The following is a 72,089-nucleotide window of genomic DNA, read 5'->3' on the forward strand; positions in this document are numbered from 1 at the left end:
CTCCCCAAACTGTTGGCTTTCTGCAGAAGCCTCTGCATCAGAGGAAGTGGAGGGTAGGCATAAAGGAGACCGGGAGGCCAAGCATGCACCAGAGCATCCTCGGGAACTCCCTGGTGGGAAAGCAGAGCGAAGAAATTGTCGCATTTGGCGTTTGAGGAGAGGCAAAAGATCGCAACAGGGTTGCCCCAACGGCAAAAATCTTCTTCGCTACTTGAGGATTGAGAGACCACTCATGTGGAGAAAGGATAGTGCGACTGAGCTTGTCCGCAAGGATGTTGGACTTTCCCAGAATGTGCGTTGCTACCAAGCGTTTGGTGGAAATTGCCCATTCCCAGACTCTCATGGCCTCTCGACAAAGGGGGTAAGACCTGGTTCCTCCCTGCTTGTTGATATACCAGACTACCGACATGTTGTCTGTCTGAATCGCAATAGTCCCGGAAGGAAGAACGTGGTGAAGTGCTTGCAACGCTAGGAGCACCGCCCTCATTTCCAGGACATTTATATGCAATGACGTCTCTGTGGGATTCCACGTGCCTTGGACAATCTTTCCCGCAGAATGCCCCCCCCACCCAAGGCAAGAAGCGTCCGTGGTCACTGTGGCTCGGGGAAATGCAGCGCAAAAAGGTCTCCTGCCAGGGGCTCCGGAGAAAGAAGCCACCAAAGAAGAGTCCCTGCACGCTCTGCTGACCGCAATCGGGCGTTTAGAGAAGAACAAAGAGGGACCACTGAACTTGAAGGGTCCATTGAAGAACCCGCGTAAACGGGCATGAATGAGAAGCGGGATAGCTGTCGCCATAGAACCTAGGGCCCTCAGGACCGAAGCTGCAGTTGGAGATGGTTGCAGGATCGCTGTCACATGACACTTCAGGCTGGCAATACGGTCTGGGGTGAGGAAGGCTCGTAGTGATCTGGTGTCTAGTCTTCCTCCTATGAAATCTATAATTTGAGTGGGATTCAGAAAAGATTTCTCCCAGTTGATCGTGATGCCCAGCCTTGGTGCTAGTTGAAGAAAGTAATCCCTGGCTGAGCACAGAAGATGCCTTGATGATGCCGTCAGGAGCCAGTCGTCCAGGTACGGAAAGACCTGTAATCCCTGGAGCCTCAGGTGGGCCGCTACCACTGCTAACACCTTGGTAAACACCCTGGGGGCTGAGGTGAGACCAAAGGGGAGGACCCTGAACTGATAATGACTGGCTCCCAGCCAGAAGCGAAGAAACCTCCTGGATCGTCTGTCCATCCGAATGTGGTAGTACGCATCCTTGAGGTCTATGGAGCACATCCAGTCGTTCTCCCTCAAGAGGGGGAGTATAGATTGCAGGGTGACCATCCGGAACTTTTGCTTGGTTACTGACAGGTTCAACTGGAAAAGGTCTAAGATTAGTCTTAAGTCCCCCGTCTTCTTTGGCACCAAAAAGAACCTGGAGTAAAACCCTAATCCGGTTTGATCTGGGGGGACGCGCTGGATGGCTCTTTTTTCTAGCAGCTGCTTGATTTCGATAGCTGCCGCCTCCCTTTGGTCGGGTGGATCATGACTAGACCTGCTCCGCTGGCTCTAGCGGCTCCCTCAGTAGCATGAGACAGTAGCCGCATAGATGTATTGGACACTGATCTGAGAGTGGCCATTCGGGTGGAGTAAACCTGTTTATCCTCACTCGAGATGGACTCCGGGGGAGATGCAGCATATTCTTTAATCAGATCCCGCTGCATCCTAATGACATGTGCCATGTAGTTCAGCGCTCTCAAGGAGAAGGTTGCTGAACTAAAAACTCGCTTCCCAATGCGATCCATCGAACGGGACTCCTTGCCCGGAGGATGCACGGAGGGGACTCTCCTGGGCCAATTCCCTCTTCGTGGCTGCAGCCATCATCATGGCATCTACTGGGGGACCCTTACTCCAGTGGGTGCGGTCTGATGGAGGGGAAAGAATGCGGTCCGGGCGCTTAGGGATAGGCTCAATGGTGTCCGGATCCTTCCACGCCCTGATGGAGATAAGATCCACCAGGGGGTCAGCAGGAGGGACACCCAAGAGGTAGAAGGGCCGCCTCGAATGCCTCCAAGAACACAGACTCGTCGAAGAAGCCTTGGGGCAGACCACCCCCCCCTGATCCTTAACATCTCCATGATGTCTCCAAATGAGACGTCCTCAGGGGGTGACCTAGGGGAGCCTTCCCCTTCATCCAAATCTGTGTCTTCAGTGACGGACTCAGGGGAGTCCATGTGCCTCCTCTTGCACTTACGCTTCCGAGGTACTTCATCGGGGGGGCTGTCCGAGGAGTACTCTTCAGCAGTTGGATGTTCCAAGGGAACCACTTGGGACATCGAGGCGGGCTGTGCCTGGGACCGGCTGGTGGGGGCCTGGCCCAACTGCAATGGAGTGCGGGATGGAGCCGTGGCAGGGACCGGGGGTCCGGATGTCCTCGACAGTGCCCTTTCCACTACGTCGAAAGCCGAGGGGGAGCCAGCTTCTCTAAGCCCCGAGAGCCGACCCCCACTCGGACCCGGCCTTGCGGATCGGAGTCGGAGCAACCGTCGGATCCGAGAGACGGTGTGCTCCGACCTGGGCGGGCGAAGACACACCAGCTCCCTCGGATCCGAGGCTCGGCCCTCGGCTCGAGAGGTCGGGTCGAAGTACCGAAGCACTCAAGGGATGGGACGGAGCCGAGGTGACCCGACCCATCGGAGGCGACCCACCACCGGATCCAAATCTGCACGGCGCCGACAGCTCCGAACCCGTGGTATGGGGCGGAGAAGGACCCAAGGGGGCGAAAAAAGGGTCCGAAGCCCCTCCCGGGTGGAGGGGGGGCTAGGAGCACTTCCATTTGCATTTGGGCCTGGATGAATTTCCTCATCATCCGGTCCATATCAGCTGCACTCATAGAAAGGTTGATCTAGAGGAGGCCACGAAGCGGACCTAGAGAGCCTGGGACCTCCTGGAAGGGCTAGCCTCCTCCTCCTCGGGTCCAGGAGAGAACCGAGGGAGTGGAGCCGAGGAGGAGGAAAGCTAGAAGGCACAGGGAGGCCGCTTAGATGGAGGAGCGAACTAGAAGTTTCGGCTCTTCTCTTGTGGTGCTTCTCCTGTGCCTCTCCTTCTGTCTTTCCTTAGAGGAATCCTTCCCCTCCGGCAACTTAGAGGAGGTTGAGTCCCAGCCGGAGGGAGAACTCACAGCAACAGGTTGCTGAGTGGAAGGGCAGAGGCGGCGGTATCTGGAGGTAAAAGACCGCCAGCACCAACCGACCTCCGTTCCCTCAAAGCCGGGGTTGAACCCTGCACAAATGGTACAACCAGATGACAGGTGTTCAACCCCAAGCATTCTTGACAGTGTGGCCATCTGCAGGGGACAGCTTATGGCCACACTCGGTATTCGAGAACACAGCCTTATGGGCTTCAGACATAGTAACCCTAAGGCCTAACACACAACACACACAAACAAACTACAAAACCCGATAAATTTAAACAAAAAGAGAGAGGAAAGCCTAAACACACTCAACACTAACTAACTCAAGAAAGAAAATAAAGATTTTTAAAACTTTTTTAGTCAAAAACTATTTCTTATCTTCACCAACGCCAGGAGCTCTGGAATTCCGTAGCTACTTGAAAAGCGGCAAACGAAATCTGAGGTCAGTCAGGGCTTGGCAAGGGATTATGGGTAAGAGGGAGGAGCTAGGAGCTCGGAGCCTAAGCTTTTGAATTGCCGGCTCGGATCCGAGGTCGGATCCGATACCCACAGGTTGCAGACGAATGAAGTCTGCCTACTTCAGATCTGTTAATAAGCTTTAAGGGTAGGATAATGAACAGATATGGGAAAATAAGAAGTTATGTACCTACCATAACGTTCCATGTTAGTTATCTTCTCTCGCCTTCATTCTTGCTGGATGGGTTCGGAGCCGATCCTCGGCTCTGACTCGGCCACTTACTAAAGCTCGAGAGCTAATTTTACCAGCTCGAGGCAACCCTATATCCCATGATGCAAGGCGAAGACTACCCAGATCTCATTTGGTAGCTAAGGAAAATAAGCAATATATATTCCTCCAACTGGAGAGGAGGAGGAAGAGGTAATAAAAATAATAATAATAATAATCATCCCCCGAAAAGGATCAACCTAATCTAGAGACACTAGAAGCTGATTAGCTAGAAAAAAGGATTAAGCCTCTTAAGGGAAGAGGCACAATCTTCTCAGTCTGACCAGGCTAGGGGGATGGTGGGCAGGATGCAAGAAAGAAGGTGAGAGAAGACAACTAACATGGAACGTTATGGTAGGTACATAACTTCTTAATGTTAAGTTGTCAATCTCGCCTTCATTCTTGCTGGATGGGATTGCGTCCCTAGCACCTCTATCCTGGGTGGCTCAATGGAACGGTGTAACCAAAATTCGCTCTGTCTCTGGAGGCCAAGTCTAATTTGTAATGTGAAACAAAGGTATGAGGAGAGGCCCATGTGGCTGCTGCACAAATAGTGTCTATTGGAAGTCTAGCCTGGAAAGCTGTAGATGTAGCTAGAGCTCTGGTAGAATGGGCTTTTGGCATAGAAATCAACTCTTTACCTCTGAGCTGATAAATGCAAGTAATCACAGAAGATAGCCATCTAGATAGAGTTACCTTGGATACTGGAAGGCCTTTCCTGTTCTCTGCATAGGATAAAAACAGTTGATCAGATTTCCTAAAATGTTTGGTTCTGTCCAGATAATATCTGAGTTGGCAGTGAACATCAAGATAATGTAGTTTTTGTTCCGCTCTATTAGAATAATTTGGGAAAAAAACTGGAAGATTAATGGATTGATTTAAGTTCGTCTGCGATGCCACTTTGGGTAAGAAAGACGGATTAGTCCTTAGAGAAACTCTGTCATTGTGGAAGATTAAATAGGGAGGATGAATGCAGAGGGCATGAAGCTCAGATACTCTCCTGGCAGAAGTAATGGTGACTAGAAAGAGTGTCTTCCAAGAAAGAAATTTCAAAGAACAGGCAGCTGCAGGTTCGAAAGGGGGAAGAATCAAGGATGCTAAAATTACATTTAGATCCCAGTGTGGTTGGGGGTCTCTAATCGGAGGTTTAAGTAAAAAAATACCTCTAAGGAATGCCTTGCAAAGTTTATGTGACATAATGTTGTAGTCCAACAAGCCTATATGAAAATTTGAAATGGCTGTCAGCTGAACTTTTACTGTGAAGGAAGAAGATCCTGAATGAAAAATTTCAGCTAAGAAGTCCAAGACCGAATGAATTGGAGCAGTATAGGGGTCTATATTCCTAGCTTTTGCCCAGAAGGAGAAACGTCATCATTTACTAGTGTAAATCCTTCTGGTGGAAGATTTAAGGAAAGCTACTATGATATCCCGGACGGGATTAGAAATCATAGAAAGCCTGGCTAGGGATGGAAGCGGAGCAACCAAGCAGTGAGGTTGAGAGAAGGTATGGATTGGTGCAGCTGCCCCGACTGGTGGGTCAGAAGATCTGGAACCGGGTCCAGATGCCATGGCTGTACCAAAAGATAATGATGTAGGAACAGAAACCATATCTGTTGAGGCCAATAAGGGGCAATGAGAATCAACTTGGCTCTCAAGGCGGTTGCTTTCTGAATTACTTGTGGTATCAGAGGAAAGGGAGGAAAAGCATAAAGAAGTCCCCGGGGCCAATCTTGGGTTAGAGCGTCTCTGGGGGGATGGCCTGGAAGGGGGAAGAGAGAGAAGAAGTTGGGGCATTTGCTGTTTTGAGGTGTAGCAAAAAGGACGCAGCAAGGAAGGCTCCACTTCTGAAAAATCTCTTCCGTCACAGATTGTTTGAGAGACCACTCGTGAGGCATGAGAATAGCTCTGCTCAACCTGTCCGCTATGATGTTGGATTTCCCGGGGATATGCGTTGCTATCAGAAACCGCTGAGAAGAGATTGCCCACTGCCAAAGTCTGAGAGCCTCTCAACACAGTGGATAGGACTTGGTTCCGCCCTGCTTGTTGATATACCACACTACGGACATATTGTCCGTTTGGACTGCAATAGTTCCCAGGGGAAGAGAGTCGTTGAGGGCTTGCAACGTTAAAAGCACTGCTCTCATCTCCAGGACATTTATGTGCAGGTGGCATTCGAAAAGTTGCCAAGTGCCATGGACCATCCTGCCCTGATAATGCCCCCCCCACCCGATCAGGGAGGCGTCCGATGTAACAGTGGCAACCGGGGCGGGAGGAACATAGGGTCTGCCCTGATGGACTTGAGGGGACGATATCCACCAGGTCAGATGCCTTTTGCAAATTGGAGTTATTATGATCCTGTGATGCATGGGAAGTTGTTGAAAGGACCATTGGGCAAACAGCATCCATTGTAGAAGACGCTTGTAAAAGCGGGCAAGGGGAAGAAGTGTTATGGCGGCCGCCATAAGACCCAATACTTTCAGAGCAAATCTGGCCTGAATTTTGTTGCTGAGAAGAATCACCTGGACATGATTTTGAATGTCCAAGATCCTTTGGTCTGTTAACTTTGCTGAAAGTCGTACAGTGTCCAATTTGGCGCCTATAAAAGTAATAGATTAACAAGGCGACAAGGCAGATTTTTCGAAATTTATAGAAATCCCTAGCCCTTTGCAAATGTGAATGGTGTAATCTCTGGCTTGGAGAAGTTGATGCCTGGTGGTGGCAGTGAGGAGCCAGTCATCTAGATATGGAAACACCTGGAATCCTTGACGTCTCAGGTGAGCTGTAACCACTGCCATACATTTGGTGAACACTCTGGGGGCTGTAGTGAGTCCAAATGGCAGGGCTCTGAATTGGAAGTGACTGGTCCCCAGCCGAAAGTGGAGAAACCTTCTGGAGCGCCTGTGAATTTTTATGTGATAGTACGCATCCTGAAGATCTACCGAGCACATCCAATTGTCCTTGCCCAGAAAGGGTAGAATGGACTGAAGCGTGACCATCCAGAATCTTGTTTTCTTTACAAACTTGTTGAGTTTGCTGAGATCTAATATTGGTCTCCAGTCCCGTCTTTTTTGGTACTAAAAAGAACCTTGAGTAGATCCCGGATCCTATTTGGTCTGCTGGGACTGGCTGGATGGCTCTTTTTTCTAGCAGTTTTGAAATCTCTGGTACTGCTAGTTCCCTTAGACCGGGTGGAACGTATGGAAGGGTTCCCATTTGCTGAACTGGGGTTTGAATAAAGGGAATTTTGTAATCCTCGGATATGATCGACTGTACCCATTTGTCTTGAGAAAGGGAAAGCCAGGCTTTGGGGTACAGCGATAATCTTCCCCCGACTGCCTCCGAAGATGGACAATCGGGCAACATCTCAGGGATGCTGGAAGGGTTTGTCAGAGATAGAATCCCTGCTACCCTGATTCTGCGGACCCCCTCTGCCTCTAGGGTGGCATCTGTTGTTGTTACCCCCTCTGCCTCTGGGGGTAAACTGACCTCGTGCGTCAGGCGTGACTCCTTGAGATTTGCGGAACCACATTTTCCCTCCCTTCTGACCTTTTGGGTAAGGTCTTGAAGGGGTGGAGAAACGGACTCCTTTGGCAGAAAGAGTCTTGCCATCTTGTTCGCACCTAGTCAAGGTGTCTTTCACTTGAGGTCCGAACAAAGTCGAGCCATCAAAGGGAGAGTTTGTGAAGGATGCCTTGAAGGGATCTGCAAAATTACAAAGCCGCATCCAGGATTGACGCCTTAAAGCCACTCCTGTGCCTGCGGCCCTACTCGCTCCATTGGCTGCATATGAAATGAGCCGCATGGAGGTGTTAACAATGGAGTTTAGGATTCCTAGCTGTGAGTTAATCTTATCCTGAGACCCAGCAGCTGACGGATCCTGTAAAACTTCTCCCAACTCTTTAAGAACATCTCTTTGAAGGCGGGTGAAGTGACACAAGTAGTTCAGCGATCTCATGGCAAAGGTCACTGAAGAAAAAATCCGCTTGCCGTACCTATCCATAGTCCTAGAATCCTTGTTAGGAGGATGGACAGGTACTGAAGGATCAGCTTGTTCCTTCTTGGTGGCTGCAGCCACCACCATGGCATCAACCGGGACACCTTTTGTCAAATATTGCCTATCAGGTGGGGCCGTAATGAATTTTGAAGGCCTCCGAGGAATGGGTTCCACCGAATCTGGGGCCATCCACGCCTTCCGAGCCACCACGTCCATAAGAGGGTCAAAAGGTGAAGACACCCAGGAGGTGGAGGGTCGAGACCCGAATGCCTCCAGGTATACTGACTCGTCCTCGGAAGGATTAAGGGAAGGCCAGTTCCCCCTCTGCTTAAGGAGTTCAAGGATGTCTGAGAAAGAGACATCCTCAGAGGGGGACCTTGGGGATCCCTCCGACTCATCCAAGTCAGTATCGGATGTAACAGACTCGGGGGAGTCTTGATGTTTCCTCTTACATGTCCTCTTACGCAGAGGTTCACCTGACGGATCAGGAGAAGCTTCGGAAGAGTAAGATATTCCCAATGGGGAAACCTGAGGCGTTGAATCTTTGGGTCCAGGAGCAAGAGAGTGGGAAGAGACGTCAGCAGGCACTGTAGTGGGAGGAGCTGATGGAACTGACCGTTGACTATGCCCAGGGGCTAGTACACTCCTCATCACCTTGAAGGCTCCCGCTCCGAAGAGATAGGAACTCCAGGCCGCACCGACAGGGACGGCTCCGAGGCTGATGTCGGGGCTGAGCGCACCAATGCCGAAGCTCCGAGAGGGAGAACAGGGTCGGACAAGGGTCCGATGCCACTCGCCCCCTCGGTGCCGACGAGAGAGACCAGATGCCTGAATCCCTCCAATGAATTCCTCAAGGAGGAAATCGGAGCAGAGGATGACGGAGCCGAAAGGGGGGGGGTGGTATCGGCTCCGAAGTCACAACAGTCACAGCTCCAAGGAGTTTCGGCTCTGAGCTCTGTAAGAGAGTCGAAGGAGGAATGTTAGGAGGATGTGTGATAGCTACCGTCTGTTGAGACGGGCTATGGAGCATTTGGGCCAATGCCTGAGACTTTAATAGTCTACTCACCACTCTCTCAACGTCGTGATCGGACAGCCTGGACGACCGAGAAGAACGGCTCCAATGGCTCCGCTCCGAGAGCAGGGGTGATCTCAGAGCCGAACGTATCGATTCCAATGAGGGGGATCGTGATCTCTTTTTTGAGATAGGTGGAGCCGAAGGAGCCGAGGATACGTCGGCTCCAGCCGGAGCCGACACTGAGTGCCCAGATTTAACAGCATCGGCGCCGGATGGAGCCGATACTGTAACTTCTAAAATAGAAGGATCGGCTCCTGCCAGAGCCGATCTCGACACTGAAGGAGAACCAGTAGCCAATGGCTTAGGACCTGAAGCCGAAGGCTTAACTGGTTTCGAGGGCTTCCCCGGAGCCGACTTAGTCGGGGAGCTCTCAGGCTTTAATAAGCCCCTAAGTATTAATTTATTTCTGCGCTCCTGCAGGACTCTTGGGCTGAAGGCATGACAGATAGCACAAGAGTCCTGCAGGTGCAGAGGTCCCAGGCAGTAAACACAAGAAGTGTGACCATCTGTCAGAGACATCTTCTGACAGCACGAGTCACACTTCTTGAAGTCTGAGACCTTTGTGTCCTTCGACATAGCTGTGTCGAGGAAACACTAAGTCAAAAAGAAAAACAGATACACACACAATAAACACCCAATCCAATAATAAAAAATTTAAACAGGGATACAAACACACTCAAACACAGAATCCCTGACAGAAAAAATTAGGAAAGGGGGAGACTTAAGGCCTAACTTGGGGGAGGGGATAAATAACCAGAAAAATAGGGAACACTAACGGGAATAGGGTTAGATTAATCGTTAAAGGTTCACACAACAACAAGGGTGACTAAAACTAAAGGGATAAGACTAAAAGTCTGAATCTGAAGAAACTTACCTGGAGCTGGTAAATAAAGCACCTCGCAAGTGAAAGCGGCAAACGAGATCTGGGTAGTCTTCACCTTGCATCATGGGATATAGGGTTGCCTCAAGCTGGTAAAATTAGCTCTCAAGCTTTCGAACCCATCCAGCAAGAATGAAGGCAAGATTGACAACTTAACTTCTTAAGACTGGAGTGGTATCCTTCAAGGCCCCCGAGCCAGTGGAAACCACAACCCATGCTGCTGAAACCCTTACAAATGCCTTCTACGAGCACCTCCAGGAATGTATGGATCAAGCAATCCCTAATAAAATCAAGACCTTTTCCACCAAAGGCAGGCGCCCGGTCTGGTGGACTCCAGCCATAAACAAACTCTACAACAAGAGGAGAAAGCTACTACATGACAGAGCAAAATCCCTAAATGGGAAGCCATCTCTGATCAATACTAGCAAAAAACTACGATCACTCATAAAATCATCCAAGGCCAACTTTGAGAGAAAAATCGCTAATGACACAAAAGACAATCATAAAGCCTTCTTTAGCTGTGTTAGAAACCTGAGTGGAAACTCCCAGATATGCTCAGAATTAGTCCAAAATGATAAAAAAATCACTGAACCCACAGACATTGGCAACATACTGGCAGACAGGTTCAGTGCAAATTTCTCCCCCCCCCCAAAAGGAGAAATATCTATCCCACCAGAGTCTAGCCTCCCAAACATCTCAGATGCCCAGGTGAGAGCTGCTCTCTCTAAAGCAAAAAACACAGCATCAATGGGACTGGACGGTGTCCCCGGCTGTGTGCTACACGAACTCAATGAGGAACTAAACCCACACATAAGGCTGCTGTTTAATCTTAGCCTTACTACAGGATACGTACCCAAAGAATGGCGTCACGGCAACTGTGGTCCCACTCCACAAAGGCGGTGCTTCTACGGACCCTGGAAATTACCGCCCCATAAGCTTGACGAGCCTTGTCTGCAAAGCTATGGAGAGGATCATAATAGAACTCATAAATAAAGACATTGGGGACCTACAGACACTGGATCCTACCCAATTTGGCTTTGTCAAGGGCAGATCCTGCCTCTTGAACTTGGTCGACTTTTTCAAACAGTCACTAAGGCCATTGATGAGGGTAAGGCAGTTCACACAGCCTACCTTGACCTAGCAAAAGCATTCGACACAATACCCCACTCGGGCATCATAGAAAAGCTCACCAGCTTAGATGTAAACCCATATGTCACAAGATGGGTTGCAAACTGGCTCAAGGACAGAACACACAGGGTTAGAGTTGCTGGTGCCATGTCAGACTCTAAGCCCGGTCATGAGCGTGTCCCACAGGGCTCAGTCCTGGGCCCCTTCTTGCTCGGCATTTATTTTCCTGAAGTGCAGGCAAACATACGCGGATTGTGGCTGACAAAATTTGCAGATGACTGCAAACTGGGCACCATAATTGACACTCCATCAGACACAGACATCCTCCAGAAAGGTCTCATAGAAATGGATAACTGGTGCCAGAGCCATGGCCTTAAGCTAAATGCCAAAAAATGTATAGTCATACCTTTTGGGAAAAACAAGGTAACCCCTAATTACCACATAGGTGGTAATCCATTAAACACAGAAGAAGTTATCAGGGACCTGGGGACCCAAGTTGACAGTAACCTCTCTTTTGACACTCACATTGCCAAAGTGGTTAGGAAGATCTTCTACATTGCCCACCTGATCATGAAGGATTCACATCCAGATCAGGAGAGGTCATTGTACCCTGTACTCTTCACTTATCAGACCAATGATTGAGTACAACGCCCCATTCGAATGTACCTTACCCGACACCTGCAGCAGTTGGAAAGACCCCAAAGTTCCTCACCAAAAGGATAAAGGGGCTCAAACATATGTCATACGATGCCCGACTGAAGAAACTCCAGCTCTATTCAGTGCATACCGTCTGCTCAGAGGTGATCTGTGCCTGACATACAAGGCCATGTCCAACCCGGAATTAATGGACATGCTCCACCTCAAAAATCCAAATCCACCAGAGCCACGAGAGCAAGAGACTTAAACCTCAACACGGATATAAATAGGACGTGCTGGAGGGACAGATTCATCACCCAGAGACTCCCTACACTATGGAACAGAATCCCAGTCCATGTGAGGCAGAGCCCCTCACTGACTCTGTTCAAGAGAAATCTTGACGAGTGGATGGGAGATCGTAGGTTTACCCCGGGAATCATCTCTGTATCACTGCTGGACAGAGGCACAGCAAACTAATGGGTATAGTATTCTCATCCTAAGGGGTGGTGAAAGCCACACACACTCTGGCTAGGCTTATAAATGCCCTAGGGCAGATAGCCTAGTATGAACCTATGAACCTATGAACCTATGAACCTATGAACCTATGAACATCTACCCTTAAATTTTAAAAGTCCTCACAAAAAGGAAAAAAAAGAAGTTATGTCCTTACCATAACGTTCCATGTAGAGTGTTCATCTCGCCTTTGTTCTTACACACGGGTTCAGAGCCGAGGATCGGCCGAATTGCAAAGCTCTGAATCTCAGAGAAACTCGAGACCAGCCCATATCCCACAATCCTCCCTGCCATTACTCAGATCTAGTTTGCAAGCAAACCAGACGAAAGGATCCAACACCTGCAGTGCTAGAAGCATACACTCTCTTCAGCCATTCAGAGACACTCTCTCACCATAGCAATAACTAATGGTCTAAGCATATATCCCATGACACATGGGACCATATACCCCGCAAAGGATCAAGACACATCGATCAGACTCTAATCCTACCAGTTCTTCCAAACACATGGGGGGGAGGGAGGGAATGTAAGAACAAAGGCGAGATGAACACTCTACATGGAATGTTATGGTAAGGACATAACTTCTTTATGTAAGAGTGTTCAATCTCGCCATTTGTTCTTACACACGGGTAGCGTCCCTAGCTTTGTGACCCCGAGTGACTCATGGAAGAATGTTCCTAAGCACAGTGGAACCAAATGATGTCCTATCCTTGGAGACCTTGTCCACTCTATAATGAGTGATGAAAGTATGTGGTTTAGACCACGTGGCTGCTGCACAAATAGTGTCCAAAGGCAAGCAAGCCGCATGAGCTAAGGAGATGGAAATGGATCTGGTAGAATGGGCCTTAGGTTTGTTTGATAAGGATTGGTTTGATTTAGAGTATACAAATGTTATACAGTCAGCAAGCCATTTAGATAGTGTACGCTTAGTAATTGCCATGCCCTTTTTATTGTCTGCAAAAGCGACGAAGAGTTGATCCGTTTTTCTGAAAGCTTTGGTCCTGTCTAAATAAAACCTTAGCTGCCTGAGAACATCCAACTTGTGCAACATATACTCCAGTTTGTTAGTATGGTTTTTGAAAAAGGTAGGGAGTTCTATAGACTGGTTAATATTCATAACTGAACATACTTTTGGAAGGAAAGATGGATTTGTACGCAAAGAAACCCTGTCTGGGTGGAATATCAGGTAAGGTGGTCTGACCGATAATGCCTGCAGCTCTGAGACTCTACAAACTGAGGTCACGGCGACGAGAAACAGTGTCTTCCACGACAAGAGCTTTAGGAGGCATGATGAAGCAGGTTCAAAAGATGGCAACATGAGTTGTGACAGCAGCAAATTCAGGCTCCATGGAAAGAAAGGTTTTCTGACAGGCGGTCTAAGATGGAAGGTTCCTTTCAAAAGGGCTTTGCAAAGCCTGTGAGACATAATGGAAGAACCTCCCTCACCAATATGGAAGTTTGATATGGCCGCCAACTGTACTCTTAGAGTGCAAGTAGAAGCTCCTTCGTGAAAAAGGATGGATAAGAATTCTAAAATTTTATGTAAAGGAGCTACCAAGGGATCTAAGTTTTGACTAGATGCCCAATATACAAAGGGTTCCACTTACTCGTATAGAGCTTAGTAGTAGAGGCTTTATGAGAAGCAACTAGGATGTTTTGAACTGACGGAAGAAGTAGATGAGACCTGGCTAGGCAGGGAAGCGGAGCAGCCAAGCTGCTAGTTTGAGGGACTGTAGAGACGGGTGAGGAACTCCCGACGAGTGTGTCAGCAGGTCTGGCACTGGGTCCAAAATCCACGGTTCCTCTATTTGATGAGCTCGAAGAAAGGGAAACCATATTTGACGAGGCCAGAATGGGGCTATGAGTATAATAGTCCTTTCCAGGCTCCTGGCTTTCTGTAGAAATCTGTGACTCAATGGAATCGGTGGGAATGCATATAGGAGACCCAGGGGCCAATCACGTATCAGTGAGTCCCTGGGGACATCCCCCGGAGGGGGTAGAAGGGCAAAGTAGCTTCTGCATTTTGCATTCAATGGGGAAGCAAAAAGATCGCAGCAAGGCTGGCCCCATTTGCGGAAGATCTTTTCCGCCGTCTGTGAATTCAGGGACCACTTGTGAGGTAACAGGATGGCTCTGCTCAACCTGTCCACAATGACGTTGGATGACCCCGGGATGTGCGTTGCTATCAGAAAGCGACCCGTGGACTCTGCCCATTGCCAAATTCTCATGGCCTCTCTGCATAACGGGTAAGACCTGGTTCCCCCTTGCTTGGTTATGTACCAGACTACAGACATGTTGTCTGTCTGAACTGCTACTGTCCCTAGAGGTAAGAGGGCTTGGAAATGTTGCAACGCTAGGAACACCGCCCTCAACTCCAGAACATTTATATGTAGAGTGTACTCCATGCTGGACCATTCTCCTTGGACTGTTCTTCCCTGAAAAAGCCCCCCCCACCCTATCAGGGAAGCGTCCGTGGTTATTGTGGCTGTTGGAATGGGTAGAACGAATGGACGACCCACAGTGAGGTTCTGGTCACACATCCACGATGAGAGGTCCTGTCTGCAAGATTCTGTTATCCTGATCTCATGCGTTAGGGGTAGGTGTTGGAACGACCACTGCGCAAAGAGCAGCCATTGAAGAATCCTCATGTGTAACCTTCCCATAGGGACTGCAATTAATGCAGCTGCCATCAGTCCCAACACTTTTAACACCAGTTTGGCCGGGGCTTTCTTGCTGACTAAAAGAAGTAGGACCTGCTGTTTGAGTGTTGAAGCTCTTACTGGGGGGAGTTTTAGTAGTGTCGATTGTGTATTTAGATCTGCTCCGATGAAGGAAATACACTGTGAGGGCGATAAGCAAGACCTTTCGAAGTTTATGGATATCCCTAAGTGGGAACAAAGGCCGATTGTATAGTCTCTGGCTTGCAATAGTCGATGCTCGGTGGCGGCGGTGAGGAGCCAGTCATCCAGATAGGGAAACACCCGGAATCCTTGCCGTCTCAAGTGAGCCGCAACTACTGCCACGCATTTGGTGAATACCCTGGGGGCTGAGGTGAGTCCAAAGAGCAGAGCTCAAAACTGAAAGTGACTGGCCCCCAGCCGGAAGAACAGGTGATCTCTGGATGGTCTGGCCATTTTGATGTAGTAGTACACGTCTTTGAGATCTATAGAGCACATCCAATCGTCCTTCTGTAAGAATGGAAGGATTGATTGAAGCGTGACCATCCGGAACTTTTCCTTCTTCACGAAGTTGTTGAGATGGCTGAGATCTAAGATCGGTCTACAGTCCCCTGTCTTTTTTGGAACTAAAAAGAACCTTGAGTAAGGTCTGAATCCTCTTTGGTCCGCCAGGACTGGTTGGATGACTCTTTTCGAGCAGCTTTGAAATTTCTACAGCTGCTAGTTTTCGCAGACGGGGTGGAATGTCTGGAAATTTTCTTTGTAGAGGTGGTGTTGAAATGAAGGGGATTTTGTATCCTCTGGTTATAATGCTTTTTACCTAAGAATCTGAAGTAATGTTTAGCCAGGCCAGTGGGTATAAAGCTAAGCGACCCCCGACTGCCTCCAGAGCAGGACAGCCAGGCCTCCATTCAGGAGTGCTGGAAAGGCTTCCCAGGGACGGAATCCCTGTCGCCTTGGTTATGCGGACCCCCTCTGCCGCCGGGGTGGCGTCTTCCATTTCTACCCCCTCCTTTGCCTCTAGAGGGGGTATCACTCTGTGTTGTCTGGAAAGATCCCTGATTCTTATGGAACCACATTTTTCTGCCTCGTTGCCCTTTGGGGTACGGTCTAGTAGGAGCGGAAAAACAGACCCCGACAGCAGACAGGATCTTTCCCTCTTGCTCGCACCGAGTGAGAGTCTCCTTAACCTTGGGCCCGAAAAGTGTGGCATCATCAAAAGGGGCATTGGCAAAAGAAGACTTGAAGGCTTCCGCAAAGGAGCACAGCCGCATCCATGATTGTCTTTGAAGAGCAATCGCTGAAGCTGCAGCTCTACTCGATCCCTCGGCTGCATACAAGATGAGCCTCATGGATGAGTTTACTATGGATGTGAGGGTGTTAAGTTGTGCTGTTACCTTATCTGAAACAGCAGCATCTGTGTTACCCTGGAGGGTATCTGTCAGCTCCTTGATGAGATCCCTCTGCAAACGTGTGAAATGGGTCAGGTAGTTTAGCGAACGCATGGAAAAAGTCGCTGAACTAAAAATGCACTTCCCATATCTGTCCATAGTCCTAAAATCCTTATTAGGAGGATGAACAGATGAGGAAGACTCAGACATCTCCTTTTTCGTGGCTGCCGCCACCACCATAGCGTCGACAGGAACTCCCTTGGTGAGATAAGATTTATCTTGGGGGGCAGTGATGAACTTGTTTGGTTTCCTAGGTACTGGTTCCACTGTGTCAGGTGTCTCCCACGCCCTTCGAGCAATCAAATCCATTAATTCATCGAAGGGCGGGGTCACCCAGGAGGTAGAAGGTTGAGCCCCAAAAGCCTTCAGCAGCACCGACTCATCCTCAGAGGGGGCTAGGGACTGCCAATCACCCCTCTGTTTCAAGATCTCCAGGATGTCTGCAAATGACACATCCTCCGAGGGTGATTTGGGGGCTCTCTGCCTCATCCAAGTCGATGTCAGACATTAGAGATTCCTGTGGGGAATCTATGTGCCTCCTCTTGCACAACCGTTCCCTTCGGACCTCATCAGAGGGGGCTTCTGGTAAGGCCTCCAAGGAACAGGGGGGAACCCTCTGTGGGTGGCTGAGGCAATTGGGCTTGACGCTTGGGATGGATTGTGGGAGCAGAAACAGAAGATAGCCCTTTTGGGGAAGGAGAAGATTCCCCTGATGATGTAGTTGTCTGTGCAGACAATACCTTCCTCATAAGGTCAAAGGCCCCTGAACCCCTGGCTAAGGGCTCCCCCAGTTCCAAAGAACATGGAAGCATCCCAGAACCAGGTGCCGTGGACTCCGACCCCGAGGACGGAGCCGAACCAGTCTGTGCCGAGGCCCCGAGAGGGAGAGTCGGCACCGACAGGTCGGTACGACTCTCGGTCCTGGAACCGAGCAAAGACTGTCGGTTCCGCGACTCCCCTAACGGTTCCGAAGGAGTCAAAGTCAAAGTTGTCGATCGTGCAATGGACGGTTTCGGCACCAAGGGCTCCACTTTCATCAGGACAGCTTCTCCCGGCTCCGAGATCTGGATGGGTCTCGAAGGAGGACCCGTTGGAGATATGGGGAGGCCTTCTAGTTTCGACACCAATTGGGAGGAAACTGCAATTAACTTGGAAAGGGCTGTGTTCCCCATGAGTTTCTGCATAACACAATCCCCATCTGTGTCAGACAAGGGTTTGGAAGAACGGGTCGAAGGAGCCGAAGTTGGCACTGACCGAAGAATGGACGGTGGTGGCAGTTCCGACACCGGTTCCAAGATCTGGGGCACAGTAAAAGATAAATGTTCGACGCTCTGCCCCGAGATCTGTGGAACCGGCGAACGAACCTGAGAAGATGAACTCGGAGCCGATGACATGGGCTCCGACATCTTCGAACCCTTCAAGGATTTAGAAGCCTGATCCGACTTGTCCAAAGCCTCTTGAAAGGCCAGCTTCAACAATCCTCTGTCAATAAGCTTCCTGCGTCTGTCTGTCATGACCCTCCTGCTAAAGGAATGACAAATAGTGCAATCCTCTTGGAGATGGAGAGGGCCAAGACAGTAGATACAGGAAGCATGGTTGTCAGTAATGGACATTTTCTGCCCACACTGACATCTTTTAAAGCCAGATTTGGCTATTTCTGACATTGTAGAGTTACAATGACAATAACTATAATAACAGGAAAAAAATTACTAATCCTAGCAATATATGTATACTAAACAGGTTATATATATAAACTCTCACAAAAAAAACACACCCAAGAAAAAAAGGTTAGGCCACAAGGGTGCCTGAAGAAGAAAAATGGGTATATATATATATATATATATATATATATATATATATATATATATATATATATATATATATATATATATATATATATATATATATATATATATATATATATATATATATCACACACACACTCAGCACTTCTACAATAACTACTAACTATAAGGAAGTATCAACAAGAAAAAAATTTGAATTTGTATCTGAAAAAATCAACAACAACTCAAGTTTCTATCTGGTCCGAGCTCTCCTCGATCCGATCTGTTGCAGCGGCAAACTAGATCTGGGTAATGGCACGGAGGATTGTGGGATATGGGCTGGTCTCGAGCTTCTCTGAGATTCAGAGCTTTGCAATTCGGCTGGCTCGGAGCCAAGGATCGGCTCCGAACCCATGTGTAAGAACAAATGGCGAGATTGAACACTCTTACATTAATTTTTACACTGACCTGAGCCAGTAAAAACGCAACCTCGCAGCGAAGTGGCAAACGAGATCTGGGGAGTTAGCACATGGTATTGTGGGATATAGGGCTGCCTCGAGCCGGTAAAAATAGCTCTCGAGCTATAGTATAGGCCGAGTCGGAGCCGAGGATCGGCTCCGAACCCATCCAGCAAGAATGAAGGTGAAAGTTAACATTAGGTATTCCCATCTCTCCGATATAAAAACTAGAAATTGCTGCGGCTGGACTCTGGTAGTAGCAGCTGCTGTGCCTTCATGAAAAAGTTTGGAGAGGAAATCTAAAACTGCAGGAATAGGGCCTGAAAAAGGTTCTATATTCTGTTTAACAGCCCCGTAAGAAAATCTTTACCATTTACTAGCATATGTCTTTTTGTAGAAAGTTTGTGTGAAGAAACTATGATATGTTTCACTACAGGGGAAAAATTGTAACACCTGGCTAATCATGGAATTGTAGAAACCATGCTGTCAACTTGAGGGTCTGGATGGAAGGATAGCGCATTCCCAGGGTCAACAGATTTGAAACTGGGTCCAGGATCCACGGTTCCTCCAGCAAATGTGTCCAAAGAAAGGGGAACCACACTTGATGAGGCCAGTAAGGATCAATGAAAATCATCATGCTTTTCAATGAATTGGCTTTCTGTAATACTTTGGGAATTAGGGGACATGGAGGAAAGTCATAAAGAAATCCTGGAGTCCAATAGAACTAGTGCATCCCTTGGTGACTTCCCTGGAGAGGGAATTAGGGCAAAGTAGCTGCTGCATTTGGCATTCATGGATGTGGCAAAGAAGTCGCAGCAAGGCTGGCCCCACTTCCGGAAGATCTTTTCTGCAATTTCTAACTATAGGGACCACTCGTGAGGCAACAGAATAGCTCTGCTGAGTTTGTCCGCTATCACGTTGGATTTCCCTGGGATGTGCGCTGCTATCAGAAAATATTGAGAAATGACTGCCTATTGCCATACTCGTTGTGCCTCTTGACTTAGGGGATACGACTTGGTTTCTCCTTGCTTGTTTATATACCATACCACTGACATATTGTCCATTTGGATTACAACTGTTCCCATCGAAAGAGAGTCCTAAAAATGGCTGCAACACGTACAGCACCACTCTCATCTCTAGAACATTTATGTGCAAATGGCTCTCATATTCTTGCCATAGGCCTTGGACTGTCATTCCCAGATAATGCCCTCCATCCAATCTGGGAAGTGTCTGTGGTCAAAACTGCGGTTGGTTCTGGAAAAACAAAGGACGGATTAAATACAACTGCATTGTCTGTAACCAATAGCCCATATCTTTCTTGCATGTGTCCATAATTATTATCTGGTGTGAAAGCGGTATAGCTTGCATAGATCACTGGGTAAAAAGAAGCCATTGAAGAACTCGCATGTGTAGCCATGCTAGGAGGACTAGAAGAATTGCAGCTGCCATTGTACCTAGAACCTGCAACACATCTCTGGCTTGAACCCTTCTTTTCGATATCAATATTTTGACTTGTTGATGAATGGGTTGAATTCTGTTGGGAGTAAGCTTTGCCACCATGTCTTTTGAATCTAGACTTGCGCCCAAGAAAGTTATATGTTGAGATGGCGACAAGGCAGATTTTTTTTAAGTTTACTGCAATGCCTAGCCTAGCGCAGAGCAGCACAGTTTCATCCTTGGTCTGTTGAAGTAGATGGTTGGTGGAGGCAGTCAAGAGCCAGTCATCTAGGTATGGAAACATATGGAATCCCTGACGTCTCAAGTGAGTCGTGACCCCTGCCATGCATTTGGTGAACACCCTGAGGGCTGTTGTGAGACCAAAGGGCAGGGCTCAAAACTGGTAATGACTGGCTCCCAGCCAAAAGTGTAAAATCCTCCTGGACTGCTTGTCCATTTTTATGTGGTAATACACGTCCTGGAGATCTACTGTGCACATCCAATCATCTTTCCCTATAAAGGGAAATATTGACTGCAGTGTCACCGTCTGGAACTTTGATTTCTTGATGGATTTGTTTAGTTTGCTGAGATCCAGAATGGGTCTCCAGTCCCCTATCTTTTTTGGAACTAAAAAGAACCTTGTGTAAGTTTCGGATTCAATTTGGTCTGCAGGGACGTCTTTGGATGACCCTTTTTCTTAGCAACATGACTATTTCTTGTGTTGCATAGTTCTTCTGACCAGGTGGAACGTCAGGTAAGGACTTGTTTATGGGAGGACAGGTGGAAAAGGGAATGTAATGACCTCTGGATATGACTGTTTGTACCCATTTGTCTTGTGAAATTTCTCACCAGGCATTTGGATACATTAACAAGCAGCCCCCAACTGCCTCCAGAGAAGAGCAGGCAGGCCTACTTTCAGGAGCACTGGAAGGACCTGTTAGAAATAGTATCCCTGTCGCTCTGGTTCTGTGGACCCCCTCTGCCGTGAGGACAGTGTCTTCTATTATTACCTCCCCCTCTGTCTCTGGGGGAGGTGTCACCATGTGCGTCAGAAAAACCTTTTTGGGACTTGCAGAACCACATCTTGCCACCTCTCTGACCTCTAGGATAAGGTCTAGTCGGGGTGGAAACATGGACTCCGAAGGCAGAATAGGTTTTTCCTTCCTGCACACACCTGGTCAAGGTCTCTTTCACCTTTGGTCCAAAAAGGGCTGACCCATCAAAGGGGGCATCGGTGAAGGAAAACTTGAAGGGTTCAGCAAAGTTGCAAAGATGAAACCAGGAATGTCTCCGCAGAGAAATTCCTGCAGCTGCCACCCTGCTCACTCCATTGGCTGCATATGAAATCAGCTGCATGGAGGAGTTTACATTGGAATTGAGGGTGGAGAGCTGTGAGGTAACTTTGTCAACAGACCCTGAAGCTACAGAACCCTGAAGGGTCTCTCCTAGCTCCTTCAGAAGATCCCTTTGCAGTCTTGTGAAGTGGGTCAGATAGTTTAGCAACTGTAGGGTAAAGGCCGCTCAACAAAGGCCGTGATGAATTTTTTGGGCCTCCTCGGAACAGGATCCACTGTATCTGGGGAAGTCCATGCCTTACACGAAATAACTGACAATAGCTGGTCATAAGGGGGAGTCACCCAGGAGGTGGAAGGGCGAGACCAAAATGCCTCCAGGTATACTGATTCATCCTCTGAAGGTTTGTTGGGTTGCCAGTCACCCCTCTGTTTCAGGATCTCAAGGATGTCTATGAAAGAGACATCCTCAGAGGGGGACCATGCAGACCCTTCTGACTTATCCAAATTGGTATCAGAAGTGACAGACTCAGTGAAGTCTATGTGCTTCCTCATGCACAGTATCTTCCGAGGGACTTCCTCAGAGGGATACTCTGGTGAAGTTTCGGAAGAGGCAATGCCACCTGCAAGGGCCTCCTGAGGCTCCAGGTCCCTATGCTTGGTGGAGGAGGTGGTGATGAGATCAACACTGGCACCAGGGAGGGACGAGAAACTGGGCCAGAGAGTGGACCTGTCTGAGGAGACAGCACTCTCTCCATCAGTTTAAAACCCCCCTCGCCTGACTGTGCCGACTCCCCTACCAGTCCTGACTGGCGAGCGTTGGCTCTTAGACTCCTTGACATTGGATGGAGGCGAGGAAGTCAGAACAGATGTTCTAACCAAAGATTCCAAAAGAAGTCTCGGTACCGACAGTTCCACTACTATCAGATCCAAGCTCTCTGGCTCCGAAGACTCTAGGGTGATCGGAGGAGGATGGCTCCAATTCCTTTGGGACCAGAGATGACAACATTTTTGCCAGAGCCTGTGTTCAAAGTAATCTCTTCACCAGCTGCTCTACATCTTCATCAGATAAAGTCTTGGCAGAATGGGTGGACAAAGAAAGAGATCTGCCCCTTTCCAAAATAGGTGATCTCAGAGTTGGAGAGATTGGCTCCGGTATAGGAGAATATTTTCTGCTCGATGCCTCTGTCGGCTCTGTGGACACTTTTGGAGACAAAGAAGATGATTCAGGTCTATCAGAGCTGACAGCCCTCGGTTCTGATGCTATAATTTTCTTAGGTGGCTCTAAAACTGGAGCTGTTGTAGCATTTCTCTTGGTCGATTTTGAATGGGTCGAAGAAGGGGAAGAAGATTTCGAGCTCTGAGTAGTATCTAAAGCTTCTTGAAAAGGCCCTGTCAACAAACCTCTTGCCATCAATTTATTTTTGTGTTCATGGAGCACCCTGCTACTGAAACCATGACAGATGGTGCAGGGGTCCTGTAAATGGATGGCACAGAGGCAGTACAGCCAACTTGTGTGACCATCCGTAAGTGACATCTTTTGGGTGCATTGATCACACTTTTTGAACCCAGACTGCTTTTGTTCTTTAGGTTCTTTGTCCTTAGAAATGGTGCTAAGGAAATGAACACCAATTATCACCAGAAAAAGTAGCAAGAAAAAAAAAATCAGGTAAAGTACAAACTTAAGAACACACCAAATACCAACAGACAGCACAGTAAATCAGAAAGGAAACTATTTTTTTTTAATTAACGACAAGAATCCTCTAACTTAAACAGATTCCTGACATCAACAATACAGAGAAAGGAAAGAGACTTAAATATTAGAGACAAGAATCCTCTAACTTAAATGGATTCTTGAAAACAACCACACAGAAAAGGGGAGTGGCCCTCTTACTTAAACAGGCTGCTGAGAGCCCTCTAAGTTAAATGGGTCTCTCCTACAGTGGGAACGGATTACAACATGAAGAAATAGTGGTTTAACTAATGCACAGAAGATGAAAATTAAAGAAAAAGAAAAATATTACAAATAATGACAATATTGAAAAAACAATCCAATACTCAGCCAACGAGCCAGCAGAACACTTCTCGATCGCTTGAGCAGCAAATGAGATCTGGGGATGTAACCCAGAGCATCATGGGATAGGGGTCAGCCTCGAGCCAGTGGAAACTGTTGAGCTTTAGTATTCGGCCAAGTTGGAGCCGAGGATCGGCTCCGAGCCCAACCAGCAAGAATTATGGTGATATAGGACAACATAACATACATAATTGTCTCTGAATGTTTAACAATGGAAAAATGTATTCCCATTTGTTGGAAAAATCTGAGAAGAAGACTGAAAGGTTTTTAAAATGATTAATGTTCGATCATGATGCCAGCTTAGGAAGAAAAGATGGACTGGTTTGTTATGACATGCTCTCTTTATGAAAAATCAAATGAGATTTAGAAGATAAGAATTATAGTTCCAAAACTCTCCTAGCTGATGCAATGGCTACCAAGAATATAATTTTCCAAGTTAAAAACATTAATTCACATTTTGCAGCTGGTTCAGATAGTGACTGAGTCAGGGCTTCTAACTCTAAATTAAATCCCATAGTGGAGTATGATCTTTAAAGGTATATTTTAGTAAAAAGGTTCCTTTTATAAATGCTTTTCAGAGTCGTGATGAAGCTAAGGTAGAACTGTCAACTCCGACAGGAAAATTAGAAGTAGCTTCTAATTTTACTTTAAACATTGATGAACTGGACTCTTCATTAAAAACAGTAGCCAAATATTCAAGAACTATGGGTACTTGTGCTGAAAAAGGATAGATGTTTCTCTGTTGTGCCCAAAATACAAATCTTTTCCATTTACTTTTGTAAATCTTCCTAGTGGAAGTTTTGTGGAAAGACAAAATAATATGATGAACAGGGGAGAAGAGCCTGGGCTGTCTAGATACCAATGGAGTTGCAGAAACCATGCAATCAACTTTAGGCCCAAAATGCCAGGGTGAATCATGCCTGTTGTGGGAGACAGAAGGTTTGCAATTGGATCCAGGATCTAAGGGGGATGAACTAGATGAGGCCAAAGAAAAGGGAAACAAATCTGACGAGGCCAATAAAGGGCAATAAGGATTACTGTACTCTTCAACTGAGATGCTTTCTGAAGAAACTTGGGTATTAGAGGAATTGGAGGGTAAGCATAGAGGAGATCAGGGGGCCAGGCATGGATGACAGCGTCTCTTGGTGACTCCCCAGTGGGGGTATCAGGGCAAAAAACCTGCTGCACTTGTTGCTGAGGGGAGATGCAAACAGGTCGCAGCATGGATGGCCCACTGACAGAATATCTTCTTCACAATTTTCTTGACACCACTTGTGAGGCAATAGGATGGACTTGCTCAGCTTGTCTGTTTTCACACTGGGTTTCCCCAGAATATGCATTGCTATCAGGAATCTACTGGATAGGATTGCCCACTGCCACACTCTCAGAGCTTCTCGGCATCAGGGGTAACATCTGATTCCTCCTTGTTTGTTGATGTACCAGACTAATGAAATATTGTCTGTCTGAATCGCAGTAGTCCCTGAAGTAAGATAGTCTTAAAGGCCTGGAACTCTAGGAGAACTGCTTTTGTGTCTAGGACACTGATATACGTGTTGGCCTCTTCTGGTAACCAGGTGCCTTGGAAAGTCCTTCCCAAGAAGTGCCCCCCCCCAACACACACACACACACACACACACACACACACACACACACACACACACACACACACACACACACACAGAAATTGGGATGCGTCTGTGGTCACTATGGCCTTAGGCTGAGGAAGTATGAAAGGGCAACCTTGTAAAATGTGTTCTGAGCAAATCTATCACCTGAGGTACCTTTCACATGCCTGAGTAATTTTGATTTGGATGGACAAATGCTGGCATAGGATGGACCACTGAGTCAGCAGGGTCCATTGAAGAATTCTCATATGTTATCTTGCTAATGGAACAAGAATTATGGAAGTAGACATTGACCCTAAAGCTTGTAAAAATCAGCCGGGTTGACAGTGAGGAGTTTTGAATTATCTTTTTGATGTGAAATTGAATAGTTTGTACCCTTGGCAGGGGAAAGGAGGCTGTCACTGATACAGTATTAATCAAGGCTCCTATGAATTCTAGCACTTGAGTTGGTTCTAGCTGAGATTTGTTGAGATTGATGATAATGACTAGATGAGAGGACATCTGGAGTACATAGTTTCTTGCTTTGATCAGTAGATGCCTAGTTGGAGCAGTTTTGAGCCAGGTAAGGCAACACTGACGATCTGTGCAGTCTCAAATGAGCTACTACTACTGCCATTCATTTGGAGAACAGCTTGGCGGCTCTGGTGAGGCCAAAGGGCAGTGCTCTGAACTGGTAATGCCTGGCTCCCATCCAGAAGCGTACATATCTCCTGGATCAAATTTTCATTTGTATGTGATAGTACACATCCTGAAGTTCTGCTGAGCACATACAGTCATCCTTGTGCAGAAAAGGCAAAATAGACTGAACCAAGACCATCTGGAACTTTGTATACTAAACCGTTTTGTTCAGATTGCTGAGATCCAAAATTAGTCTCTAGTCCCGTTTTCCTAGATGCTAAAAAGAATCTTGAGTAGGTTCCTGATTCTTTCTGGTCTTGGAGGACCTGATGGATGACTCTTTTTCTAGCAGATTTTTTTATTTCTAGAGCTGCTGTTTTCCTCTAACTGGTGGAACATTGGGAATTATGTTTATTTTTGAAGGAGGGTGTAGGAAAAAGGGAATTATATAACCTCTGGAAATAATTCTCTGCACCCATATATTCTATAATATCTAACACACTCTCTGATACAGAGATAGATATCCCCTGACTGCATGCAAAGCTGGACAACTGGGATGCCTTTCAGGAGTGCTGGTAGGGTTTATTGGAGAAGGAATCTCTGGATCCCTGGTTTTATGGGCCTCCTCTGCTGTGTGGATGACATTTTCCATTGGAATTCCTCCCTCTGCCCCTGGGGGAACTATCTCTGCATGGATCATAGAAAGGACCCTGGGACTTTCTGAAACACATTTTCTGACCACTTTGTTTATTCCTACAGAAGGATCTTTGAGGAGTAGAAAAACATATGCCAACTGCAGACAGGGCCTTACCATCTTGTTCACACCTGGAGAATGTGTCTTTAATTGTAGCGGCCAAACAAACAACTTCCTTCAAAAGGTGTATTGAGTTAGGGGGGACTTGGAAGGCTCTGAAAAAATCACACAGGTGCATTCAGGCATATCTCCTAATGGAAATGCCTAAACCCACCCCCACTGAGGTGCCTTCAGCTGTATGCAAAATGAGCCTCATGGATAAATTTCCAATGGGCTCTAAGGTAGTCAACTGTGAGGCAAAATAAGTCTGTGCCTCAGCAGTTATTAATCCTGAGAGGGATTTGGAGAGTTCTTTAATCAAATCCCTCTGAAGTCTGGTGAAGTGCGCCAAATAATTCCGTGGTCTAAGTGTGAAAGTCACTGAAGCATAAATACACTTCCTAAATCTGTCCAACACCATTGACTCCCCTTTAGGGAGATGAAGAGATGAACTCTGTTCCGCAAGTTATTTCTTTGTGGTTATTTCTACAACCATGGCATCTATTGCTACGCCCTTGTTCCAGAACTCTTTTCCCTTTGGTGGTGCCAGGATCCTATCTGGTCTCATCAGCTCATCAGAATCAGGTTCCTTCCATGCCTGCTGAGAGATCAAATAAATGAGCTCAATGGTGGGTGGAGTCATCCAGACTTAGATGGGTCAGACCAAAATGCCTCCAAAAATACTGATTCTTTTTGGGAAGGGATATCAGAAGACCAACCACCTCTTTGCTTAAGGATCTGCAAAATGTCTCCAAAGGAGACATCATCAGGTCATGATCTTGTGTGCCCTTGCTCTTCACTGAAATCAGTATCTTCAGTGACTGACTCCCGAGGGATCTGAGTGCCTCCTCTTGCACTTCTTCTTCCTAGGGACTTCTTTGGTTGGATGTCCCAGAGAAGTATCAGAAGACACAAGGATACCCTGTTGGGTAGCCTGGATGCATTGGCCTGCTTGTCCATGTGGTGTACAATGATGAGGCTCATGACATAAAGACATATGGGGACTAGATGGCAGATCTAAGAGGGCTGGAATCATCTGAATTCTAGAAGAGAATGTTCTCTCTATGACCTCAAAGGCAGAATGACCCAGGGAGAAGGAAGCCGATGGAGCCGAGAAAGCTTCTGGACCATCGGCTCCCTCTGACCAGAAGGCAGCCCACCCAAGGCAGAAGTTGGAGCTGAGCTCTCTAATGCTGAGGCCTGAAGGGGCAGAGATGGCTATGACAGCTTGTGAATCAAGTCTAGCACCTCATAGCCAACAATGACACTTCACCTCCAAGAGTTGGCTCCAACACATTTAGAGTCACTGTACTCAAAGAAGGTATAGCAGCCGAAGAAACAACCATCTTCGGATCTGATACAGATGGTCCTGGAAGGCTCTGATCCAAGGGCTCAGAAGTCAAAGAACGGATCAGCGAAGGAGCCTGGATGGGTAGAGTGATACTAATGATGGTGTCCTGACCCAAAGGGGTGAGAGCCGGAAGAACTCCCATCTGCATCTGCGCTGAGAGAAACTTCCTCATCATTCTATCCACATCTGCCTCTGTAAAACTCCTGGAAGAACAGGAAGTAGCTAATGAAGAAGATCTAGAGTGACAATGCCTCTCTAAAATGGGGGAAGGTAGCAGAGAGGGGAGCGGTTCCACAGAGGACACAGGTCTGGGGGATCTCTTTTAGCTCTGAGAGAATCAAATCCGGTGAGGTAGACCTTGTATCTGAAACAGTCAGATACAAGGATTTGGGCTTTGATCAAACTATTTTTAGATCTACCGGGCTTGCTCCTTGCTTGGATCAGAAGGAGTGGAGGATCCGGAAGATTCTGGTAGTCATTTTCTCAACTCTTTTTAGCCTGCCTTGGAGGACTAAGATCTTGCCAGTGACTCTGGAAAGGCTGTAGGAAGAAGTCCCTTCAAACTCAATTTTTGCTTCCTATCGACCAAAGCCCTAGGATTAAAAGATTTACATATTTTGCAAGGCTCTTTCAAATGGGCAGGGCCCGGACAACAGAAACAAGAATCATGGGCATCACACAATAGGATCCTTTGCCCACACTTTTTACACTTTTTGAAACCCAAAAGTTTTTCAGCCATTATACTTGTAAAAAACTGCAAAGGAGAATAACACAGAAAGGATTCTTGTTTTTTTGTTTTTTTTAAGGTTGGGAAAGAGAAGAAAAACTACCAACATTGGTAGAAAGAATTACCATAACAGTAGAAAAGAAAGTAGGGAAAACCACCAACAATATTATCAGGATGCACAGAAAAACACGTAGGGATAAGGGTGGCTAGCATGTAATAAATTTAAAGAAAAATAAAATAGAAAATAGTTTAGAATGGTATAACACCAAAACTTTTATAACTTACTAAATGCACAAGAGCTGACAGCGATCATGTCTGTACACAAATGCAGCAAATGAGATCTGAAGTATGCAGGGGAAATACAGCATTATGGTAAGGGAGGAGCTTGAGAATTTGTAGTAGCTACAAGCTGTAAAAAGTGGCTGAGCTGGATGTGAGGATCGGATCTAAAAAAACATGTTGAGGAATGAATGAAAATTGACATCAGATCCTAGGATTTTCTACTGTACCAGAGAAGTTGGAAGGAACAGACTGTATTCATTTTATGAAATTACAAATAAGCAATTTTCTGGGATTCCACAGCAGAAGTTGTTAATTGAAAGGGAACATCATGTGTATGCTCCAAACCTGGGAATGAAAAAGCAACCTAGACCTTTAGTGGTAAAGATGCAATCCAACCAGCAGAATGAGTTGGTTCTGACAAAATACATCTGCCTAGCACTTGGCTGACATATTCTAACATCTTTCCACTACCCACTATCCGACCTCTTCTTTAAAACTCCGACAGATGCACTATATATTATCACATGTTACTTACCAACTCACTGCTGCCTACTCCCCACTGTCCCATCTATACCCAGTAACTCTCCCATACACTAAGTTGAAAAGCTTTCCCTTAAAATGTCAATGAACCTCATATGAACTTATCTATATTCTCCTCCTTGGACAAACTGGCTAGTATTTTTAGTTTTTCCTTTTTTCTCTTATCTTCAATACATCTTCAAAATTATCTGGCTAGTATTTTTTTTTTTTTTTTTTAGTTTTTCCATTCTTGTCTTATCTTCAGTATATCTTCAAGATTATCTTCAAGATTATCTCTACTAAATATACTGTATGAAGAACAATCAAATGTTACTACCTGTTATATTTTTAATTGTAAGTCTAAACCACTATGCTTATGTAAATATCTTGTGCAGTCGTATGTCATCTGCTGTATTTTATAACTGCATGTGTAATCCACAATGCTCATGTAAATATCTTATGTACAGTATGTTAGCAAGGGCGGCCGCGGTGGTGCAGCGGTTAGCATTGCTGCCTCATAGCAAGAGGTTCTCCAGTTCAATCCTCGGCTGGGGTGCCTTATGTGCGGAGTCTGCATGTCTGTCATGTGGGTTTCCTCCAGGTGCTCCAGTTTCCTCCCACATCCCAAAGACATGCTGTAGGTGGATTGGACACCCGAAATTGGCCCTAGGCGTGAGTATGTGCATGTGTGTGCCTTCTGTGGAAGGTTGGGCACCGAGCTGGCAACTCAATACTGTAAAACTCCACTGCCAATCATGAGCGGACAGGTGATCCACTGTGGCGACCCCTAACCAGGAAAAGAAGAAGAAGACAGTATGTTAGCAATTGTTCTATAGCTTTTCTTGCCATGCCTCCGCTGAAAACGGACAGCTCACCTCACTGATAAATAAATGTAAAATAAATAAACAAATGTAAAATAAATAAATAAAAACTCTGTCAAAAGGACAAAGTACTAAAAGTGGGAGACAGTAGAGTGTTTGTGGAAAATGATTACTCACGGTACACCAGGCAGAAGGGGGAGTAAATTTATTCCACTCATCAGGGAATGTCGAGAAGCAGGCATGAGATTCAAACTGATGTATCAAGCTGTCTTCGGAATATTCTTTCATGGAGGAACAAAATCATTTTTTGATGGAGAACATGCTAAGTAGGAAACAAAAACATTTGTCCAACAAAAAGTGAGCTGTGAAACAGAAGGATATTCTGCTTCTTGTTCATTTGGTAATATAAATAAAGACAACAGAGAGACTGCGCCAGCAAAACCTTTTCCAGTGTTCCAACAGAAAATGCTTGAGAGACAGAAAAAAGCATAAGAGTTGACTAGAGGAACTGAGAGTAAGTTGGAAAGGAAGCAGATACTGGATTTTGGAGATAAGCAGAAATAAAACAGCAACTCAGAAATTGAGAAATAAATGCGGGACTATAAAGGAATAATTATATATGTGAAACATGATAGAACAAGAAAACCTGGAAATATTGGACTTTTTGACTTTGTTAAACTTGTAGGGCACTCTGAAGTATATGCCCTACTTCATGTCATTAATGTTTGGAGGAACATTTAGGACAGGGGAACAGGAAGGAAAGAGTTAACTGTAAGTAAAATAAACTTTAGTTATGTACTTACCATAACTTTAGATGTATGGGATCCATCTCGCCTACATTCTCTACAGATGGGTTCGGAGCCGATCCTCGGCTCCGACTCGGCTGCTATACAATAGAACGCAGTCTCTTATTGGCTGAGCTACCTCGTATCCCAGGATGCACCACTACTGCTTCCCCAGATCTTGTTTGTCCGCACACATGCACACACACATAAACTGTTGTTATAACATTGCCAGGTGTTTCAAGAGAGGAAACAGTTGAATTTGGATCATCCGGTCTCTTCTGGCCTACAAGGCAGGGGGGAAGGAGGGTGGGTTATTAGGAATGTAGGCGAGATGGATCCCATACATCTAAAGTTATGGTAAGTACATAACTAAAAGATGTAATGTGATCCTATCTCGCCTACATTCTCTACAGATGGGACAGCGTCCCTAGCACCTAATTCCTGGGTGGCTCACTGGAAAACGGTCCGGAGAACCGTGGAACCAAAGGAAGCTCGACCCCTAGATGCCACATCCAATTTGTAGTGAGAAATAAAGGTGTGTAGAGAAGACCACGTAGCAGCCACACATATGTCATTAATAGAGAGCTTGGAATGAAAGGCTGCCGAAGTGGCCATAGCCCTGGTAGAATGAGCTTTCACTGGAACTGTAAGCTCCTTATTTGAAATGCGATAAATATGAGTGATACAGTCTCTGATCCACTTGGCTATAGTGACTTTCGTGACGGCTTTGCCCAATTTACTGTCCAAAAAGGACACAAACAGTTGATCTGATTTTCGTGCTTGGTGTGTCCTATCCAAATAGAAACGTAATTGTCTGTGCACGTCTAAGCTGTGAAAGGTATACTCAGCTCTGTTTGAATACTTAGGGAAAAAAAACGGTAATTCCAGTGATTGTTGCAAACAAAAGTTAGAACAAACCTTTGGTATAAAGGATGGGTTTGGTCTAAGAGATACTCTATCCTTGTGAAATACCAGGTATGGTGGTTTGACACATAAGGCTTGAAGATCTGAAACTCGCCTGGCTGATGTAATAGCAACTAGAAGGGCAGTCTTCCAAGAAAGAAATCTTAAGTCACAGGTTGCTACCGGCTCAAAGGGAGGTGCAGTTAATGCACCTAACACTACGTTAAGGTCCCACGGTGGTGTGGGATGAGATATAGGGGGCCGTAGAAGCCAAGCTCCTTTAATAAAAGCTTTGCACAACTTGTTGCTCATTAAAGGTGGTTCTACGCTCTCGTGAAAATTGGAAATAGCCGCCAATTGAACTTTGATGGTAGACACCGAACAACCCTGGTTGAACAGGGAAGTTAAAAACTTCAGAACCTCTGACACCGAGGCTGTCATAGGGTCTAATCCTCGGAGTTGGGCCCAAATAGCAAACCTCTTCCATTTACTGCTATACATCTTTTTAGTAGAAGTCTTGTGGGCCGAGGACAAAATATGCATGACTTCAGGGTCGAAGGAATGGCTCCTAACTATGGTCGGAAGAGGAGTAGCCAAGCTGCTAGCTTCAATGAATGGAGGGACTGATGGAGCTGTCCTGACTGATGCGTCAAGAGGTCCGGAACTTGGTCCAGGAACCAGGGACCCTCCAAAGCATATTTGTGAAGAAAGGGGAACCAGACTTGACAAGGCCAGTATGGGGCGATTAGAATCATTTTGCTTTCCAAGCGAATCACCTTCTGAATCACCTTGGGGAAAAGAGGAACCAATGGAAAGGCGTATAGCAGACCGGGGGGCCAAGCTTGGACCAGAGCATCCTTGGGGATCTCCCCCAGAACTGGGGTGAGAGAGAAGAACTGCTGGCATTTTGCATTGAGGGGAGTTGCGAAAAGATCGCAACATGGAACTCCCCATCTCGTGAAAATCTGTGTTACCACTCTGTCGTTCAAGGACCATTCGTGAGGGGGGAGAGAATAGTCCTGCTCAGTCTGTCGGCTATCACATTGGATCTCCCTGGAATGTGTGTTGCCACTAGAAAACGTTTGGTAGCAATCGCCCAATCCCATACCTTCATGGCCTCTCTGCAGAGGGGGTAAGACCTGGTCCCTCCTTGCGTGTTCAAGTACCAGACTACCGACATGTTGTCAGACTGAATGGCAATCATACCCTGGGGGAGGTGATCGTGCAGTGCTTGCAACGTTAAAAGCACCGCCCTCATTTCCAGGATATTGATGTGGAGAAGACTCTCGTCGGAGTGCCACGTGCCTTGGACCAACCTGTCCAGATAATGTCCCCCCCATCCTGTCTGGGAGGCGTCCGTAGTCAACATGGCCGAGGGGGATGGGGGAACTAAGGGTCGCCCCTGATCCAGGTTGGAGGAAAGAAGCCACCAACGAAGATCCTGTTTGCACGTCTCTGTAATCAATATGTGGTGACTGAGTGGAAGGTCTTGATAAGACCACTGGACTGAGAGGAGCCACTGGAGTATCCTCATATGCAACCTTGCCAAGGGGATGAGAAGAATGGTGGCTGACATGGAACCCAACAGCTGCAGGACCATTCTCGCTGGAGCGCGACGTCTGAGGAGTAACGCCTGAACCTGAGACTGCAGTGTTGCTATCCTTTCCGCAGGAAGATAGACTCGCATCTGCCTTGAGTCTATTTCTGCACCAATAAACAGAATACGCTGTGATGGCAGCAATACGGATTTTGTCCAGTTGAAGGTGATTCCTAAGGAGTTGCCTAGGGAGATAGTGGCTGCTAGAGTTTTTAAGAGTAGATGCCTGGAGGTGGCAGTTAGGAGCCAGTCGTCTAGGTATGGAAACACCTGGAATCTTAGACTTCTCAGGTGAGCAGTCACCACTGCCAAACATTTGGTGAACACCCTGGGGGCTGTGGTGAGACCAAAGGGCAGTGCACGGAACTGGAAATGACTGTCTCCTAGGCTGAAGCGCAAGTGTCTCCTTGACGCCTGATCTATCAGAATGTGATAATAGGCGTCTTTGAGATCTATGGAGCACATCCAAACACCCTTCTCCAAAAGCGGGAGAATGGATTGCAAGGTGACCATCCGGAATTTGGACTTTTTCACTGATCGGTTTAACCTGCTGAGATCCAAAATGGGCCTCAAGTCCCCGGTCTTTTTTGGTACCAAAAAGAATCTTGAGTAAGTCCCTGATCCAGCCTGATCTGCGGGGACAGGTTGGATGACTCCTTTTTGAAGCAGCTTCGAAATTTCGCTGGCTGCCAGATCCCGTTGACTGGGTGGCGGGTACAGGATTCTTTGGGATGGTGGGGGGGGTTGAGAGAAGGGAATGGTGTAACCTCCGGCGATGATTCGGAGCACCCATTGGTCCTGAGTGATACTTTCCCAGGCCTTTAGGTGCCTCAAAAAATGACCCCCGACTGGCTCCGGAGCTGCACAGTCGGGCACTCCTTCAGGGATGCTGGAAGGAGGAGGAGCCACGAAAGGACTCACGGTCTCCAGTGTTGCGGGGGCTTTCGCCGCCTCTGGGATGGCATTTCCCTGAAAAATTTCCCCCTCCTCTGCCTCTAGAAGGGGAATCGCTCTGCTGCGACGAGTAAGGCTTTTGAGACTTACGGAACCACATTTTCCCTCCTCTTCGAGCCTTGGGATAAGGTCTGAAGGGAGTGGAAAACCAGGCCCCTATGGCAGTTAAAGTCTTACCCTCCTGTTCGCAGCGAGTCAAAGTGTCCTTTACCTTGGGTCCAAACAGAGAAGACCCATCGAAGGGGGCGTCGGCAAAGGAAGACTTAAAGGCCTCCGCAAAGTGACACAGGTGTAGCCAGGCTTGTCTCCGTAGAGCAACACCTGTGCCCGCCGCTCTGCTCGCTCCTTCGGCTGCATACGAAATGAGCCTCATGGATGAACTGGATAACGAGGACAGGGTAGCCAACTGAGAGTTAACCGTCTGGGCTAACTGCACAGGTAAGTTACCGGAGAGGGTATCCGAAAGCTCCTTGACCAGATCCCTCTGCAGTCTCGTGAAATGCGTCAAGTAGTTCAGAGACCTTAATGTAAAGGTTGCTGAAGTAAGGGTGCGCTTCCCGTACTGATCCATGCTCCTAGACTCCTTATTAGGAGGATGGATGGACGTTGAAGCCTCTGCCACATCTTGCTGGGTGGCAGATGCCACCACCAAGGCATCTACAGCCACACCTTTGGAAAGAAAGTCCTTATCAGGAAGTGCCGAAAGGAATTTATTGGGGCGAGCTGGCACCGGTTCAACAGTGTCCGGGTGTTCCCACGCCCTTCAAGAGATCAAATCCAGAAGCTCATCGAAGGGCGGAGACACCCAGAAGGTGGAGGGCTGAGCCCTGAAGGCCTTGAAGAACACCGACTCCTCAGCAGAAGGGGGTTTGGACTGCCAGTCGCCTCGTTGCTTAAAGATCTCCAAGATGTCCGCAAAGGATACATCATCCGAGGACGACTTGGGGGACCCTTCCGCATCATCGAGGTCGGTATCCGAGGTGAGAGACTCATCAGGGGAGTCAACGTGCTTCCTCTTGCACTGTCTCTTCCTCGGAGGTTCCTCCGAAGACATTTCCGAGGGACCTCCAGAAAGAAGGGAACCCCCGATGGGGGTAACCTCAGGCCCAAGGGCTCCGCTGTCATGAGACAGGGGGATTTCAAAGGAGCCAGTCTCCGTGCCAAGGGAAGGTGGTGGTGAGATGGTAGAAGTGGCCAGAGAGGATTTGGCCAAGGCACTCCTCATGGCCTTGAAGGCAGGACCTCCAGAGTCCTGGGATGGTTCAACCCCCAAGGCCACAACAGCAGTCAGAACTCCCGCCGCCGACGCACTGAGAGGGAGGCTCGGAACCGAAAGGATCGGTCCCGAAGCCTCCCCCCCGGGGCTGACAGAGGAGGTCCACGGACCAAACCCCGACCCGAAGGGCGGGGTTGGAGTTAGGGTCGGAACCAACCCGACAACCTCCAATGGCTCCACCAACACCGACTCCAACGGCGCCGAAGCTGTTGGAGGAGGAACCGAGATAGCAGGGTGGGAAACCAGCTCCGGAGCCGACTGGGCTGGAGCCGAGACCAACTTTTGAAAGACCGGAGACTGAAAAAACCTTTGAAGCACCCTGTCTACTCCGAATCAGACATCCTCGATGACCGAGAAGAGACCGACCGGGTCCGAGTCGACTTCTCCGCTGGCTCCGAAAGACTGGGGGACCGGCTCCGTATGGTTTCGAGAAGTATCGGCGTCGAGGGAGATTCCACTACCACTGCAATTTCCCTCAGAGCCGATGGGGACTTCGGCACCGAAGGGGAAGAGTCTGAGCGGGCAACCCTCATCGGCTCTGAAGGCAGTGGAGCCGATGGAGATGGCTCGCCTCTCAACGCCCGAGCTCTTGACTCCGAAGCCAGAGGAGTCAAGGCTGGAGACATCGAGGCAGACTGTTCCACCCTTGGCTTCGAAGTCCGTGGAGCCGACGGAGAAGCCTGCCTTGACTTTTTTGCTGCCGGATCCGACGGGCTGGTCGGAGCCGAAGATTTTTTCTTCCTCGAAGGGGAAGAAGAAGAAGATAGGGCTTCCTCAAAGGAAGGGGTAATAAGCCCTTTCAAAATCAACTTATTTTTCCTCTCTTGGAGCACGCGAGAGGAAAAAGCGTGGCAAACGCTACAGGATTCCTGGAGGTGCTCCAGGCCCAAGCAATAAACACATAAAGAATGGTCGTCTGTAATGGACATTTTATAGCTACATTTGGAACATTTTTTGAATCCTGACGGTCTATGTTCCTTTGACATGTTCACTGATTCAACACACTAAACTTCCCAGAAAAAAACTACACAAAACTACACAACACTACCAACAACAGCCTAGACTCTAAGTAACGTCTGTGCCTTATTGTCGTTTCTACCTACACAGTGGTCGATGGTTTTATTTTTATTTTAAATTCTTGTGGGTTCCTGCACTGGAGCTGTGTTCTGCCTTTTGTATTTGTCGTGGTTCGACCCAGTGATCGGTGGAGTTGGCGTGGTGAGACCAGTAAATGGAGGACATTCTAAAAGAACTTACAGCAGTTTTGGGGAAACTTGTTAAAGTCTATAATGAGGAAAAGTGTGGTAACAGAGACACATTGGGAAATAGTCCTACCGACTCCCAAGTGGAACTTTACACAACGCATTCGCCCAATGATATCACTCCTGGGCAAAGGACTAACAATGCTATTTCATACAGTGGAGCCGTGAGGAGTACTAGACCCAAAGTAGGTGTTTCTGCTACCACTGAATCAGTTCCGTCAAATTCTACATCTAACACAACCCAGTGACGCGACCTAGCTACCTGGTTTGAGGCTCCGGTATTTGACGTGCGACCTGATGTGTTCACTAGGGGCCAGAGAGGTGACATTTACCATCCTGCATTATCGCTCAGAGAGCAAATTTTTAAATATGAAAAGCTCTGTATGAAGTACAAGGCAATACAGCTTGATAGTTTGTTCCGGAAGAAATCCAAGGAATTAAAACAGATTCCTAAGGGACTTCGTATCTGGAAGCTACCAACAGGTGTAGACCTTGAGTCGGAGGCTTACCAGGAGTTGATAGACCTTTTCCCAAAAACAGGTATGGAATTACTTGATGTTATTTTGCGTAACAATGACATTAAACTCAAAGTGTTACGTGAGGAGATAGTCAAACTTGATTCAAGTATCTCAACGGATTTATTATTTTTTCAACATAAAAATCAGTACGATAGAGTGATAAAGAATGTTGAAGTGTTTGTTAGTAAAAACATAGCCCTGAAAAACAAAAAACTGGCCAGAGATTGTGCGGACTACAGGAATAGGGCTGCATACCCCCCCGGGGCGTAATATAACAAGTTCCATGACAAGAACAAACATTACGGTGAATTCAACTAATGTATAAGGGGACTGTTTAGATGTTTGTCAAGAGGAGGATGTTTTTTTAGATCAACCAGTAATACCTCGCAGGTCGGAGAGACTACAAAGCAAGGGGCCGCAACATGGCAAAGTTCAACACCTAAGCCCCAGGAGAAGGGGGATAAATTATCAGGAGGACAGTTGAACAATGATTTTGTGGTTGATTTTGTATTATGTAACAACGTTGATGCATTGTTTGTTTCAGACAGTAATAACAATTGTTTTGAATGACACGTTAGACACGATAGATGTTAGTGAAACTGTACCATTGATAACAGCTAAAGTACAAACAGTACAATGTGAAGTTAAGGTTGTTGATAATATTGAAGCAAGTGGGGCATTAAATGTTTTATCACATTTAAATGTAGGAAACTCTGAAGTAGAACCTAGAAGTTATACACTGCATAGGACACATAGTGTTACAAAATTGGATGATGAAAATAGTTATGACAAAGTTACCCAAGAAGTTGTTAAAATTAGTGTCATCTATGGTTGTGGTGACAGTTTGGAATCAGATACGCTTATTAACAACATTTTGGACACAGCCATGGACGTGAAGCATGAGGTTATTAAGGAGAAAGGGTTTATAATTTATAATTACACTGATTTAAAGATTAATGAAGCGTATTTTGAGTTGTTTAGTAGAGGCAACGAATTTGTGCCAAGCTATAACTTAGACACAACACAGTTATTAATTAGTTTGAAATTATATATGAGAAAGTTAAACCTTCAACTATATTATTCCACTGTTCGACCAGGGGAAATTACACAAGACAATAAACAGGAATCTAAGATATTAAAAAGGAAAAGTACATTCATACCACCCCCTAATATAGAGCTTAATGCTTTTGAACATTTAGTGGAGTATGAATTCAGGAAAATTTGTTCGCAGAAATCAAGGAACAACGACAACTTGACCAAGGATGAAAGAACGGTTTTGAATGAACTTATCTCATCCAAACAATATAGGTGCATGAGACCAGACAAGGGTGGGGGGATGGTCATTATGAATAATTTTGACTATAGTTGTCAAATGATGAAAATACTGTGTGATGAAAATACATATAAAAGTGTAACAATTAATGAGGTTAACAGAGCATACCGGAAAATCGACATGTACCTGCTTGATGCTTTATATCAAGGTGTGATTAATCAGATAGAATTCAACTATCTTTCAGTAAAATTTCCCAAAATGTCAAGATTATTTGGGATACCCAAGGTACATAAGGGGACAGAACATTTACAATTTCGGCCAATAGTTTCAGCTAAAGGGTCAAAGACTGAACTGTTGGCCACATATGTTGATTTACATTGTAAAAAAGCATTATCAGATGCAGGGCACATCGTTAAAGACTCATGGCACTGTCTTGAGAGACTAAGAGAAGTGGAATGTATGGATATGAACAATTTTGGATTTTTGACTATTGACGTCATAAACCTATTTTCTGTAATCCCACATAAACAGGGTCTTGACCTATTCTATGATAGTTTATTAGCTAGTGCCAGTTTTGATGTAGGGAAACTAGAGCTTTGCCATGATTTGATGGAGCTTATTCTAAATAATAACTACATATTATTTGAAGGAGAAATGTACCAACAGTTGACTGGGGTAGCAATGGGGGCTCGATGCACCCCAGTTTTTACGAATTTGGTTCATTTGGCATGGGAAAAAGAGAACATTCTTGAATCTAGATTTTGTGACAACATCATTTTGTACAATAGGTTCCTTGACGACTTGTTAATATTGTGGAAGGGGGATGAAGTGAGTGTAGAAGAGTTTGTTGCATATTTAAATGGGAGTTCCAGTTTTCTTAAATTTACCCACAATTGGAACAAAGACTATGCCAACTATTTGGATATTAAAATTTCAAAAAGTGAAGTGGAGTTAATAAGTACTATATACAGGAAACCAAGTTATGCCAATTCCATGTTGCATTTTTCAAGCTGTCACCCGATACATCAAAGGAAAGATTTAGTAAAGGGCCAAATGGTCCGTTTATCCAGACTAATTAGTGATGATGCAACATTTAGGAAAGAAATCTACATACTCATAGGAATGTTCCTTGAAAGGGGTTATCCCATAGCTTTGTTAACCAACATTAAAAGAGAGGTTTATAGGAAGAGAAGAAATAAATATATACCAATTTTGAAAAGTAGAGGTGGTATAGCCTTGACATTTGACATTAACAACAAAAAAACAAACAACAATATAGGGGAGGGTACCCCAACGTTTATACTTAAATATAATGATAGGGCACCTGAACTATGTGCAAATTTTAGAAGCCTTTGGGATCATTTCCTGAGTAGGGACACAAGAGCAATCCTGGGTAAGGCTCCTGTTATAGTTTATGGTAGGGGTTACAACTTGAAGGATATATTAGAGAAGACCAACAATGGGTATATGAGATCACATATGAGTAAATGTGGTTGTTGTAAAGGATGTAGGTACATCGCTGAGGGAACTTATTTAAGTGTAGCTGGATTTAAACGTACTATTGCCTGTCCCGGGTTATATAATTGCAGTACTAGGAATTGTGTCTACATTGCTTCCTGCATGTCATGTGAAGCATTTTATGTAGGCATGACTACGAGAAGTTTGAAAGAACGAATAAGAGAGCATTGTAGTTCTAGAAGAAAGGATGAACACAATGCTCTCTACTTGCATTCTAAAGACTGTTATGAATTCAAGAAGTTCTTATTTTTTATAGTTGACAGAGTGAAATCAAATATGAATTGTGATATTAACAACAGTGTTGCATTACGCGAAATGGAGTGGCAGATTAGATTGAATGCCACGAAATTTCCTGGGTTTAATGAATGTATTTCTTTAAGACCCTTGTTGAAACATAGGGCACTTCTTATTTAAATGTCACACTATATAGTAATTACAACATTTACACTATATAGGTAGTTGACGCATTATTTTATGTGTTACATAAAATATGGATTAAATGTGTTTTAAGTATTGAAAAAATATTTTGAGATTTACTTGCTTACTGCTTGCTGCTTCTTGCTGTGGGATGGATCTGAAGTGTCCTTAAGACACTCAGTCTTGCTGGCTGGATTCTGCTAAAATTCAAAGTCTGATTATATTTGCATTCACAGTCTGTTGCATACAGAAACTTGCAGAATATACACTGATGAGAGAATATACTTTGCAGCATCAACTTTAGAGAGCAGTAACAAATAACTTTTTATAATAAACCAAACGGAAACATGTTGCAGGCTTAAAGTACTGTTCCAACTTTACTTCTCATATAGTACAGATGATGTGAGAGATATAATTAGAAGTTATGTACCTACCATAACGTTCCATGTTAGTTGTCTTCTCTCGCCTTCTTTCTTGCTGGAGACTCGGCACTTTCTTAGCTTGAGAACTCCTTTTACCAGCTCGAGGCAACCCTATATCCCATGATGCAAGGCGGGACTACCTCAGATCTCGTTTGGTAGCTAACATACCCTGCTAAGGATAAACCTAGAACAACTAGGAAACAACAACTCCTAACAAATGACTCTCCTACCTAAGAGTCAGGAGAGAACAACCTGAGAAGAGGAGACTTTTCAAGATCTGTCCAGGCCAGGGGGAAGGAGGGAGGGACGCAAGAAAGAAGGCGAGAGAAGACAACTAACATGGAACGTTATGGTAGGTACATAACTTCTAAATGTTAAGTTGTCAATCTCTTCATTCTTGCTGGATGGGACCGCGTCCTAGCACCTGTATCCCGGGTGGCTCAATGGAACAGACTCTTGAGAACTGTGGAACCAAAACTGGCCCTATCTCTGGAGGCCAAGTCCAACTTGTAATGAGAGACAAAGGTATGAGGCGTGGCCCAAGTAGCTGCTGCACAAATGGTATCAATGGGTAGTCTATCCTGAAAAGCTGCAGAAGTGGATAGACTCCTGGTTGAGTGTGCTTTTGGCTTAGAAGATAGTTGTTTGCCTCTGAGAGAGTACACATAGGAAATGGTGGAAGTCAACCATCTGGATAAGGTCACTTTAGAAACTGGAAGACCCATCCTGTTTTCTGCATAGGAGACAAATAATTGGTCCGATTTTCTAAATTGTTTAGTGCTATGCAAATAGTACCTGAGCTGACGATGGACATCCAAAAAATGCAGTTTCTGTTCAGCTCTGTTGGAATAGTTTGGGAAAAAGACTGGTAGATCTATAGATTGGTTAATATTGGTTTGAGACACGACTTTGGGGAGAAAGGAAGGGTTAGTTCTTAATGATACCCTGTCCTTATGAAAAACCAAATAAGGTGAACGAATGCAGAGAGCTTGAATCTCGGAAACCCTTCTTGCAGAAGTGACAGCCAGTAAAAATATAGTTTTCCAGGTCAATAACTTCAAAGAGCATGAAGCAGACGGTTCGAAGGGAGGTAGTATCAAGGATGCCAACATTAAGTTTAGATCCCATTGCGGAGGAGGATGCTTTATAGGTGGTTTTAGGAGAAAAACTCCTCGGCCTTGCATAATCTATGAGACATAATGTTATTGTCATGCAAGCCAACATGATACTTGGAAATAGCAGCCAGTTGTACTTTGACTGTAGATGACGAGGATCCTGAATGAAAAACCTCCACCAGGAAATCTAAAACAGAATGTACAGGAGCAGTAAAGGGATCAATATTTCTGGAGTTTGCCCAAATAGAAAAACGTCGCCACTTGCTAGCATAAACAGTCCTAGTGGACGACTTCAAAGAAGACACTAAAATGTCTCTGACTGAGTCAGAAATCATCGGTAGCCTGGCTAAGGAAGGAAGTGGAGCAACCAAGCAGTGAGGTTGAGAGAATGAATGGCCCGGTGCTGCTGACCTGACTGGTGGATCAAGAGATCCGGAACTGGGTCCAGATGCCAGGGCTGCACCAGAAGGTGACGATGCAGAGACGGAAACCAAATTTGTCGAGGCCAATATGGAGCAATGAGGATCAATTTGGCTCTCAAAACGGTGGCTTTCTGAATGACTTGTGGAATCAAGGGAAAGGGAGGAAAAGCATATAGAAGTCCCCGAGGCCAGTCCTGGGTTAGAGAGTCTCTCAGGGGTTGGCCTGGAAGGGGAAAGAGAGTGAAATAATATGGGCACTTGTTGTTTTGAGGAGTAGCAAAAAGATCGCAACAAGGAGTGCCCCACTTCAGAAAAATCTGATCCACTACAGATTGATTGAGAGACCACTCGTGAGGCATCAGAATAGATCTGCTGAGCCTGTCCGCCAATAGGTTGGACCTGCCGGGGATGTGCGTTGCTATCAGAAACCGCTGCGAAGAGATCGCCCATTGCCAAAGTCTGAGAGCTTCTCGACATAACGGATAGGACCTGGTTCCGCCCTGTTTGTTGATGTACCAGACCACGGACATGTTGTCCGTTTGTACTGCAATAGTCGCCGTGGGAAGAAAGTCGTCGAGGGCTTGCAACGTTAAAAGCACTGCTCTCATCTCCAGGACATTTATGTGCAGATGGTATTCTATGGGTTGCCACGTCCCGTGGACCATCCTGCCCTGATAATGCCCCCCCCCACCCGATCAGAGAGGCATTCGTAGTGACTGTGGCAACTGGAGGAGGGGGAATAAAGGGTCGGCCCTGATGAAGAAGAGGGGAAGATATCCACCATTCCAGATGAGCCCTGCACGACTGTGTGACTAAGATTTCGTGCCTCATCGGGAGACTGTGGTACGACCACTGCGTGAAAAGCATCCACTGCAGAAGATGCATGTGGAAGCGAGCTAGTGGAAGGAGAACAATGGCCGCAGCCATAAGACCTAGAACCTTCAGTATAAATCTGGCTTTGATCTTGTTGCTTTGCAAAAGAAGCCGAACTAATTTTTGGATGTCCAGAATTCTTTGATCTGTTAGTCTGGCTGACATTTTTACGGTGTTTAATTCTGCACCTATAACGGTGATAGACTGGCAAGGCCGCAGAGAAGATTTTTTGAAATTTACTGAAATTCCCAAACTCCTGCAAAGCTGCAGAGTGTAGTCTCTGGTCTGAAGAAGTTGACACTTGGTGGTGGCGGAGAGGAGCCAGTCGTCCAAATAAGGAAATACCTGGAATCCTTGACGTCTCAGATGAGCTGTGACCACTGCCATGCATTTGGTAAACACTCTGGGGGCTGAAGTGAGGCCAAAGGGCAGGGCTCTGAATTGGTAATGACTGGTCCCTAGCCGAAAGCGGAGAAACCTCCTGGGCGCCTGTGAATCTTTATGTGATAGTACGCATCCTGAAGGTCTATAGAGCACATCCAGTTGTCCTTGCCCAGAAAGGGCAGAATGGACTGAAGCGTGACCATCCGGAATCTTGCCTTCTTGACAAATCTGTTTAGATTGCTCAGGTCTAATATTGGTCTCCAATCTCCCGTCCTTTTGGGGACCAAAAAGAATCTCGAGTAGACGCGGATCCTACCTGGTCTGCCGGCACCGTCTGGACGGCTCTTTTCTAGGAGTTTTGAAACCTCCTGTTCTGCCAAATCCCTTTGACCGGGTGAGATGTCTGGAAGGGATTGTAGAGGTACGGGAAACCTTTCGAAGGGGATTTTGTAACCCTCGGATATAATTGACTGTACCCACATCTCTTGTGATAGGGATTGCCAGGCTACTGGGTACAGTGAAATCCTTCCCCCGACTGCCTCCAAGGGTGGACAGTCAGGCAACACCTCAGGGATGTTGAAAAGGCTTCTCAGGAAGAGACTCCCTGTTGCCTTGGTTCTGAGGACCCCCCCTGCCTCTAGGGCGGCGTCTATTACTGTTACCCCCTCTGCCTCTGGGGGTAAACTGACCACGTGCATCCAGTGTAGCTCCTTGGGCTTTATGGAACCACATCTTCCCCCCCTTCTGACCCTTGGGATATGGTCTAGAAGGAGTGGAAAACTGGACTCCAACGGCAGAAAGAGTTTTACCGTCCTGCTCACACCTGGTCAAGGTATCCTTCACCTGAGGTCCGAACAAAGCCGAACCATCAAAGGGGGTATTAGTGAAGGACGCCTTAAAGGGGTCCGCAAAATTACAAAGCCGCATCCAGGCTTGGCGTCTAAGAGCAACTCCTGTGCCTACGGCCCTGCTCGCTCCATCGGCCGCATAAGATATGAGCCGCATGGAGGAGTTAGATATGGAATTTAGGATAGCAAGCTGCGAGGCAATCTTTTCCTGAGCCCCAGCAGCAGAAGGATCCTGAACTACTTCACCCAGTTCTTTGAGAACATCTCGTTGAAGCCTGGTGAAGTGACAAAGATAATTCAGCGAACGTATAGCAAAGGTCGCTAAAGAAAACATCCGCTTTCCATACCTGTCCATGGTCCTAGAGTCCTTATTAGGAGGATGGACAGGTACTGAAGGATCCGCCAGTTCCTTCTTAGTGGCAGCCGCCACCACCATAGCATCCACCGAGACACCCTTGGAAAGGAACTGTTTGTCCGAAGGGGCCGTAATGAATTTGGATGGTCTTCTGGGGACAGGTTCCACAGAATCTGGAGCCGCCCACGCCTTCCGAGCCACTACCTGCATAAGCAGGTCGAAAGGCGGAGACACCCAGGAGGTGGAGGGTCGGGATCCAAAAGCCTCCAGGTATACCGACTCATCCTCGGAGGGGTCAATGGAAGGCCAATTCCCCCTCTGTTTGAGGAGCTCAAGGATGTCTGAAAAGGAGACATCCTCAGACGGGGACCGTGGGAACCCTCCGACTCATCTAAGTCGGTATCAGATGTAGTAGACTCAGGGGAGTCTGTGTGCTTCCTCTTACACGTCCTCTTCCGAGGGGGTTCCCCTGCAGGATCAGGAGAAACCTCGGAAGAGGAGGAAATTCCCAGTGGGGAAACCTGGGGCGATGGATCCCTGGGCCTGAGAGCAAGAGGCTGGCAAGAGGCGTCTGCAGGCACTGATGAGGGAGGAGCTAGAGGGATAGACCGTTGACCAGGCTCAGAGGCCAGGACACTCCTCATCACCTCAAAGGCTCCCCTCCCTGGGAGACCGGAATATCCCCGCTCCGAAGAAACAGGAATTCCCGGCTCCAATGAGAGGGAAGGCTCCGAGGCCGATGTCGGCGCCGAGCTTACCAAAGCCGAAGCCCCGAGAGGGAGAGCGGGGTCAGACAAGGGTCCGATGCCACTAGCCCCCTCGGAGCCGACAGTGGAAACCCGATGACCAGATCCCTCCAAGGAAGTCCTCAAGGAGGAGATCGGAGCCGAGGATGACGGAGCCGAAGGATGTATCGGCTCCGGCATCGAAACAGTCGCTGTCCCGCGAAGCTCCGGCTCCGAACTCTGGTGTGGAGTCGGAGGAGGAAGTTCAAGGGGTAAGGCTATAGCCGAAGTCTGTTGAGACGGGCTATGTAGCATTTGGGCCAGTGCCTGAGACTTCAACAGCCTGCTTACCACCCTCTCTAAGTCGTGGTCAGACAGCCTGGAAGATCTCGAAGATCGGCTCCGATGGCTCCGCTCCGACAAAAGAGGAGACCCGGGCCGAATGGATACTCAGTATCGAAGGGGACCGAGATCTCTTCGGTCGAAGCCATCGGGCCGAAGTCCCTGAACTCCAGATGGAGCCGAAGGTTTCTCGGCTCCGATGCTGGATAAAGTGTCGGCTCCAGCCGGAGCCGACAAGGCCACAGTAGAGAAGGTATCGGAGCCAGCCGGCGCCGACCCTACTACTTTAACGGTAGATGCATTGGTTCCAGCCGGAGCCGATCTCGGCTCCGATGGAGCCGAAGCCACCGGAAGAGGCTTGGATACTGAAGCCTGAGCCTTCGGTGGTTTAGAAGGTTTCCCAGACCCTGCTTTAGAGGGAGAACCTTCTGGCTTAAGTAAGCCTCGGAGGATAAGCTTATTCCTCCTTTCCTGCAGGACTCACTGGCTAAAAGCGTGACACAAAGCACAGGAGTCCTGCAGGTGCAAAGGCCCCAGGCAGTACACACAAGAAGTGTGACCGTCTGTCAGAGACATTTTCTGACAGCACTGGTCACACTTCTTAAAGCCTGAGACCTTGCCTTCCCTAGACATATCCTAGGAGGAAGTAACACACACAAACCCCAACAAACACACAAAATTAATCCCCTACACACAACACACAGGAAGGGATTAACCAATAGGGTTTTAGGCCTAACTAAAAACTTTATACTAAAGGTTATAAAAAAGGGTTATAAAGTTTGAAAGGAAGGGAATAGGGTAGGCTGTAATATACTACAGACTATACTAAGACTAAAAGGGGAAAATAAATTCCTAACTAAGCTTTTTCTGATTTTACCAGAAAATCACTTACCTCAGCTGGCAAAGGAGACCTCTTTCGCTAAGCGGCAAACGAGATCTGAGGTAGTCCCGCCTTGCATCATGGGATATAGGGTTGCCTCGAGCTGGTAAAAGGAGTTCTCAAGCTAAGAAAGTGCCGAGTCGGAGCCGAGGATCGGCTCCGAACCCATCCAGCAAGAATGAAGGCGAGATTGACAACTTAACATCATTTACCTTAGGACTTGTGTCCCTACCATACCTCTAACATGACTGGATTTATACAGCTCTTTATATACAGTTTTAGTCCTGTAGAAACAATACTAAGCTTCCTTGTTTAACAATGTCTTGTAAGAAACCAGCTTTTCTGACAGTGTGAATATCCTGTAACAGTGTCCTAATGTCCATGTGGAAAAACATATTTTTGAGAAAACACATTGTCAGAGATTAGCTTTTCTGACAGTGTGAACATCCTGTATTTTATTTGGATCTTTGTATAAAAAAACATCTGTTCTTGTGTCATATCCTGTTTTTCCATGCAGAAAAACATATTTTTGAGAAAACACATTGTCACAGTGTCATAAACATATCCTGTTGTTTTAGGAAACATATTGTGTCCATTTTTTATATGCAGAATAACATGCCAGTGTTCTTTAAAAGCAGATTTTGCATTTTTGTTCTTGCATACATCCTGGTTGAGTCTGTAAGGGAAAAATGTCCATTCTTTAAAAGCAGATTTTGTATTTTTGCTCTTGCATACATCCTGTTTTGAGTCTGTAAGGGAAAAATGTCCATTCAGCAGATTCCTTTTCCAAGCCATGGTCATTTAGTATGACTGCTGATCACATATTACTAAACTTTGTTTCTGCATTTAAGCAAGCCTTTTCTTTCAGCATATTTACAACATAATTAATTTCAGATTTATATTCATAAAATCTAACAAGTATATACATACAATTTTAAAACATTTTTTTAGAAAATGCATCAATATAATTATACGTATACACAATATTTGCATATCTTATTGTTTATTGGTTTATGTAAGTGGGCTATGTTTTTGTGGTTTTGTGTTTTGTTTTTTGTCACATATAGATATATCTATATATGCTTTTATAATTAATTTTTGTTTAAGTATTGTATTTGAATTGATTAATAGTGAGGTTATATGGTATACTTATATATACAGTCTTTGTAAGGATGCTAATTATCAAATATCAAGTTCAAAAACAATAATAAAATCTTGAAAGGATGCATTAATTAATTTAATCAAGTATGCATTTGAAATCCATGGGAGAAATATTTAAACATTTAAACAATAAATGTGATTAATTTAATTTATGAGATGATAACAACAAAAACCCTTGGAGAATTGATTAATTGATTTTTGGCAAGAATATTTAAGAGATGTAATGCTGGGTGTGTCTATACGACTCTGAAGAAGCCAGTTTTACTGGTGAAAGCACTCAGTCGGTGTGTTTTGTACTCGAATAAATATCTTCTGCTTCAAGTTCCTGGTCTGTGCCTTATTGTCGTTTCTACCTACACAGTGGTCGATGGTTTTATTTTTATTTTTAATTTCTTTGGCACCAAAAATAGTCGAGTAGAATACAGATCCTATCTGGTCTGGAGGGACTGTTTCAATGACTTTCTTTCTTAGCAGCTTTTCTATCTCTAGTGCTGCTTCTTCCCTTTGACTGGGTGGAATGTCAGTAAGGTTTTTTGAAGGGACAGGACAAATATCAAAGGGGATATGATAACCTCTGTTTATAATCCTTTGTACCCAATAATCAGTGGTGATGGTTAGCCAGGCAGAAGGGTACAAGGAGAAACGACCCCCAACCACCTCCAGAGGAAAGAAGTTGGGCTGCTCTTCAGGAGCACTGGTAGGATTGGCCAGGGAAAGCGTCCCTGGAACCCTGGTTACCCGGACCCCCTCTCTACCGAAAGGAGTGTCTTTCCTGTGAATTTTTCCCTCTGCCTCTAGGGGAGAACTCAGCCTGTGTGTCACAGAAAGGACCCTGAGATTTCTTGAACCATATCTTCCCACTCTTTTGGTTTCGGGAGAAAGCACGTTGAGGGGAAGAATAACTGACACCTATGGCAGAAAGGGTCTTACTGTCCTGTTCACATCTGGCCAGTGTGCTTTTAACTTTGGGTCCAAACAACGAAGAGGCCTCTATGGGAGCATTAAGAAAGGAAGCCTTAAAGGGTTCCGCAACATTGCACAAGAGCATCCAGGCATGTTGTCTCAAGACCGCAGTGGAACCCGCCACTCTAGCTGCTCCTTCTGATGCATGAGATATCAGTCGCATAGAGGAGTTAGATATTGACTCAATAGTGGTCAGCTGAGAGGCCACTTTGTGACGGTCCTCATCAGCCAAGGTTTCAGAGAGCTCGGAAATCAGATCCCTTTGAAGCCTGGTAAAGTGTGCCATATAATTCAGGGACCTGACAGTAAAGGTCGCTGATGCAAAGTTGTGCTTCCCTATCCTATCCAGGGCCCGGGACTCTTTGTTCGGTGGATGGACAGTCTGGCTTTCTTTTTTTGCCAGATCCTTTTTTGTTGCGGCTGCCACCACCACAGCATCCACAGGAAGACCTTTTGATCAATGGGGATCCATAGCAGGAGGGGACAAAATCTTATCTGGCCTCCAGGGAATAGCCTCGATGGTGTCAGCAGCCTTCCATGCACGCTGCACGATGAGCCGGACAAGTTCAGGTGTAGTAACCCAAGAAGTAGGGGTCTGGGCACAAAAATCCTGCAGGAACACAGACTCCTCAAAGGTTGGATTAGAGGGCTGCCATTCACCTCTCTGTTTAAGGATTTCGAGGATATCACTGAAGGATACTTCAGAGGGTGACCAAGGGGATCCTTCCCCCTCATCAAAGTCTGTGTCTTCGGTAAGGGACTCTTCTGTAGAACCCATGTGCTTCCTTTTACATGAACTTTTCCGGTGGACTTCCTCAGAGGGAGACGCTGGGGAAGACAGTGAAAAAGGGGTTTCCTGTGGGAATATGTCCTGAGGTCCTTGCACTCAGTGTCCACTAGGTGTGACTTGTGAAACCAGTGTACCAGAGAAGGATGGGGGGATAGACAGCCCAGTATTGCCAGCAGAAGCGAAAGCCTTCTCCATCAGTTGAAAGGCTGGTCCACCTGAAGAGGAGTGAGTGTCCAGGATAGGGGTCACCCCTCCCCTAAGTGGCTCAGCCTGCCAACTCAGAGTCCCCAGATAGCTGCGGAGCAATAAATTATGAGTGTCACAACTGTCATCCTGGGTCATAGCAAAACTTTCCTGCCACGAAGGCAACTGCAGTTCCTTAGTGAGATCCAAAACAGGAACCGCAGAGGGGGGAAGACTGAGCTATATCAATGGACTTCAAAGACAATGAAGGAGGAGAATAAGAAGGGATCTTTGGGGATGGGTGATCACCTCCCAAGGAAGGATAGGTCCTGGGGGTGGGATACCTCTGGCCAAAAGCACTTGACCCACAAGACGCAACACATCGTGTTTGGAAAGGCTTTTAGTGGACCTCACGGAGAATGAGGGAGAAACAGGCCTGTACACAGAAGAGACAAACTCGGTGTCAACCTCACCAGTCCTCACCGAGAACAACGGTGCCGAGAGAGACTGGACTATGGGTGTCTGCACCGAAGAAGTTATCGGTGCCGAGGTCACAGTCTGCACTGACACAAGGATCGGTGCCGAGGTGGTTGTCGGTACCTAAGCTGGAACCGACAAAATTGGAGCCAACAACTGAGGAGTCGGTTCCGAGTAAGATGTCGGAGCCGACGAGGTCAAGGTCTGTGCCAACTGAGCGGTCGATACCAATACAGTAGTCATAACAGACTGAACCGAGGAGCCCCTCAGTGCCGATATAGTGATGGCTGCAGGAGAAGACAGAGCCGAGATCAGTAATGGAGCCGAAGGCCTCGGTGCCGAAAGTCTAGGCACCGAAAGCACTGGGGCTGACTGAGTGAGCTCAACAGTGGAAACTTTAGCCTTTTTAGGTTTTGGTTGGCGGGAGTCCCCAGCCGGGGACGAAGGCAAAGATTTGGCCTTAGTATGAACATCCAAAATTTTCTTATGGGCTCTAGGAGGGTTTGAGGCTTCTGACCCAGAAATAGCCTTTGAAAAGGGAGATTTAAGAAGTCCCTTCAGCAACAACTTGTTTTTTCTTTCTAACAAGGTTCTGTTAGAAAAATTTTCACAGATAGTACAGGGCGGGTCAACAGATAAATGGGATGCCCCCAAACAATTAACGCACAAAGAGTGTGCATCAGATATAGGTAATTTGTGCCCACAAATCAGAACACCTATTAAAACCCAGACTACCTTTCTTATCTGCCATGATAGAAAAAAGGGAAAGTAGAAAGGGTACCAGCAATGGTACAAAGGAATACCCGAAGGTGTGAAAAAAGCAAGATTACCAACGACGGTAAGGGAGAAATACCTCGCGGTAAAAGGTGTAGAGAAAAGAGAAGAAAACTCAAGAAATTATGGTCGCCAGATGCGATAGGGTAACAGACAACAAATAGAAACGTTTCTGACAGAAAAAGTTATATAAATTATTATTCTGACAACAAATAAAAAGAAGTTATATACCTACCATAATGTTCCATGTTAGTTGTCTTCATCTCGCCTTCCTTCTTACTGTTTGGGTTCAGAGCCGATCCTTGGCTCCGACTCGGCCATCTTCAATAGCTTGAGAGCTGTTTACTAGCTTGAGGCTACCCCTTATCCCATCATGCCCAGCGACAGTTACCCAGATCTTGTTTGTGATAGCGAATCCCAGACATAAGTTGAGAAACCAGTTATCTAAAACTGGTTGCCCAAGAAATCTAATTACAAAAGAGGTTATGAACTACCTGGCCAGAGGAATAATAAAGAAAATACTCAGCCAGTGAAAAACAAGAGAACTCCTCTTAATCCTCTAGGAAGGGGGAAGGAGGAAGGAGGGAGGGAGGGATGCAAGAAGGAAGGCGAGATGTAACCTTATCTTAGGTACACAACTTCTTTATGATAAGTTGTCTATCTCACCTTTGTTCTTGCTGTTTGGGACAGTGTCCCTAGCACCTAACATCCCGGGTGGCTCATTGGAACAGACTCCTCAGAACAGTGGAACCAAAGTCAGCTCTGCTCTGGGAGACCATATCCACCTTGTAATGAGAGATAAAGGTATGAGGCTTTGCCCATGTGGCAGATGCACAGATTGAATCTATGGGCAGCCTAGACTGAAAAGCTATGGAAGTGGCTAATGCCCTAGTAGAATGACCTTTTGGTTTAGCTGGTAACTCTTTATTCCGTAACTGGTAAATAAAGATAATAGTATTAGATAACCATCTGGATAAGCTCAACTTGGAAACTGGGAGGCCTTGTTTGTTGAAAGCATAAGAGAGAAATAACTGGTCTGACTTTCTTAGTTCTTTAGTTCTATGGAGGTAAAAATGCAATTGTCTGTGAACATCCAGTTGGTGGAGCTTGTATTCTGCCTTGTTGCTGTGATTGGGAAAGAACACTGGGAGATCTATAGATTGATTTAAATTGTTCTCTGAGCAGACTTTAGGAAGAAAGGAAGGATTGGTCCTCACAGAAACTCTGTCCTTGTGAAACACCAGGTAAGGAGGAACACATAGTGCTTGAAGTTCTGAGACACTCCTAGCTGAAGTGATAGCAACCAGAAAAAGTGTCTTCCAAGACAGAAACTTTTAAGGAACATGATACTGCCAGTTCAAAAGGAGGCAAAATTAAGGAAGCTAAGACTAAATTAAGATCCCAGTGAGGAGGGGGATCTCTAAACGGGGGTCTAAGAAGAGATGTTCCTCTCAAAAAGGCCTTACAGAGCTTATGAGACATGATGTAAGAATTCCGATAGGAAAATTTGAAATGGCCGGTAACTTTACTCTAATAGTAGTGGAAGCAGCACCGGACTGAAAAAGTTGTGCTAGAAATTCAAGAATTTCATGGACTGGGGCTGAGAAGGGATCCACATTTCTAGATTCTGCCCAGTAAGAAAACAGTTTCCATTTACTAGCATACATTTTCCTTGTAGCAGACTTATGTGAGGAAACAATAATATCACGGACTGCTGGGGAGATACTGGGAAGCCTGGCTAAGGTTGGAAGTGGAGTAACCAAGCTGTGAGCTGGAGTGTTTGGAGGGATTGGTGCAACCCGCCTGACTTGATGAATCAGACGATCTGGAATCAGGTCCAGAATCCAGGGTTGATCAAGAAGGTAGGGTTGCAGGAATGGAAACCATATCTGTGGAGATCAATATGGGGCAATGATAATCATTTTGCAACCCAATGATTTTGCTTTCCGTATGAGTCTTGGTATTAGGGGAAACGGGGGGAAAAGCATAAAGGAGTCCCTGAGGCCAGTCGTTGACTAGAGTGTCTCTGGGTATTGTTAAGCTACATATTATTTTGAAAATGAAGACAAATACAGTTCTTTCTCTCTTTCAGTGATATTTATTAACTACAGTACACACATGTGGGAGCCTCGTGGAAAGCACCAGGGAGACTCCCAGAACAAAGGAATAAACAAGCCTATAGAATGGTGATATTGCTGACAGTACAAAAAATATAAAATGAACCAATTAGATCATTATACAGGGCAATTAACCAATCAAAGGTTTATCCGTAAACATAAGACAATTCACATCATCATATCTCTAGGTAGAGAAAGAAAATCGGATACACTTCCATATAAGGCACATTTTCTGCTTTCAAGCAGACTCTTGTTTTTCAGTATTTTTCCACTACTCATAGTTCATTCAAAATTCACAGTACACAGTACTTCTTAATACACGCAGACTGTCACATACTCAATTCCCTCAAACACATGCCTTGACTGTTTATATTCTACAATCCCCCATTTGATGCTGTGTAAGCATCACAATTGAATCTATCATGCATTTGCCCCATATCTAACATAACCATGCTACTGGTCTTTTCATCATTGGAAAACATTGTCATTTCATCGTCTACATTCATAGCTGCAGGCATATAAAACTTAGGCACTTTCTTCACAGTTTTTGAAGACATTAATTTCAAGATCAGTGCTTTGATTAGAAATAAGACAGGAAAAGCAACAATTGCTAATACTGCAATTAATAAAATCTACTTCAACAGTCCACCTCCCCAGCCTGAGAACAGGTTGGTTAAACATGCCCATGTTGAACTATCGGCCTCTTTGGCCTCCAAGAATTCGGAAATTCTTTGAATCAGTTCAAGATGGCTTTCAATTTTGTGCTGATTGTCAGGAATAAATGTACAGCACTCCTCCTGGATTAAAGCGCAAGTTCCTCCTTTCGCCGCTAGGGTGAAATTGAGAGCCATACAGTTTTGGAGTACTACAGCTCTCATAGCAGTCAGTTCATCAGTCACTAGTTCTAAGGCAGAAAATGTAGCATTGCTTACTATTTCAAGCAATTTAGATAGCTTTCTCAGTTCCCAAATTTATTTCACTGCTCCGTATGATGGAATTATACCAGCCCATGATATGACGTCATCACCCAAGTCCATATGGGACAGTCCCTTGGTGCTAGCATGAGCTAAATCATGGTGACAGACTCATGAAGCATCAACTTGACCTACCAGATTGGCAAGCTTCTTGACCTCTCGAACGTTCCGAATTTTTCCTTTAGGTAATGCAGATACATGGCGAAAAGCAGGGACTAGGTAGCCCAGGAAGCAGCTGCCAGACCAGTTTCCTGGTAGCCATTTATATGCTTTTCTTCTGCACACAAAATAAAAATTTTCTACTTTAATGGTGATGTTGATAGTCTCAAAGCAATCCCTGGCATCCTGCAGTCCTTGGAATATTTTCCAATAGACAGTTTTGATTTTCTGGGAAAATTTAGCTATAGAGTTTTTAACAAGTTTTTTTATAGGTGAGAAATCTGTAACACCACCCGAATTGTCTGCAGTGCAGTTATATACCACTGTTTTGTTACAATGGCTCCACCCTACAATAGTTTTACCTAGTTTTTGAAAACACACAGTTCCATTTTGGCGGAGGGACAACTGTAATGCTATCTTGTCCTTTGAAATAACATTTGATGTATCGTAGATCAGATTAATCCAGGTTTCATTAACCCCTAAAGGGACTATATTTAGCATCAATCCCCATGAACAGTAGGTATAACAGTGCAAATCCAGCAGTCTGAGACATTAAGGGATGACGCATAAGCGTATTTAATAGCTTGGTAGGTGTTAAAAGGTGGATGCCATGTAGCTCGTTTGGCATGAGGCATAGTTGGAGCAGGAAATAAAAATGGCCACAGTAAAAATAACAAGATGACAAGAATAACCACCAAAATAACTGTGCAGTACTTTTGTGGAAATAGTGGTTGTGCTGGTATTATTTCTGGAGGGTGAGGTTGTCCAAATGGATAAACGTCAGGCATTGTCAGGTGCGGGGACAGTATGGTTTCGAGTATGGGTAGCAATAGATGGAGAATCAGGAGTTACAAAAGGTAAAGGCTGTTGGTCTTCAGATGGGATGACCTTCTTGATGTGCGATATGTGAATCCAGCTGGGTGAGCCTTGTAGTCGCACCGCAGATGATGTCATCAGTAGAACTAGGAAGGGTCCCTTCCAGCATGGCTGAATTAGAAGTTATGTACTCACCATAACGTTCCATCTGAGTAGGTGACTTCATTCGGATGTAACCTGTGGGTATCGGATCCGACCTCGGATCCGAGCCGGCAATTCAAAAGCTTAGGCTCCGAGCTCCTAGCTCCTCCCTCTTACCCATAACCCCTTGCCAAGCCCTGACTCACCTCAGATTGAGTTTGCCTCAAAATACTGACAACAGTACACTAAAACAGCATAAATACTCGCTCTATAAAGGTCAGGGGGATGGAGGGGGGGATGGTTGCATCCGAATGAAGTCACCTACTCAGATGGAACGTTATGGTGAGTACATAACTTCTAAATCTGAAGTAGGCAGACTTCATTCGTCTGCAACCTGTGGGACAGAGTCCCTAGCTACCTGAATCTTGGGCGCCCACCATGCAAGGATGTTCCGGAGCACCGCTGAGCCAAAGGGTGCTCTTCCTCTAGAAACAACATCCACCTTGTAATGAGAAATAAAAGTATGAGGCGAGGCCCAAGTAGCTGCCGCGCAGATATCATCCAAAGAAACACGGGACTTAAAGGCGGCTGACGTAGAAACTGCCCTAGTAGAATGAGCCGTAACCCTCTGAGGAGCAGGTCTGCCTGAAGTGTCATATGCCTGCAGAATACAATTAGCAATCCATTTAGATAGAGTGACTTTAGATACTGCTTTACCCAGAGCAAATTTAGCAAAGGAGACGAACAGCTGATCTGATTTCCTGTGGCCAGCTGTTCTGTTAATATAAAAACGTAATTGTCTATGAACATCCAAGGAATGCAATTTGTATTCTCCTTTGTTTGAGTACTTGGGAAAAAACACCGGCAAATTGATTGACTGGTTAATATTGGATTCAGAAGAGACCTTCGGAAGAAAAGATGGATTGGTCCTGAGGCACACCCTATCAGGGTAGAAAGAAAGATAAGGTGGTTTGACACACAGAGCCTGAAGCTCAGACACCCTTCTGGCTGAAGTGATAGCTACCAGAAAGGCAGTCTTCCAGGAAAGGTATTTTAAATCAGAAGAAGCTGCAGGCTCGAAGGGAGGAGCAGTAAGGGCCTGCAGGACTTAAGACAAGTCCCAAGGCGGTACAACCTCCTTGACTGGAGGCCTTAACAAAAAAACTCCTTTGAGAAATGCTTTGCATAATTTCGTCATAAGGGGAGCTGTGTCATGACCAATGTGATAATGCGAGATAGCTGCCAATTGTACCTTAATCGTGGAAGAACTAGCCCCTTAATGAAAGAGGTCTGTTAGAAAATCCAGCACCGCTGACATAGGTGCTGAGAAAGGATCCAAAGTTCTCTGTCCTGCCCATATAGAGAATCTCTTCCATTTACTCCGATAAACCTGTCTGGTGGAAGGTTTATGAGCAGCCACTAGAATGGCCTTGACCGGTGAAGAGATACCGGGAGTCCTAATTAAGGTTGGAACTGGAGCAGCCAAGCTGTCAACTTCAGGGTCCGCAGATTGGGAACTGACATTCCCAGAGGGTGAGAGATGAGATCCGAAATTGGATCCAGAATCCATGGTGGATTGATTTTGTGAGACCATACAAAGGGGAACCAAGGTTGTCGAGGCCAGAATGGGGCAATGAGAATCATTCTGCTCCCCAAACTGTTGGCTTTCTGCAGAAGCCTCTGCATCAGAGGAAGTGGAGGGTAGGCATAAAGGAGACCGGGAGGCCAAGCATGCACCAGAGCATCCTCGAACTCCCCTGGTGGGGGAAGCAGAGCGAAGAAATTGTCGCATTTGGCATTTGAGGGAGAGGCAAAAAGATCGCAACAGGGTTGCCCCCAAACTGCAAAAATCTTCTTCGCTACTTGAGGATTGAGGGACCACTCGTGTGGAGAAAGGATAGTGCGACTGAGCTTGTCCGCAAGGATGTTGGACTTTCCCGGAATGTGCATTGCTACCAGAAAGCGTTTGGTGGAAATTGCCCATTCCCAGACTCTCATGGCCTCTCGACAAAGGGGGTAAGACCTGGTTCCTCCCTGCTTGTTGATATACCAGACTACCGACATGTTGTCTGTCTGAATCGCAATAGTCCCTGAAGGAAGAATGTGGTGAAGTGCTTGCAACGCTAGGAGCACCGCCCTCATTTCCAGGACATTTATATGCAATGACGTCTCTGTGGGATTCCACGTGCCTTGGACAATCTTTCCCGCAGAATGCCCCCCCCCACCCGAGGCAAGAAGCGTCCGTGGTCACTGTGGCTCGGGGAAATGCAGCGCAAAAAGGTCTCCCTGCCAGGGGCTCCGGAGAAAGAAGCCACCAAAGAAGGGAGTCCCTGCACGCTCTGCTGACCGCAATCGGAGCGTTTAGAAACGAACAAAGAGGAGACCACTGAACTTGAAGGGTCCATTGAAGAACCCGCATGCGTAAACGGGCATGAATGAGAAGCGGGATAGCTGCCGCTATAGAACCTAGGGCCCTCAGGACCGAAGCTGCAGTTGGAGAAGGTTGCAGGATCGCTGTCACATGACACTTCAGGCTGGCGATACGGTCTGGGGTGAGGAAGGCTCGCATTGATCTGGTGTCTAGTCTTCCTCCTATGAAATCTATAATTTGAGTGGGATTCAGAAAAGATTTCTCCCAGTTGATCGTGATGCCCAGCCTTGGTGCTAGTTGAAGAAAGTAATCCCTGGCTGAGCACAGAAGATGCCTTGATGATGCCGTCAGGAGCCAGTCGTCCAGGTACGGAAAGACCTGTAATCCCTGGAGCCTCAGGTGGGCCGCTACCACCGCTAGCACCTTGGTAAACACCCTGGGGGCTGAGGTGAGACCAAAGGGGAGGACCCTGAACTGATAATGACTGGCTCCCAGCCGAAGCGAAGAAACCTCCTGGATCGCCTGTCCATCCGAATGTGGTAGTACGCATCCTTGAGGTCTATGGAACACATCCAGTCGTTCTCCCTCAAGAGGGGGAGTATAGATTGCAGGGTGACCATCTGGAACTTTTGCTTGGTTACTGACAGGTTCAACTGGGAAAGGTCTAAGATTGGTCTTAAGTCCCCGTCTTCTTTGGCACCAAAAGAACCTGGAGTAAAACCCTAATCCGGTTTGATCTGGGGACGCTGGATGGCTCTTTTTCCTAGCAGCTGCTCGATTTCGATAGCTGCCGCCTCCCTTTGGTCGGGTGGAACATCTGGGAGGCTGCGAGATTTGGGAATCTTGAATAGGGGTATTGAATATCCTCTGGATATAACTCGAAGCACCCAACTGTCTGTTGTTATGGACTCCCAAGAAGTCAGGTGCATCGAAAACCGCCCCCCCCGACTGCCTCCAGAGACGGACAGCCGGGCAACCCTTCAGGGCTGCTGCGTGGGTCTCTCAGAGAAGGGTTCTCTGGACCCAAAGTTGCCAGGAGCCCCCCTGCCTCTGGCACGACGACCTCCCCGTCCTCCTCTGCCACGGAAGGACTGGTTATCCGGAGCAGGTTGGGACTGCTGCGACTTCCGGAACCACATCTTCTTCTGTCCCTTTTGGTTCTTAGAGAAGGACCTCTGGGGAGCTGAGAAGCGGACTCCGACGGCAGACAGCGTCTTCCGTCCTTTTGCTCTGGACTAATGTCTCACGAACAGTCTTGCCAAACAAGGCAGAACCATCGGAAGGGGCATTCGCGAAGGTCGCCTTGAAGGGCTCTGCAAAATCACAATGGCGGAGCCAGGCCTGTCGCCTCATGACTAGGCCTGCTCCGCTGGCTCTAGCGGCTCCCTCAGTAGCATGAGACAGTAGCCGCATAGATGTATTGGAAACTGATCTGAGAGTGGCCATTCGGGTGGAGTAAACCTGTTTATCCTCACTCGAGATGGACTCCGGGGGAGATGCAGCGTATTCTTTAATCAGATCCCGCTGCATCCTAATGACATGTGCCATGTAGTTCAGCGCTCTCAAGGAGAAGGTCGCTGAACTAAAAACTCGCTTCCCAATGCGATCCATCGAACGGGACTCCTTGCCCGGAGGATGCACGGAGGGACTCTCCTGGGCCAATTCCCTCTTCGTGGCTGCAGCCATCATCATGGCATCTACTGGGGGACCCTTACTCCAGTGGGTGCGGTCTGATGGAGGAGAAAGAATGCGGTCCGGGCGCTTAGGGATAGGCTCAATGGTGTCCGGATCCTTCCACGCCCTGATGGAGATAAGATCCACCAGGGGGTCAGCAGGAGGGGACACCCAAGAGGTAGAAGGGCCCGCCTCGAATGCCTCCAAGAACACAGACTCATCCGAAGAAGCCTTGGGGGCAGACCACCCCCCCTGATCCTTAACATCTCCATGATGTCTCCAAATGAGACGTCCTCAGGGGTGACCTAGGGAGCCTTCCCTTCATCCAAGTCCGTGTCTTCAGTGACGGACTCAGGGGAGTCCATGTGCCTCCTCTTGCACTTACGCTTCCGAGGTACTTCATCGGGGGGGCTGTCCGAGGAGTACTCTTCAGCAGTTGGATGTTCCAAGGGAACCACTTGGGACATCGAGGCGGGCTGTCCCTGGGACCGGCTGGTGGGGGCCTGGCCCAACTGCAATGAAGTGCGGGATGGAGCCGTGGCAGGGACCGGGGGTCCGGATGTCCTTGACAGTGCCCTTTCCATAACGTTGAAAGCCGAGGGGGAGCCAGCTTCTCTAAGCCCCGAGAGCCGACCCCCACTCGGATCCGACGTACGGATCGGAGTCGGAGCCGAAACCGCCGGATCCGAGAGACCAGTGTGCTCCGACCTGGACGGAGCCGAAGACACACCAGCTCCCTCGGATCCGAGGCTCGGCCCTCGGCTCCGAGAGGTCGGGTCCGGCACCAAGCACTCAAGGGATGGGACGGATCCGAGGTGCGCCGACCTATCGGATCCGACCCACCCCGGATCCAAATCTGCACGGCGCCGATAGCTCGAACCCGTGGTATGGGTCGGAGAAGGAGCTAAGGGGCGAAAAAGGGGTCAAGCCCCTCCCGGATGGGGGGGGCTAGGAGCACTCCCATTTGGCATTTGGGCCTGGATGAAATTCCTCATCATCCGGTCCATATCAGCTTCGCTCATAGAAAAAGTTGATCTAGAGGAGGCCACCGAAGCGGACCTAGAGAGCCGCCTCTGTGACCTCCTGGAAGGGCTAGCCTCCTCCTCCTCGGGTCCAGGAGAGAACCGAGGGGAGTGGAGCCGAGGAGGAGGAAAGCTAGAAGGCACAGGGGAGGCCCGCTTAGACAGAGGAGCCGAACTGGAAGTTTCGGCTCTCCTCTTGTGGTGCTTCTCCCTGTGCCTCTCCTTCTGTCTTTCCTTAGAAGAATCCTTCCCCTCCGGCAACTTTGAGGGAGGTTGAGTCCCAGCCGGAGGGGGAGAACTCACAGCAACAGGTTGCTGAGTGGAAGGGGCAGAGGCCGGCGGTATCTGGGGTAAAAGACCCGCCAGCACCAACTTCGACCTCCGTCCTCAAAGCCGGGGTTGAACCCTGCACAAATGGTACAACCAGATGACAGGTGTTCAACCCCAAGATTCTTGACCGAGTGTGGCCATCTGCTGGGGATAGCTTATGGCCACACTCGGTACATTTTGAAAACACAGCCTTATGGGCTTCCGACATAGTAACCCTAAGGCCTAACACACAACACACACAAACACTACGCAAAACCCGATAAATTAACAAAAAGAGAGAAGAAAGCCTAAACACACTCAATACTAACTGAAACAAGAAAGAAATTAAAGATTTTGAAAACTTTTTTAGTCAAAACTATCTCTTATCTTTCACCAACGCCAGGAGCTCTGGAATTCCGTAGCTACTTGAAAAGCGGCAAACGAAATCTGAGGTCAGTCAGGGCTTGGCAAGGGGTTATGGGTAAGAGGGAGGAGCTAGGAGCTCGGAGCCTAAGCTTTTGAATTGCCGGCTCGGATCCGAGGTCGGATCCGATACCCACAGGTTGCAGACGAATGAAGTCTGCCTACTTCAGATGTGTTGTTTTTCGAGAGAATGACTTGACGTACACCCAATCTCCTGGTTACAATGCGGAAGACAGGAAAGGATCAGGGATATGTTGAGCCGCTGCTACCTGCCAGTGATGAAACTGTAAAAAAGAGACAAGAGAAGTGCAATATACAAGGATATCATGATCAAATGCATCATACTCAGAAAAGGGTGGTGGTGGAGTCATGGGCATATGCATAGGGTGACCCATGAGGATTTCATGAGGAGAAAGACCTTTAGTAGGAGTACTTGTGCTCTCATAGAGAGTAAGGCTAAAGGTAGGGCCTGTACCCAAGTGAGGCCCATTTCAGTAGTAATTTTAGCCAGTCTAGTTTTCAGTGTCGGATTCATGCATTCAGTAATACCTGACGCCTGTGGTCGATATGGACAATGAAATTTTAAAGTGATGCCTAACATTGTACACAGTAAATCAATCAACTGAGCAGTAAAATGTGTTCCACGGTCCGAATATATTTGACAGGGAACACCAAAACGAGGTATCAATTCATAACAATGTTTCTTAGCAACTGAAATAGCATCATTTTTTACACATGGGTAGGCTTCTAACCACCCAGAAAAAACATCAACAACAGTTAAAACATATTTGAAATGAGCACAAGGTGGAAATTCAATAAAATCCCATTGCAAAGCGCAAAATGGTCCCAATGGTTTTGGCAGTGATTGTGCAGGAGCCATAGTGCCTTTTGAAATGTTATAATGTAAACAATTGGAGCATGTGCTCAAAAAATGCTGTAAAGAAGCAGAAAGTCCTGGGGCAAACCAATCCTTTTGGATTTGTTTTAACGCTTGTACCCTGACATGGGCTGGCAAATTATACGCTTTAGTAAGAGAATTTAACATGGACATTGGGCAGACCAATCTGCCACCTGGATGTTGCCAAACAAAATCACAGCGTTTAAAACAACTTTGAGCCAGCCATGTTCTCCTTTCTGATTCTGGTACTTCACCCTGTAAAGCTTTTAACACTGTGGTATCAAAAGTAACTATTTGTTGCAGAGGCTGCAAAAAATGTCCCTGAACAGTTTGTGAGAAAGCAGCCTGTTTAGCAGCCCAGTCAGCTAAATTATTACCCTTAGTTTCAAAAGAGTCATTAGATTGATGGGCTGCACATTTAACAACAGCAAGTTCAGAAGGTAACAATAAGTCTTGTAGCAAGATATTGATATAAAAATATTTTTTAACGGGTGCCCCGGAAGATGTTAAAAACCCTCGTTCCTTCCACAATATACCAAAATCATGAACAACACCATGGGCATAATGGGAGTCAGTATATATAGTAACAGACTTGTCCTTAGCTATCTTGCATGCATTCGATAATGCCACTAGTTCCGCAGCCTGCGAGGAAGTGCCTGGGAGTAATCGTGCTGACCTTAAAACTTCAGTCAGAGTACAGACCGACCAAGCAGCTTGGAATTTACCAGAGTTTGTTCGTAAGCAGGATCCATCAACAAAAAGAACTAAATCAGGATTTTGTAAAGGAGTGTCATATAAATGTAACCTAGGAGAAAGAACAGAGTTAACTATAATCACACAATCATGTGGTTCGCCCTCATCCGAAGTTGGTATTAAAGAGGCAGGGTTCAGTGGTAGGCAGCGTATGACTTGCAGGGCAGGATTATTTATTAAACTTAGTTCATACTTAGTAAGGCATGCATTTGAAAGATACTGCATTTTTGTTTTTAGAAGTAGGGCTTGAACAGCATGTGGGACTGCTAATATAGTATCATGTCCCAAGGTTAGTGGGGCTGCCATATCAACCAAAACAGCAGCAGCTGCCACAGCCCATAAGCAAGCTGGGTAACCAGAGGCAACCGGATCTAGCTGAGTGCTATAATAAGCAATAGGTCGGTAGCCTCCAGTGTGTTGCTGGTCTACAAGACCCAAGGCAGTCTTATTTCGCTCACAGCAAAAGAAAACAAAAGGTTTGGAATAATTTGGCAACCCTAAGGCAGGAGGATTTACCAAGGCTGTTTTGATAGACTGAAAAGCCTCATCGTGTTGTGACGTCCTGGGTAAAGGTTCCGTAATATCCTTTTTTAGGAGTTATAACAGGGGGGCCAAAATTTCCGAAAAATTAGGCACCCACTGTCTACAGTATCCTGCTAGGCCAAGGAATCCTCATAGCTGCCTCTGGGTTACAGGGTATGGGGCACTTTGAATAGAAGTTATACGATTTGGGAGTATTTGACGAGAACCCATTACAATAATATGTCCCAAATACTGCACCTTTTCCTGACAGAATTGTAATTTTGATCCATTTACTTTAAACCCTCGTGTAGCTAAAAAGTTTAACACTAGAAGGGAATCTTTCCTGCATGAGTTACTATCTGGTGAAGCTATAAGAATATTGTACACATATTGGACTAGAACTGAACGTGACGGTAGTTGCAGATTCTGTAACTGTCTATGCATCTCTCTAGAAAATAAGGTTGGGGATTCTACGTATCCCTGGGGCAATCAAGTCCAAGTATACTGCTGACCTTTGTAGGTAAATGCAAACAAATACTGACTATCGGGATGTACTGGAATAGAGAAAAAGGCTGATGAAATAACTATTACCGTAAAACATTTTGCAGTAGGTGGGATACAGCTCAAAATAGTAGCTGGGTTTGGTACAATTGGGAAGACAGGCAAAAAAGCTTTGTTAGAAATACAACACCAAAAGGCACCAAGATGCAAGGAAGGCACCAGTGCAAATTTGCTTCACCACAAAAACGAAAAACAGGAATCCAGTAAAAAGGTTTATTTCTCTCTCTAGCGCCTCGGCCACCAACAGCCTTCAAGGAGTAACAATCAATGCATACCACACAATATATATACGCATCATCAATTGACAATTAAACAATTAAACAATTAATGCACTTAAAATTTAAAGCCATACAAAACTTTCTAAAGAATACTCTTCCAGCAAAATTCTACATTCAAACCTTTGGGTACCAAAGTATTATATTTTAGTATAAAAGTAGCCTCTTTTTTTAAAAGCAAACATCTAATCTTGTCTTTATCATAATCACATACAAAAATCTGTTGTAAAACAGTTGCTTTTAAACCCACAGGGTTACCATTGTGATATTCTTTAAAATGTTGAGCCACACGACTCTCATCCCTATTATTCCGAATATCTCTTAAGTGTTCCAACAATCTCACTTTAAACATTCTTTTTGTTTGTCCAATATAAAATTTTTTACAATCACACTTTATTATATAAACTACCCCCTCCGTTCTACAATTGTAAGCACCATTAGGTGAAAAAGGAATATTGTTAATATAGGGAACAAAATTTTCTGTGTAGCAGCATATACTACATTTCCCACAAGGCTTAAAGCCTCTTTCCTGAATATGCAAGGGCAATCTACTTACAGGTCTAGTAAATCTAGTATGAACTAACAAATCTTTAACATTTCTTCCCCTCTTGTAGGAAAAAACTACCTTCTTATTAACTAGACCTGTTAATTCTTCAAAATTCCTTAAAAATTCCCAAAAGTATAAAAAACAGTGCCTAATATTCCTACTACAAATATTGTATGTAGAAACTACAAAGAATTTCTCTGACTCTACATTATTGTTCACCCCATTATTTTGCTTATTCCTAAAAATCTACTATTTCTATTATTATTATATCTAATATTGAATACCTTTTGGATATCTTTATCAATTAATCTGATGTCATACTTTCTAGTAATAAACATATTTCTCATTTGTTCAATTTCCTTCAAAAAATTACTTTCATCATTACATAATCTAGAAATTCTTAAAAACTTTCCATAAGGTATAGAGTCCATAGTATGTGTAGGGTGACAGCTAGTGTCCATTAAAAATTCGTTAACTGTTCCAAATTTCCTATGAATACTAGTGATGATGTTTTTTCCTTTTTGTCCACATAAATTAATATCCAAAAAAGAGACTTTCGGACCATATTGTAAACCATCAAATATTAACTTGAATTTCCTGCACAAAAGTATGTAGTAAATGAAAACCATCTTCACATAAAAATACCAAATTGTCTATGTATCTGAAATAGAGCCTGACATGATTTTCTAAAAACAATTTATTATAAATACATTCCTTTTCCACTAAACCCATAAAAATATTGGCATACATGGGTGCAAATGGTGCACCCATAGCTGTACCTTGAATCTGGTGAAAAATTTGATCTTCAAAGTAAAAATAATTATTCTCTAGGCAAAATTTCACCAAGTCTAATATATAATGAGTAAAAGGAGTGTTACCCATCTGAAGCAATATTGCCTCGAATCCAAAAACATGTTGGATGTTGGTATATAGACTTTGTACATCTAATGTTATCCAGTACATATTCTCATGCCATATAATGTTTTTAATTTTATTCAAAAAATCAAAATAATCTTGTATATATGAAGGGAGTTGTTTAGCTTCTTTCAACAAAATGCCATGCAAAATAACTCCTAAATTATGTAAAAAATAATTACAGGCTGAGACTATTTGACGTCCAGGTGGAGCAACATTATCTTTGTGAATCTTTGGTAAACAATAAAAATACGCTGGACCTGTATTCTCACATGATAATTTATTCTTAACATCCTTCTCACACCAGTAACCAAGTCTACAGCCCCTTTGAATTAATACAGCATAATTTATCTTTGCTTGCCCTATCAAATTAAAACTAACTTTTTTATATACTGTTTCAACTGTTAATAAATCAAGACACATTTTTAAATATTGAGTATAGTGCATTATAACTATTTTATTACCTTTATCGGAAGGCTTAATAATCAATTCTTTTTGTTTAGAAAAATTAATCAAAGCTAACTTTTAGTTATGTACTTACCATAACTTCGGATGTATGGGATCCATCTCGCCTACATTCAAAACTGATGGGTTCAGAGCCGATCCCTCGGCTCCGACTCGGCCACTATATAGTAGAACAAAGTCTCTAATTGGCTGGGCTACCCCTTATCCTGGAATGCACCACGCCTGCTTCCCCAGATCTTGTTTGTTCGCTTTTATATACCTACATCCAGGCAGAGAAACATACCAACAACTGTAACAAACTAAAGTCCTTCAAGAGAAAAACTCAGTAAGTAGCAACATTTCCTCTAAGTCCAATGGGAAGGGGGAAGGAGGGTGGGTACGTATGAATGTAGGCGAGATGGATCCCATACATCCGAAGTTATGGTAAGTACATAACTAAAAGATGTAATGGGATCCTATCTCGCCTACATTCAAAACTGATGGGACAGCATCCCTAGCACCTAAATCTCGGGTGGCTCATTGGAAAACACTCCTGAGAACTGTGGAACCAAAGGAAGCTCTACCTCGAGAAGCCACATCTATCTTGTAATGAGAAATAAAGGTGTGCAGAGAAGTCCAGGTAGCAGCCGTACAGATATCATCTATCGATAATTTGGAGTGAAATGCTACAGAAGTAGCCATTGCCCTGGTAGAATGAGCCTTGACTGGGAATGGTAGCTCTTTGCCGGACTGTGAATAGATGAAGGAGATGCAATCTTTAATCCATTTGGCTATGGTGGTTTTAGCCACGGTTGACTAACCTATTTTCCACAAAGGACACAAACAGCTGATCTGACTTTCGTGTCTGATTGGTCCTACTTAAATAAAAACGCAGTTGTCTGTGAACATCCAACTGATGGAAAATATATTCTGCGCTATTGGAGAATTTGGGAAAAAACACAGGGAGCTCCAAGGATTGTTGAATGCATAAGGGGGATGCTACCTTGGGTAAGAAAGAGGGATTTAACTTGAGAGACACTCTGTCTTTGTGAAAAATCAAATAAGGGGGGTTAGAATAGAGAGCCTGAAGCTCTGAGACCCTCTTGGCAGAGGTTATTGCCACCAAAAAGGCAGTTTTCCAAGATAGAAATTTTATATCACAAGTAGCTGCTGGTTCAAAGGGACGGGAAGTTAAAGAAGCTAGAACCATATTCAGATCCCAAGGGGGCACAGGATGGGCTATTGGGGGCCAAAGGAGCCATGCTCCTTTAAGGAAAGATTTGCAAAGCCTGTTTGCCATTAAGGAAGGCTCAAAGGAGACATGAAAATTAGATAGCCGCCAGTTGGACTTTAATTGTGGAAACTGAAGAGCCCAAATAAAACAAAGAAGCCAGGAATTCTAAAACCTGAGGTACTGGGGTGGTAAGGGGATCTATACCTCGTTGCTGGGCCCAAATAGCAAACCTCTTCCACTTGCTGGAATACAGTTTAATAGTGGAAGGTTTGTGAGAAGAGGACAAAATGTGGATGACGTCTGTAGAAAGAGAGTTATCTCTGACTAAGGTTGGAAGTGGAGTAACCAGGCGGCCAACCTCAAGGACCTGAGCGATGGATGAGACTGTCCCAACTGATGAGTTAACAGGTCGGGCACCAGGTCCAGAAACCATGGGCCCTCCACCACATACCTCAGAAGGAAGGGGAACCAAACCTGACGAGGCCAGTGTGGAGCGATCAAAATCATGTCGCTTCATAGATAAATCGCCTTCTGTATCACCTTCGGGAGGAGGGGAACCGGAGGGAAGGCGTAACGTTGACCTGGGGGGCAACTGTGAGCTAGAGCGTCCCTGGGAATCTGCCCCTGAGAGGGAGACAGAGTGAAGAACTCCCTGCATTTCGCATTGTGAGGGCTGGCGAACAAGTCGCAACAAGGGAGGCCCCACTTGGCGAAAATGTTTGCAGCCACCCTGTCATTGAGGGACCACTCGTGGGGCAACAGGAGAGTCCTGCTCAGCCTGTCTGCAATCACATTGGATTTCCCCGGAATGTGCGTTGCCACTAGGAAATGCTGGGTAGAAATCGCCCAATGCCACACTCTCATGGCCTCTCGGCAAAGAGGGTAGGACCTGGTTCTGCCTTGCTTATGTACCAGACTACCGACATGTTGTCGGATAGGATCGCAATAGTACCCCGGGGAAAAACATGATGAAGTGCTTGCAACACCAGTAGCACCGCTCTCATTTCCAGGATATTGATATGTAAGTGCTTTTCGTGAGCCTGCCACGTACCTTGGACAGACCTGCCCAGATAATGCCCCCCCACCCTATCTGGGAGGCATCCATGGTCACCGTGGCGATGGGAGGCTGAAGGGCAAAGGGTCGCCCCTGGTCCAGGTTGGACCGAAGCAGCCACCAACGTAGGTCCCGACGGCAACTTTCCGTAATCTGGACCAAATGGTTCAAGGGGAGATCCTGAAAGGACCATTGAACCGACAGTAGCCATGGCAGCACCCGCATGTGCAGCCTGGCTAATGGGACTAGAAGAATAGTCGAGGCCATCGTGCCCAATAACTGCAGAATCAGTCTGGCCTGAACTCGTGATCTGGGTAACAAGGTTTGAACCTGCGACTGCAGGACCTGAATCCTTTCTACCGGCAAGAATGCCCGCATTCTTCTTGTGTCTAACTATGCGCCTATAAAGGTAATACGCTGAGACGGCTGCAGCACAGATTTTCCCCAATTGAACGTGATTCCTAGTGAATGACCCAAACTGACTGTGGTCATAAGTGCCCGAACTAATAGATGCTTGATGGTGGCAGTAAGGAGCCAGTCATCTAGATAGGGAAACACTTGGAATCCTAGACTTCTCAAGTGAGCTGTCACTACTGCCAGGCACTTGGTGAACACCCTGGCGGCTGTGGTGAGACCAAAGGGCAGTGCTCGGAACTGGAAATGACTGGTTCCCAGGCGGAAGCGTAAGTGACTCCTGGAATCTTGACTTATCAGGATATGATAGTAAGCGTTCTTGAGATCTATGGAGCACATCCAGACATCCTTCTCCAATAACGGGAGAATGGACTGAAGGGTGACCATTCGGAATTTGGATTTTTTTACAAAGCGATTCAATGATTTGAGGTCCAAAATGGGCTTTAAGTCCCCTGTCTTTTTTGGCACCAAAAATAGTCTTGAGTAAGTTCCTGATCTGATCTGGTCGTCGGGGACAGGCTGGATGACTCCTTTTCTTAGCAGCTTTGAGACCTGACCGCTGCTTGATCCCGCTGACTGGGTGGCACATCCGGGATCTTCCTGATAGGAAGAGGGCGCTTTATGAAAGGGATGAGATAGCCTCCGGTTATGGTTCGGAGCACCCACTGATCCTTGGTGATAGATTCCCAAGCCTGTGGGTGTTCCGCAAAGCGACCCCCGAATGGTTCCGGAGATGCGCAGTTGGGCCACGTCTCAGGGACGGTGAGCGTAGGATGGACCACAAAAGGAATCGAGGTCTCCAGAGTTACAGGGGCCTCTGCCGCCTCTGGGGCGGTGTCTTCCTGAATCCCCCCCTGCCTCTAGAGGGGGGATCACTCGGTGGAGTAGGGAAAGACCTTTGAGATTTTTTGAACCACATTTTCCCTCCTCTCTGGGCCTTGGGGTAAGGTCTAGAGGGAGCGGAGAAACGGGCCCCCACGGCAGTTAAGGTCTTGCCCTCCTGCTCGCATCGAGTCAGTGTGTCCTTCACCTTGGGTCCAGACAGGGAGGACCCATCAAAGGGGGCGTCGGTGAAGAAAGACTTAAAGGCCTCCACAAAGGGACACAAGCATAACCAGGTGTGTCTTCTAAGAGCCACGCCTGTTCCCGCTGCTCTACTCGCCCCTTCGGCTGCATATAAGATGAGCCTCATGGACGAGTTGACTATCAAAGATAGGGTAGTCATCTGGGCGCCAACAGTTTGGGCTAATGCCTCAGGAAGATTACCCGTAAGAGACTCACCTAACTCTTTGAGGAGGTCCCTTTGGAGCCTGGTAAAATGACAAAGATAATTCAACGACCGCAGGGTAAAGGCCGCTGAAGAAAGGGTACGCTTCCCGTACCTAACCATGCTCCTGGAATCCTTATTAGGAGGGTGAATAGACGTTGAAGCCTCTGCCACGTCCTGCTGAGTGGCAGATGCCACCACCATCGCATCTACTGCAACTCCTTTGGTCAAAAATTCCTTTTGAGGAGGGGCTGAGAGGAACTGGTTAGGCCTGGTGGGCACCGGTTCCACAGAGTCAGGGTGTTCCCACACCCTTCGAGAAACTAAATCTAGCAATTCATCGAAGGGTGGAGACACCCAGGAGGTGGAGGGCTGGGCCCCAAAAGCCTTGAGGAAGACTGACTCCTCTGCGGAAGGGGTTTTGGACTGCCAATTGCCTCTCTGTCTCAGGATCTTGAGGATATCTGAGAATGAGACGTCATCCGAGGATGATTTTGGGGACCCCTCCGCATCATCGAGGTCAGTATCTGATGTGATAGACTCATCCTGGGAGTCAATGTGCTTCCTCTTGCACAATTTTTTCCTTGGAGGTTCATCTGAAGCGGAATCAGAAGGACCTCCCGGGAGAAGGGAACCCCCTAAGGGGGTATCCTCAGGCCTTGGGGCCCCACTGTTGTGGGAATGAAGCACACCAGAAGCACCAGTTCCCAAGTCTAGGGACGGTGAGGTAGAGAGTTGCTGAGCTGGCAAGGACATGGCCAGCGCACTCCTCATGGCCTCAAAAGCAGGGCCTCCAGACTCTACGGAGGACACCAGCTGAGAGACCACGACGATACTGGGAATCCCTGCGACCAATGCTCCGAGGGGGAGACTAGGCACCGAAGCTACCAGTTCCAAAGTGTTACCCTCGGCCCCGACCGAGGAAGTCCCGGTACTGAACCCTGACGCCGAGGACAGGGTAGGAATGATTGTCGGAACTGAGTGGCTCCGAGGGAGTCTCGGTTCCGACTGGACGACTCTGCTCCGCTCCACCATCACCGACTCCAACAGTTCCGAGGAGGTTGGAGGAGGAATCGGATGTGTCAAAGTGGGGACCGGCTACGGAGCCGAGTGGGCTGGAGCCGAGACCATTTTTGCAAAAACCGGGGAATGGAAAAGCCTCTGGATAACTCTGTCCAAATCTGAGTCAGACAAACTGGAGGATTTAGAGGAAATAGATGGGAGCCGAGACAACTTCTCTCTCGGCTCCGATAGACCAGGGGACCGGCTCCGAAATGGCTCCAACACTATTGGCACCGGATCCGGAACCGTATGTATAAGTATCGGCGCCGAAGGAGACTTCGGAGCTGAGGGGGGAGAGTCTGAGCTGCACACCTCCAACGGCTCCGAGACGAAAGGAGCCGAAGCAGATGATTCGCCTCTCGATCCCCCAACCTGCGGCTCCGACACCAATGGAGCCGAGGAAAGAGGTATCGAGGCAGACCCTTCCACCCAAGGCTCCAAAGCCACTGGAGCCGAGGAAAAAGAGGTCGACCTATGCTTCTTGGAAGTAGGTTCCGACGGACTGGTCAGAGCCGACGACCTTTTTTTTTAGAAGCTGGAGAGGAAGGAGAAGCCAAAGCTTCCTCAAAGGAGGGCTTAATAAGGCCCTTAAGTATCAACTTATTTTTACGTTCTTGAAGGACCCTAGAGGAAAAAGCATGACAAACACTACATGTTTCCTGTAAATGTTTCGGTCCCAAACAATATACACAAACAGCATGACTATCGGTAATGGACATTTTGTGGTTACACTTAGTGCACTTTTTAAAACCAGACTTCTGCTCTTTCAACATCCTGTCACACCACTGTTTTACCACAACGAAAAAAAACAACCTTAAGTAGGGCACAAGCCCTTTTACTCAAACGGGACTGGCCCGAGATACAGCACACAAAAAACGGGCAGA

The sequence above is a fragment of the Protopterus annectens genome, chromosome 2.part0 (assembly GCF_019279795.1).
Source record: "Protopterus annectens isolate FY-2018-M chromosome 2.part0, PAN1.0, whole genome shotgun sequence".
Taxonomy (NCBI): Eukaryota; Metazoa; Chordata; order Ceratodontiformes; family Protopteridae; genus Protopterus; species Protopterus annectens.